Raw genomic sequence first — 72089 nt, 5'->3', positions numbered from 1 at the left:
CATGAGTAGCTGCATTCAATTTGTTAGCTCACTTCTGTCTTTTGCAATTGATTCTTCACCAATGTCCAGCTGTTAGCCCAAATGGAGCAGGGCTACTTCTCCTTGATTTTCCTCCAAACACCCCTGTGGTGATCTTTTCTCATTTACCTGTTACTTGAAATCTGAACTTCTTGTGAGTCTTGATAAGGAGAAAAATCCATTTCTTACTGTAAGAATTAAAGCAGTTCACTTCTGTAAGCTTACCTTGGTTCTCAGGCAGGGTGTACAATCAATCAGACACAGGTTAGTTTGTACATAATTTGGGATCTAGCACCATTTAAAATAAGGTAAGACTCAGTCTCTCTCCATAGTTGTGTTTCCCTATCAGAACCAGGTTTGAGGCATCATTTCAGTATTTTTTCCAAGTCTAAATCTCTAGCTCTCCTAGTGCTCCCTTGAGCTGCCTACTATCCTTTTAGTAAATCCCTTTTTGCTTAACTCAATCAGAGTCCGCTTTTGTTAATGGCAACTAGTAGCTTTGTCAGATAAAAGCAAGACATTAATGTTACTCAACTTAAGCTGCTAATTCAGGAAATGATGTCAGAGATTCATCAAATAACCATACAGCAAATAATTTAAAATTGAATATTTGACTTCCCTGGTGGTTCAAAGGGTAAAGAACCTGCCTGTAGTGTAGGAGACCTGGGTTCAATCCCTGGGTCGGGAAGCTCCCCTGGAGAAGGGAATGGCAACCCACTCCAGTATTCTTGCCTGGAAATTTTAATGGACAGTGGAGCTTGGTGGGCTACAGTCCATGGGGTCACAAAGAGTTGGACATAACTGAGCGATTAACACTTTCACTTTAAGAAAAGAACTTTGGCCATTTCTCCCCACACAAGCTTCAGTCTTCTGAAAGGAGCTTTACCCCATTCTCTATTTGTTCTTATCTCTACCCGATCCCAAATCCCTGTTCATTTCTTAAGTAGAATGACATGCCTAATTCTCTTTCCTTTGCCAATCCTGAATAAGTTACCAAGATCTTTTCACAAATAAGGCAGCTCTTTCCCTAAAGCAAACTAATCAAATATTTTAAAAATTTCACCATACTAGATATTCCATGTTGCTTTGTCATAACCAACTGACAGAAACAAGGATATCACACTTATAAAAGCTTACATTTGCTGAGTCACTTCATTTCTTTTTTAATTGAAGACTAACATTTCTTTCTTTTGGCATTTACCTATGATTTTGCTCACAGGGTTTTTTTTTTTTTTTTTTCTCTCGTTACTTTATAAATTCTTTCAAGTTCTTTATGTGTAGGGAATATTAGTATACAATCATATATATTGAAAATAGTTTCCCCAAGTGGTTGTCTACCATTTGTATGGTTTCTTTTTTTTCTGTGGCTACACTCAGCAGTGGCCACAGGACTGGAAAAGGTCAGTTTTCATTCCAATCCCAAAGGAAGGCAATGCCAAAGAATGTGCAAACTATCACACAATTGCACTCATCTCACATGCTAGTAAAGTAATGCTCAAAATTCTCCAAGCCAGGCTTCAGCAATATGTGAACCGTGAACTTGCAGATGTTCAAGCTGGGTTTAGAAAAGGCAGACGAACCAGAGATCAAATTGCCAACATCCGCTGGATCATGGAAAAAGCAAGAGAGTTCCAGAAAAACATCTATTTCTGCTTTATTGACTATGCCAAAGCCTTTGGATAACAAGCCTGTGTGGATCACAATAAACTGTGGAAAATTCTGAGAGAGATGAGAATACCAGACCACCTGACCTGCCTCTTGAGAAACCTGTATGCAGGTCAGGAAGCAAGAGTTAGAACTGGACATGGAACAACAGACTGGTTCCAAATAGGAAAAGGAGTACGTCAAGGCTGTATATTGTCACCCTGCTTATTTAACTTCTATGCAGAGTACATCATGAGAAAAGCTAGACTGGAAGAAACACAAGCTGGAATCAAGATTGCTGGGAGAAATATCAATAACCTCAGATATGCAGACGACACCACCCTTATGGCAGAAAGTGAAAAGGAACTAAAAAGCCTCTTGATGAAAGTGAAAGAGGAGAGTGAAAAAGTTGGCTTAAAGCTCAACATTCAGAAAACGAAGATCATGGCATCCAGTCCTATCACTTCATGGGAAATAGATGGGGAAACAGTGAAAACAGTGTCAGACTTTATTTTGGGGGGGGGTCCAAAATCAGTGCAGATGGTGACTGCAGCCATGAAATTAAGAGACGCTTACTCCTTGGAAGAAAAGTTATGAGCAATCTAGATGGCATATTCAAAAGCAGAGTCATTACTTTGCCGACTAAGGTCCATCTAGTCAAGGCTATGGTTTTTCCAGTAGTCATGTATGGATGTGACAGTTGGACTGTGAAGAAGGCAGAGCGCTGAAGAATTGATGCTTTTGAACTGTGATGCTGGAGAAGACTCTTGAGAGTCCCTTGGACTGCAAGGAGATCCAACCAGTCCATTCTGAAGGAGATCAGCCCTGGGATTTCTTTGGAAGGACTGATGCTAAAGCTAAAACTCCAGTACTTTGGCCACCTCATGTGAAGAGTTGACTCATTGGAAAAGACTCTGATGCTGGGAGGGATTGGGGGCAGGAGGAGAAGGGGACGACAGAGGATGAAATGGCTGGATGGCATCACTGACTCGATGGATGTGAATCTGAGTGAACTCCAGGAGTTGGTGATGGACAGGGAGGCCTGGTGTGCTGCGATTCATGGGGTCGCAAAGAGTCGGACATGACTGAGTGACTGAATTGAACTGAACACTGAATGTGAAATCTTAGTTCCATAACCAGGGATCTAACTCATTCCCCATGCAGTGGAAGCTCAGAGTCCTAACCGCTGGACCACCAATTCAGTTCAGTTCAATTCAGTCGCTCAGTTCTGTCTGACTCTTTGTGACACCATGAACTGCAGCACACCAGTCCTCCCTGTCCATCACCAACTCCTGAAGTCTACCCAAACCCATGTCCATAGAGTCGGTGATGCCATCCAACCATTGCATCCTCTGTCACCCCCTGCTCCTCCCACCCTCAATCTTTCCTAGCATCAGGGTCTTTTCAAATGAGTCAGCTCTTCATATCAGGTGGCCAAAGTATTGGAGTTTCAGCTTCAATATCAGTCCTTCCAATGAATATTCAGGACTGATTTCCTTTAAGATGGACTGGTTGGATCTTCTTGCAGTCCAAGGGACTCTCAAGAGTCTTCTCTAACACCACCAGAGAATTCCCCACTTGGCATTGTTTATAATGAAATTTTGTTTTGTTTTGTTTTACCAAGTAGAAATTTTGGTTTCGGTCTTTAGAAAATAAAACCTTTCAAACTTTCCTTTATAACGTCCAGATTTGTGCCATGCTTAGAAAAGCTTCTCCCACTGACTATGGCCCCAAGGTCTTATAAATGTTTACCTGTCTTTTATTCTTCTCCATCTATAATTCATTAAAATTTAATAAACTGATATCCAGACTGATAAAAATGACTTTCCATGTTTATACAATAATTAAAGGTAGAAATAGACCATGGACAAGATGGCAGTCCTATTCATAGCAGTTATAAATAGTGATACTTTGTTTAACTTAAAAATTTTATTTAATATTAAGTGAGATTTTTTATCCTTTAAAAATTTGGGTTATTTTCTAGTTGCCCTCCTAGGAAATATAAGAAAATACTTTCTCAAAAACACAATCCAAAGGACACAATGGGATTTATTAGACAAATATATACTCACCCTTGAGAATTCCTTTATTAAAATACATGGGAAATTTTGCATCAGTTTAATAAACTAGTCGTGTAAGTCCCATTACTCAAGAGCTACCCTATAATAGTTAGAGCATACAGAAGACAGAGTATTCACTACCATATTCTTTTTTGAAATCATATTTCGCACTTAAAAATTTATGCACTCATATTCAGCTAAGAGCACACTTTTGCCAGCTACACAAATTATTATTAATTTTCAACTATCAGAATATGAAAGAAATTCTTATATCTTATTATTTTTAACAAGTGTACTTGCACACCTCTCAAACAAGCAGAAGATTAACATTCACTGTATATATATTCATTTCTTCTGAATTCACAAATTACTTTTACTAATTTCTGCTTTCTATTATAGGTTCATTTTTAAATAAAAGAACATATGTCTGTGAGATGAAATTATTCTCAGAAAGATCTATTTTAGTATACAGACAAGCAATAATTGATTATTTTCCAAATTGACTCTTTTCTTAGGTGAATTTAGTTTTAAACTAATTTAGTCTTGATGCTTTATATAACAACAAAAGACTTTTAAGTACAGTCTTTACTTTGATTAGGCTTCCCCAGTGGCTCAGTGGGTAAAGAGCCTGCTTACAATACAGAAGACAAAGGAAATGTGGGTTCGATTCCTGGAGAAGGGAAAGGCTACCCATTTCAGTATTCATGCCTGGAGAATCCTATGGACAGAGAAGCATGGCAGGCTATAGTCCATAGGGTCGCAAAGAGTCAGACACAACTGAGTGAGTACACACACACACACACATTACTTTGATTAAGTTCCAACATCTAGGAAATATCCTCAGAACCCACCTGTTTATACCTGCTGTTTACAATAAATATAGGTAAATTTGTTCTTAATTTTTCTGTTCCAATAATTATGATGAACATTTTATAATAGTCAAGCAACTTTAAAATATAGAACAGGAAAAATTAGCAATCATCATCCCACTCATACAATAATTTTTTTCATTTATGCATGCTTTTTCTTTTAATATTTCTTCATACAGTACACAGAGCACATAGTTATAATTCAAGTTATTTTATGTTTTTATTTTTCTGTTATTATTTATTTTCTTGTATTTTTCCATTATTATTTTCTGTCATAAAACCTTTGCTATTGTCATTTGATTGAAATGAATTGAGTTACTACAATATTCCTATAAGATTGTTTTAGAGTTTAATTAATTATTGTTTTTCTTTCCAAGTACTAGAATGTTTTAATTATGTCTTTGTTGTTTATATTTCACATACTTGAAAAAGGATTTAACGCTGTATAAAAACAAAAACTGAACTAGAAATAAAGCTTTGTAAAGAGTTTAATAAATGAAGAAGCTAAGGAACAGTATTAACATGAGTTTGCGCAAACTCCAGGATATAGTGAAGGGCAGGGAAGCCTGGCATGCTGCAGTCTATGGGGTCAGAAAGAGTCTGACATGACCTAGAGACTGAAGAACAACGACAAGAAACAGCATTAAATAACTAGATATCTCCATGTGCTAAGTTGCTTCAGTTGTGTACAACTCTTTGTGACCCTTTGGACTGTAGCCTGCCAGGCTCCTCTGTCCATAGGATTTTCCAGGCAAGAATACTGGAGTGGGTTGTCATGCCCTTCTCCAGGGCATCTTCCCAACCCAGGGATCAAACCCTTGTCTCTTACATCTCTTACATTGGCAATCTGGTTCTTTACCACTAAAGCAACCTGGGAAGCCCTAAATAGCTCTAACTTTCCACAGTATTCCTTCATATAGCTGTAACAAGACAACCTAGGTTGAAAAGTGTGAGCCTGCGGGTATATAGATGTGACTTTACACACATTGGAGGGAGGGGGACAGGGAAAAGTATTTGCTTACAGAAATATTTACTTCCACTCCTTTAAAACAAAAGTTTCACCTATTCTACTTAATATTGTCTGTCAGATTTTGTGTTTGGGAATGCTAGTCTCTTAAAATGAGTTCAGAAGTGTTTCCATATTTGCTAATTTCTAAAAGGTTTGTGTAACATTAGCAGTACTTCTTCCTTAAATATTTTGCAGAATTCACTACTGAATCCACATGAACCTGACATTTTCTTTCTTTTGTTCATTGTCTTTGAAAATTGAGTACATATTCAACTATTATTTTTTCAAAAAAATTTTCTGCCTCATTTCCTTATTATTTTCCTTCTATCATTTCAATTTCATATATCCTGGGACTTTGGTATTATCACACAGGTCTGTTAATATCTGTTCATTTTCTTTTAATCATTCTTTCTCTGTTCTTCAGACTGGATAATTCCTATTGATTTATTTTCAAGTTTACTGATTCTTTTCTTTGTTATCACTATTCTGCTGTTAAAATTAGTGAATCTGTGTTTCAGATATTGTGTTTTTCAGTTCCAGTGTTTTCATTTGATCCTTTTTCATAATTTTTCTCTTATGAGTCTCTTTTCAATTCATTACAGTACATTTTTCTCTACTTCATTAACTATGGATGAATAGTTAGATTAAGTTCATGTCTGCTGACTTAAGTCTGCTAATATTAATGTCTGAGTCATCTTTAGATTGGCCTCCATTCATTGTCTTTTCTTTGGATAAGAAATCACATTTTCATGATGCTTCATGTACCATATAACTTTGGATTGTATCTTGAATATTGTGAATTTTATGTTGTGAAGATTTTGGATTATGTTACGAAGACTGCTGATCTCATTGGATGAGCATGCAGTTAAATCAGTTATTAAAGAGCAAACTCTTTTAGTGATGGGTCACATCTCAGTTTAGTTCTTTTACACCTAAGCTATTTTCAGTGTGCTCGTAGTTCAGGGGTTAGCTAGAAATTTGTTTGTATTTTAGATACAGAATTTAGGCATTCTTCTTTGGAATTTTTTCTAGAATTCCACTCACACCTTCTAGGGACAATGGTTACCCTGAACTCTGTATTTTCATTCTGTAGGCTAGATAGACTATAGATTGAGTCCTGAACATTGTCACAACTGTGTCCTGACCTCAGGCTAAACTGTCTTTTACCCTAGGAATAAATCTCCCTAAAGAAACAAAAGACCTGTATATAGAAAACTATAAAACATTGATGAAAGAAATCAAAGATGACACAAATAGATGGAGAAATATACCATGTTCATGGATCGGAAGAATCAATATAGTGAAAATGAGTATACTGCCCAAAGCAATCTATAGATTCAGTGCAATCCCTATGAAGCTACCAATGGTATTTTTCAGAGAACTAGAGCAAATAATTTCACAATTTGTATGGAAATACAAAAAACACCTCAAATAGCCAAAGCAATCTTGAGAAAGAAGAATGGAACTGGAGGAATCAACCTGGCTAACTTCAGACTATACTACAAAGCTACAGTCATCAAGACAGTATGGTACTGGCACAAAGACAGAAAAATAGATCAATGGAACCAAATAGAATGCCCAGAAATAAATCCATACACCTATGGACACCTTATCTTTGACAAAGAAGGCAAGAATAGACAGTGGAGAAAAGACAATCTCTTTAACAAGAGGTGCTGAGAAAACTGGTCAACCACTTGTAAAAGAATGATACAAACACTTTCTAACACCATACACAAAAATAAACTCAAAATGGGTTAAGGACCTAAATGTAAGACAAGAAACTATAAAACTCCTAGAGGAAAACATAGGCAAAACACTCTCTGACATAAAACACAGCAGGATCCTCTATGACCCACCTCCCAGCGTAATGGAAATAAAAGCAAAAATAAACAAATGGAACCTAATTAAACTTAAAAGCTCTTGCACAACAAAGGAAACTATAAGCAAAGTGAAAAGACAGCCTTCGGAATGGGAGAAAATAATAGCAAGCAAAGCAACTGACAAAGAATTAATCTAAAAAATATACAAGCAGCTCAATTCCAGAAAAATAAATGACCCAATCAAAAATGGACCAAAGAACTAAACAGACATGTCTCCAAAGAAGACATACAGATGGCTAACAAACACATGAAAAGATGCTCAACATCACTCATTATCAGAGAAATGTAAATCAAAACCAACATGAGGTACCATCTCATGCTGGTCAGAATGGCTGCTATTAAAAAGTCTACAAACAATAAATGCTGGAGAGGGTGTGAAGAAAAGGGAACCCTCTTACCCTGTTGGTGGGAATGCAAACTAGTACAGCCATTATGGAGAACAGTGTGGAGATTCCTTAAAAAACTGGAAATAGAACTGCCATACGACCCAGGAATCCCACTGCTGGGCATACACACCAAGGAAACCAGAATAGAAAGAGACATGTACCTCAACGTTCATCACAACACTGTTTACAATAGCCAGGGGATGGAAGCAACCCAGATGTCCATTGGCAGGCAAATGGATAAGAAAGCTGTGGTACATATACACAATGGAATATTACTCAGCTATTAAAAGAATGCATTTGAGTCAGTTCTAATGAGGTGGATGAAACTGGAGCCTATTATACAGAATGAAGTAAGTCAGAAAGAAAAACATCAATACAGTATATTAATACATATATATGGAATTTAGAAAGATGATAACGATGATCTTATATGCGAGATAGCAAAAGAGACACAGATGTAAAGAACAGACTTTTGGACTCTGTGGGAGAAAGCGAGGGTGGGATGATTTGAGTGAATAGCATTGAAATACGTATATTATCATATGTGAAATAGATCGCCAGTCCAGATTCGATGCATGAGACAGGGTGCTCAGGGCTGGTGCACTGGGATGACCCTGAGGGATGGGATGGGGAGGGAGGTTGGGGGGGGAGGGGTTTCAGGATGGGGAACACATATACACCCATGGCTGATTCACGTCAATGTATGGCAAAAACCACTACAATATTGTAAAGTAATTAGCCTCCAATTAAAATAAATAAATAAACAAAAAAAATTTTTAGTGTGAAATGTCACGTGCTACCCGCTCTCTCAATTTTTCATTTTTCCTCCAAAACCTGAGTGTTATTTTTTACTTGCTCTCCAGATTCTTCAAGTAATTGTTATTTTGTCCAGAGTTGATACTTGTTATCTGTAGACAGATTAGTGTTTTAGGAAATAATTCAGTCATCATCAGCTTCCCTGGTGGCTCAGACAGTAAAGAATCCACCTGTCAATGCAAGAGATGTGGGTTCAATCCCTGGGTCGGGAAGATCCCCTGAAGAAGGAAATGACACCCACTGTAGTATTCTTGCCTGGGAAATCCCAGAGGCAGAGGAACCTGATGGGCTACAGTCCATGTGGTCGCAAAGCAGTCAGACACAACTTAGTGACTAAACAACGACAACACAATGACAATTTAACATTTTCCATATGCTGGAAAACTGTTCTGGGCATTTTATCAAGATAACTAATTTAATCCTTTCAGCAAGACTATGCAGCATGTACTATTATTATCCCATTTTACAGATTAGGAAAGAGAGAGAGAGGTTAAGGTTACAACACTAGTGAAGAGTACAGCCAGGATTTCAATCCAAGTAGCTTGGCTCATGGGCTTTCTTGGTAGCTCAGATGGTAAAGAAGCCATTTACAATGCAGAAGACCCTGGTTCGATTCCTGGGTTGGGAAGATCCCGTGGAAAAGGGATAGGCTACTCACTTCAGTATTCTTGGGCTTCCCTGGTGGCTCAGATGGTAAAAGATTTTCCTGCAATGCAGGAAACCTGGGTTTGATCCCTGGGTTGGAAAGATCCCCTGGAGGAGGGCATGGCAACCCACTCCAGTATTCTTGCCTGGAGAATCCCACAGAGGAGTCTGGTGGACTACAGTCCATGGGATCACAAAGAGTCAGACATAACTGAGCAACATAGCACACATAGCACAGCACACAATCATCTAAATAATTTCCTGTTCAAATATTTTCTTTTGTAAAGCTGTTTTAGAAATTCTTGAGACTTTCCTGGTGGTCCCCTGGAGAATGTTAAGACTCCCATGTTTCCCATACAGGGGCCATGGGTTCAATTGCTGGTTGGGGAACTAAGATCCCACTTGCCTTGCAGTTCAGCCAAAAATGAATAAATAAAAAATTAAAATTAAAAAGATCTCACAAGTGCCCTCTGTAAACTGCAAAATAACATGAACATAGTCAAAGAAAACAATCAACTTGTTATTAACAATGAAGTCTATCTCCCTCCTCACCAGATCTCCAGATTCACACACTATGTTAAAATAAAAAAAGATTTTTCTTTTAAAAAAAACAGAATTAAGCTATACCCTTTCCTGGGCTTCCCAGGTGTCTCAGTGGCAAGGAATCTGCCTGTCAATGCAGGATACAGGTTCTTCCTGGGTCTGGAAGGTTGCCTGGAAAAGGAAATGGCAACCCACTCCAGTATTCTTGCTGGGAAATCCAATGGACAGAGGAGCCTGGCATGCTACAGTCCATGGGGTTGCAAAGAGTCGGACATGAATTAGTGACTAAAACAACAACAATACCCATTGCTATGTAGCTTTCTTTCTTCTTTGAATGTGTCTAGGTTAACATAGGCACAGGTAACAAATTTTTAGTAATTTTGCAAGTCTGGATTTTTTGTGTGTGCCACACAGCATGTGGGATCTTAGCTCCCCTACCAGATATCGAATCTGTACCTCTTGCAGTTGAATCCTGGTGTCTTAACCACTGGCTCACCAGGGAAGTCCCACAAGTCTACATTTTTCACTAGCTCTATAGAATATGAAAGTAATGTCTTGAAGATAGGAGTGACATTTCCTGTCAGTTCTTGCCACCTCAGACCCCAACCCTAGTCTGGACTAGTGAAGAAAAAGAAATGGCAGCATCAGTACTAGATTCAGGATCCTTCGAGATTAAAAGAACACTAGAATCTTTTCCTGCAGAAGTTTAAAGCCACTACTACTGGAAACTGTTTAGTGTCTTCCTAGTACAAAGACAAGTTTCCTAAGAGCATTGTAAATAATCAGAGAAGAACACAGAAGAGAATTTTCTATTATTAAACCAACTGATGAAGCATTTTTTATGACAGCACTCTAAAGCTTTGTGTAACTAATTTCTTTTCCTTGTATGGTGGCTCATTAGAGTCAACTGGGAGCAGTTCCATGATAAAATAGGAACAGAATAACAGAACTGGATTTTTTTTAAATGCTGATGATTTTATAACCATTTATGGACTATTTAGCTGGAAATTAAAAGTTTATCTTATCTGTTGCCTATTTAATCATGTCACATGAACAGCTGGAAGGATAAATTTTCTTAAATCTAACATCAGTTGAGATCTTTATAACTAACCCATCTTTTTCCTTTGCCATCATATAAAACTTTAACTCTTTCCCAGAGATATAAAACTTTTGCCTGAGAGATCTCTGTCAGGCTGTTTAAACACAATGCCAGAACATTCATTATGTATGTATAGCTACAGAGATATCCAGATTGAGTGACATTTTGATAGAATTGATTGAATTTACTGCGATGTTAATATAATTTAAAGTTTAGTAGTGTTTCATCAAGATCGCTTTATATTCTGGTATGTGCTCAGTCATGTCCAACTCTTTGCAACTCCATGGACCATAGTCCACCAGACTTCTCTGTCCATGGGATTTCCCAGGTTAAGAGTACTAGAGCAGGGTGCCATTTCCTCCTCCAGAGGATCTTCCTGACCCGGGGATTGAATCCACATCCCCTGCAAAGGCAGATGGATTCTTCATCACCTAGCCACTTGAGAAGCCCCATACTCTGGTATGGGCTAATGAAAAGGATCAAGAGTTTTGATTACAGATATTAGAATCTATTCTAGCAAGATTAAGCAAGAGGGATTTATTAGATGTTAACAGGTAGTTTATAAAAATTCTGAGAAGGCCAGAAAAGTAGATGTGGGTAGCTCCACAGCCACCACAGGACTGTCCTAGCAAAATACTGCCACTGCCTCACAATGAGTGTCCCCTATTGTACTGGCACCAGACCTAGCACTTCCTCAGAACTTCTCCAGAAAACCCAGCAACTTTGCCATGATGTTTGCAAGAAGAATCAGTTTCCTCATGTGTATCTTATCTCACATTGCTCACTTCTTTCGGTTAAGTCTTGTACAGCCCTGTCTGCCTAGAAGGACCCAGGCCACTTCTGGAGCCCAACGTGTAAGGGACATCAGGAAATGAATTTTTGGTTTCCCAGCCACTGCAGGTCAACTAGGCACACCCAAGGGGGTTGTGATGGGTGCTTATTACTACTCCGCTGTAGATGTGTTTGCTGGATATGGTTTGTTGTGAAAGTGTTGAGATACACTCTTTTTATGAAAAAGAAATATTTTCCAGTACATAGGAGGCTTAAATGCTTTAGTTTTATTTGAGTTAAATGTCACAGAAAGGAAGCAAAACAAGACAGGTGCTGGCTTGAGTTGACTCAAGCTGGGGAGTTAGTGCTTCTTCTCCCAAAATGCATTCTGGCTACAAAATATTATGCACAAAGAGGCATCCTTGTGCAAAGAAGCCTCCTTCCCACACTCACTGTAGCTGAGAGTGGGCTCCAACAGTAGGTAAGGTGTCCTTTGCATCAGTGAGATGTGATTACAGAGCCGAGGCATCCAAAAAGTGGGTATGAATATCTGTAATCAGAAACTTAGACCACAAAATATAACTTTATTTTTAAATAATTGAATATGCTTTCTGTCTCAAGGCCCCTTTATAACTAATTCAAAATTTTAATCTGGTCACTTCCAGATCGACTCAGTCAAAGTAGTACTTTGCTGCCATTTCTTGTTTGAATTTAATTTAAACCTGGATAATTCAGTTTATACTTTCCTCTTCTAGGGAAATTATCTGAATTCTGGGAGAACTTAGGAGCCAAGGCATGGTAGACAAAAGGGTATTTCATCCGTGATTTCTGATCTCCACAGATTTATGATAGGAAGATATATCTTTCTCTTAGTAGGTGCTTGGGCATGAATTGCATCTTCCCATGTCTGTGGCCTTTCTTCCTTGTCAGGGAAGGATCCACTCACACATGATGACATTAATTCATGATCTAGGACCTCTCTCCACTCTCTCCACCCAGCTCCTCTCTAAGTCTCTTTGTGACCTCCTCACCCCAACCCCTCCCTATGCATCAGTTCAGGTCAGTTGCTCAGTTGTGTCCGACTCTTTGCAACCTCATGGACTGCAACATGCCAGGCTTCCCTGTCCATCACCAACTTCCGGAGTTTACCCAAATTCATGTCCATTGAGTCAGTGATGCCATCAAAACATCTCATCCTCTGTCACCCCCTTCTCCTCTTGCCCTCAATCTTTCCCAGCATCGGGGTCTTTTCAAATGAGTCAGCTCTTCGCATCAAGTGGCCAAAGTATTGCAGTTTCAGCTTCAACATCAGTCCTTCCAATGAACACCCAGGACTGATCTCCTTTAGGATGGATTGGTTGGATCTCCTTGCAGTCCAAGGGACTCTCAAGAGTCTTCTCCAGCACCACAGTTCAAAAGCATCAACTCTTTGGTTCTCAGCTTTCTTTACGGTCCAATTCTCACATCCATACATGCTGCTGCTGCTGCTAAGTCGCTTCAGTCGTGTCCAACTCTGTGCGACCCCATAGATGGCAGCCCACCAGGCTCCTCCATCCCTGGGATTCTCCAGGCAAGAACACTGGAGTGGGTTGCCATGTCCTTCTCCAATGCGTGAGAGTGAAGAGTAAAAGTGAAGTTGCTTAGTCGTGTCCGACTCTTAGCGACCCCATGGACTGCAGCCTATCAGGCTCCTCCACCCATGGGATTTTCCAGGCAAGAGTGCTGGAGTGGGTCACCACATGGCTACTGGAAAACTTCATATGCATAGCCTCCTCTATTATCAACATCCCTTGGTAGATTTGTATATATGTTACAGTTAATGTATCTACAATGACACATCATTTTCACTTAAAGTCTATAGTCTAATGTGCATTTTTGATGTTATTCATTCTATGGGTTTTGACAAATATAAAATGACTTATATCTACCAGTATAGAGTCATACAGAATAGTTTAATTGCACTAAAAGTCCTCTGTGTTTTGGCTAGTCATCCTTCCTTTCCCCACAAATCCATGTGCCTAGTTGTGTCTTTCCCACAGTGTCTTATAGTTGGACTCATACAGTTTGTGGCCTTTTCAAATTGGCTCCTTTCACTTAGTAATATGACTTTAAAGTTCCTCCATATCTTTTCATGGCTTAGTAGTTCATTTCTTTTTAGCACTGAATAATATTCCCTTTATTTATCCACTCACCTATTAAAGGACATCTTGGTGACGTCCAAAGTTTTGGCTTTATGAATAAAGCTGCTGTATGCATCCATATGTAGTTTTTGTGTGGACATAAATTTTTAACTCCTTTGGGTAAATAACAAAGAGGTGGTTGCTGAATTATATGGTAAGTATACGTTTAGTTTTAAAAAATCACTATTCTATTTTGCATTTCAACAGCAATAATGAGAATTCCTACATTCTAGGCAGCATTTGGTATTGTTACTGTTCTGGACTTTGGCAATTCTAGTAGGTGTATAATGGCATTTTGTTGTTTTAATTAACATTTCTCTAATGACATTTGATGTCATTAGACATAATATGCATAGACTTCTTTGCCATTTGCATATCTTCTTTGTTGAAGTATCTGTTAAGATCTTTTGCCCATTTTTTAATTTGGTTTGTTTGTTTTCTTACTGTTGACTTTTAAGAGCTTTCTATTTTTTTTTTATAACAGTACTTCATCAGATGTGTCTTTTGAAGAGATTTTCCTTCAGTCTATGGCTTGTCTTTTTTTTCCCTTCCAATTTTATTGATATACAATTTACATACAGTACTGTATAAATTTAAGGTGTACAGCCTAATGATGTGACTTGCATACGTCCTGAAACAATTATCACAGTAAGTTTAGTGAACATCCATTACCCCATATAGATACAACATTAAAGAAATAAAAGTTGTTTTTTGTGTGTGATGAGAAATCTTATGATTTAGTCTCTTAGCAGCTCTCATATATAACCAGAGCAGTGTTAATTATACTTATGCTGTACATATAGTATTTATTTATCTTATAACTGCAAGTTTGTACCTTATAACTACAATAACTTTTGACTGTATGCATCCATATGTAGTTTTTGTGTGGACATAAATTTTTAACTCCTTTGGGTAAATAACAAAGAGGTGGTTGCTGAATTATATGGTAAGTGTATGTTTAGTTTTAAAAAATCACTATTCTATTTTACATTTCAACAACAATAATGAGAATTCCTATTACTCTACATCCTAGGCAGCATTTGGTATTGTTACTGTTCTGGACTTTGGCAATTCTAGTAGGTGTATATCTGAATCCCTTATCTGATTCCCCCTCTCCCAAATCTGGCAATTGGTGTGAAATTGTTAGATCATATGATAGTTCTATTTTTCATTTTTTGAGGAATCTCCATACTGTTTTCCATTAGGCTGCACCAATTTATAATATACTCCCACCAACAGTGCATGAGGGTCCCATTCTCTCCATATCTTCTCAACACTTAGTATTTGTTGTCTTTTGGATAATTGTCATTCTGACATGTGTGAGGTGATTATCTTATTGTGGTTTTAATATGCATTTCCCTGATAATTAGTGATATTGAACATCTTTTTATGTGCCTGTTAGCCATCTCCGTGTCATTTTTAGAAAAATATTAATTCAGACCTGCTGCTCATTTTTTAATTGGATGTCTTGCTTTTACCTATATAGATATATAATTTTATTTATTTTTGGCTGCCTGGGTCTTCATGCAAAGATGGGCTTGATAAAGGACAGAAATGGTATAGACCTAACAGAAGCAGAAGATATTAAGAAGAGGTGGCAAGAATACACAGGAGAACTGTACAAAAAAGAGCTTCACGACCCCGATCATCATGATGGTGTGATCACTCTTGTGTGTGGTCTTCTCGTTGTGGCGGCTTTTCTTGTTGTAGGGAATAGGCTCTGGGTGTGTGAGCTTGTTGTTGCAGCATGTGAGTTCAGTAATGGCAGCCTATGGGGTCTAGGGCTTCAGTAGTTGTGGCACATGGGCTCAGTAATTGTGGCCTGTGGGCCCTAGAAAGTGGACTCAGTGTGATGCATGGGCTTCGATGCTCTGGAGCATGTGGAATCTCCCCAGACCAGGGATTGACCTCGTGTCCCCGGCACTGGCAGGCAAATTCTTATCCACCGAGCCACCAGGGAAGTCTGGTGGCTTGTTCTTTTGATGTTGAGTTATATGAGCTGTTGATCGTGTGAATTGTTTGAACCTGTTATCAGATATATCATTTGCAAATATCTTCTTCAGTTTAGTAGGCAGCCTTTTTAATTGACAATTTCCTTCACTGTGCAGAAGCTTTTAGTTTGTTGTAGTCCCATTTGATTATTTTTACTTTTGTTCAATATCTTGCCTGTGGAGAAAAATCCAAGAAAATATTACTTAAGCTGATGTCAAAGAGATTACTGTCTGTTTTCTTCTAGAAGATATATAGTTTCAGGTTGAGAAAGTAAATTCTTAGGTAGGTTGATAAGAAGTCTGGGGTCCCTGAGGAGAAAGGGGGTCTGGGGCTCTCCAGTAGAAGAAAAGGACAAACTCTTATTCTACATTCCTTCTTCTTAATCACATAAAACATTTCTTTCTGTAAGCCCAGAGCTGATGATTACACCACAAAACAACTCATCTGCAGCAGCTGGTGCACTAAGCGCGGGCAGTGGCGTTAGCCGGCACACTGAGCATGGCCGAGAGCTGCCCCACGTCCGAGGTCAGGGGCAGCGGCCTGGGGTGCTGGGCTGCGACGGCGCAGGAATGGCTGAGAGGAGCTACCCCGCGTCCGAGGTCAGGAACGGCGGCCAGGAGGAGCTACCCCGCAGCCGAAATCAAGGGTGACGGCCAGAGGAGCTGCCCCACGTCTGAGGCCAGGGGCGGTGGCTGAGGGGAGCCACCCTGAGTCCGAGGCTAGGGGCGGCGGCCGGGAGGAGCGACCCCGCTCAGGAGGCCGGGGCGGTGACCAAGAGGAGCAGCCCCACACCCAAGGCCAGGGGCTGTGGCCGGGAGGAGCAACCCGACGTCCAAGGAGTGGTGGCTGTGCGGGCACAGGAGGGCCTAGAGGAACCATCCCACTCTGAAGGTCAGGAAGGGCATCGGGAGGAGATACTCCTCGTCCAAGGTAAGGAGCAGCAGCTGTGCTTTGCTGGAGCAGCCGTGAAGAGATATCCCACGCCCAAGGTAAGAAAAACCCAAGTAAGATGGTAGGTGTTGCAAGAGGGCATCAGAGGGCAGACACACTGAAACCATACTCACAGAAAACTAGTCAATCTAACCACACTAGGACCACAGCCTTGTCTAACTCAATGAAACTAAGCCATGCCTGTGGGGCAACCCAAGACGGGTGGGTCATGGCGGAGAGGTCTGACAGAATGTGGTCCACTGGAGAAGGGAATGGCAAACCACTTCAGTATTCTTGCCTTGAGAACCCCATGAACAGTATGAAGAGGCAAAATGATAGGATACTGAAAGAGGTACTCCCCAGATCAGTAGGTGCCCAATATACTACTGGAGATCAGTGGAGAAATAACTCCAGAAAGAATGAAGGAATGGAGCCAAAGCAAAAACAATACCCAGCTGTGGACGTGACTGGTGATAGAAGCAAGGTCCAATGCTGTAAAGAGCAATATTGCATAGGAACCTGGAAAGTCAGGTCCATGAATCAAGGCAAATTGGAAGTGGTCAAACAGGAGATGGTAAGAGTGAACGTCGACATTCTAGGAATCAGCGGACTAAAATGAACTGGAGTGGGTGAATTTAACTCAGATGACCATTATATCTACTTCTGCGGGCAGGAATCCCTAAGAAGAAATGGAGTAGCCATCATGGTCAACAAAAGAGTCTGAAATGCAGTACTTGGATGCAATCTCAAAAACGACAGAATGATCTCTGTTTGTTTCCAAGGCAAACCATACAATATCACAGTAATCCAAGTCTATGCCCCAACCAGTAGCACTGAAGAAGGTGAGGTTGAATGGTTCTATGAAGACCTACAAGACCTTTTAGAAGTAACACCCCAAGAAGATGTCATTTTCATTATAGGAGTCTGGAATGCAAAAGTAGGAAGTCAAGAAACACCTGGAGTAACAGGCAAATTTGGCCTTGGAATACAGAATGAAGCAGGGCAAAGACTAATAGAGTTTTGCCAAGAAAATGCACTGGTCATAGCAAACACCCTCTTCGAACAACACAAGAGAAGACTCTACACATGGACATCACCAGATGGTCAACACCAAAATCAGATTGATTATATTCTCTGCAGGAAAAGATGGAGAAGCTGTATACAGTCAACAAAAACAAGACCAGGAGCTGAATGTGGCTCAGATCATGAACTCCTTATTACCAAATTCAGACTGAAATTGAAGAAAGTAGGGAAAACCGCTAGACCATTCAGATATGAACTAAATCAAATCCCTTATGAGTATACAGTGGAAGTGAGAAATAGATTTAAGGGCCTAGATCTGATAGATAGAGTACCTGATGAACTATGGAATGAGGTTCATGACATTGTACAGGAGACAGGGATCAAGACCATCCCCATGGAAAAGAAATGCAAAAAAGCAAAATGGCTGTCTGGCGAAGCCTTACAAATAGTTGTGAAAAGAAGAGAAGCGAAAAGCCAAGGTGAAAAGGAAAGATATAAATATCTGAATGCAGTGTTCCAAAGAACAGCAAGGAGAGATAAGAAAGCCTTCTTCAGCAATCAATGCAAAGAAATAGAGGAAAAGAACAGAATGGGAAAGACTAGAGATCTCCAAGAAAATTAGAGATACCAAGGCAACATTTCATGCAAAGATGGGCTCGATAAAGGACAAAAATGGTATGGACCTAACAGACGCAGAAGATATTAAGAAGAGGTGGCAAGAATACACAGAAAAACTATACAAAAAAGATCTTCACGACCTGGATAATCACGATGGTGTGATCACTCATCTAGAGCCAGACATCCTGGAATGTGAAGTTAAGTGGGCCTTAGAAAGCATCACTACGAACAAAGCTAGTGGAGGTGATGGAATTCCAGTTGAGCTGTTTCATACCTGAAAGATGATGCTGTGAAAGTGCTGCACTCAATATGCCAGCAAATTTGGAAAACTTAGCAGTGGCCACAGGACTGGAAAAGGTCAGTTTTCATTCCAATCCCAAAGAAAGGCAATGCCAAAGAATGCTCAAACTACCACACAATTGCACTCATCTCACATGCTAGTAAAGTAATGCTCAAAATTTTCCAAGGCAGTCTTCAGCAATATGTGAATCGTAAACTTCCTGATGTTCAAGCTGGTTTTAGAAAAGGCAGAGGAACCAGAGATCAAATTATCAACATCTGCTGGATGATGGAAATAGCAGGAGAGTTCCAGGAAAACATCTATTTCTGCTTTATTGACAATGCCAAAGCCTTTGACTGTGTGGATCACAATAAACTGTGGAAAATTCTGAAAGACATGGCAATACCAGACCACCTGACCTGCCTCTTGAGAAATCTGCATGCAGGTCAGGAAGCAACAGTTAGAACTGGACATGGAACAACAGACTCGTTTCAAATAAGAAAAGGAGTATGTCAAGGGTGTATCTTGTCACCCTGCTTATTTAACTTATATGCAGAGTACATCATGAGAAACGCTGGACTGGAAGAAACACAAGCTGGAATGAAGATTGCCGGGAGAAATCTCAATAACCTCAGATATGCAGATGACACCACCCTTATGGCAGAAAGTGAAGAGGAACAAAAAAGCCTCTTGATGAAAGTGAAAGAGGAGAGTAAACATGTTGGCTTAAAGCTCAACATTCAGAAAACGAAGATCATGGCATCTGGTCCCATCACTTCATGGGAAATAGATGGAGAAACAGTGGAAACAGTGTCAGACTTTATTTTTTTGGGCTGCAAAATCACTGCAGATGGTGACTGCAGCCATGAAATTAAAAGACGCTTACTCCTTGGAAGGAAAGTTATGACCAACCTAGATAGCATATTCCAAAGCAGAGACATTACTTTGCTGACTAAGTTCCATCTAGTCAAGGCTATGGCTTTTCCAGTAGGCATGTGTGGATGTGAGAGTTGGACTGTGAAGAAGGCTGAGCACCGAAGAATTGATGCTTTTGAACTGTGGTGTTGGAGAAGACTCTTGAGAGTCCCTTGGACTGCAAGGAGATCCAACCAGTCCATTCTGAAGGAAATCAGCCCTGGGATTTCTTTGGAAGGAATGATGCTAAAGCTGAAACTCCAGTACTTTGGCCACCTCATGAGAAGAGTTGACTCATTGGAAGGGATTTAGATGCTGGGAGGGATTGGGGGCTGGAGAAGAAGGGGACGACAGAGGATGAGATGCCTGCATGGCATCACTGACTCGATGGACGCGAGTCTGAGTGAACTCCAGGAGTTGGTGATGGACAGGGAGGCCTGGCGTGCTGCAATTTATGGAGTTGCAAAGAGTTGGACACAACTGAGCGACTGAACTGAACTGAAAACTCTGTACTAAGGATTATATAACAACTATGTATCCTGCTCTAGGCCATGTTTCTCCTTCTTAAGAAACTTCTGACTAATCTTGTTATTTTAACATGTTTACTGTGGGAGTGGGTCTGCTAAGCTCTTTTATTGTTAGTTTTAACCCTGTTATCTTAAAATGTATATTGTGGGAGTGGGTCTGGTAAGACTCTTACAACCTTAGGACATTCTTTTGATTTACTATAATAACCCATTGAGAAAGTATATAGCTCCTTTGCTAAGACTAGTGAGTGGGGCACTCTGTCATCCTTTTGATGTCTATGTCAGAAGCTTTCTCTGTCCCTTTTTATACTTTAATAAAACTCCGCTACACAAAAGCTCTTGAGTGATCAAGCCTGGCCCCTGGTCTGGAAGCTAAATCTTCTTTGGAGATCTGCATCATTCACCATAAGCTATCAAGATCTTATATTTAAGTGTTAATCCACATTGAATTTATTTTTGTGCACTGTGTGAGACAGTAGTCTAGTTTGATTCTTTTGCATATAACTGTCCAGTTTTCTCAACAGCATTTACTGAACAAGCCGTAATTTCCCCATCATATATTCCTATCTGCTTTGTTGTAGATTAATTGAATTTAATTAATTAATTGAATTTTCATTATGTATACCCATCTTTATTCTTGATAACTTTCCTTGTTCTGAGGTCTTCTGTGTCTAAAATAAATAGCTATTCCTGCTTACTTTTGATTAGTTTTAGCATGGTATATCTTTCTTCATCTGTTTACTTTTACTGTATATATGTCTTCACATTTAAAGTAGGTTTTGGTGGAGGGGGATTAAGATGGAAGATTAGGACATGGAGCTCATCTCCCCTAAAAAATACATCAAAATATATCTACATCTTACTCAGCCTCTCTGTTCACCTCTCTGTATTTGTGCTTAATCAAATCCCAGAGACAAAGTTTTAGGTGATGTAAAAAAGGTTAGCTTTATTGCTTTGCCAGGCAAAAGGTGACACACCAGGCTTCTGCCTCAGAAAAACTATGTATCTCAACTCCAGAGAACTTAATGAGGGTTTTTGTAACAGTGGGTCAAAGGTGGGGTCTCTGACAAGATCCGAGTGTGAACTGGCTTGCACTCCCTTAATCTCATCTCCTTATCTCAATGAGTACCCTGGTGGCTCATACTGTAAAGAATCTGTCTACAATGCAGGAGACCCCTGAGGTTCCATCCCTGGGTCAGAAAGATCCCCTGGAGGACAGCATGGCAACCCACTCCAGTATTCTTGCCTGGAGAATCCCATGGACAAAGGGGTCAGGCAGGCTACAGTCTTGATGAGCTTCTTTGATCCCTTTAATCTTGCCTTGAGTGGTTTCTTGGCTGCTTCTCCCTTCATTAGCAACTGTTCCAGTTTGCCCTTTGGAACCCAAGGAAGGTCTTGGAGGCTGGAGTCTTGCCTGTAAGAATTGGGGGACAGAAAGGCCTCAGTGCCTGAGAGCCCCACAGGGTCCTGCTTGGTTTCAAGTGGAAATGATCTCCAGTGGCCTCAGCCTGCAATGGCTTGAAGTGGGGCTTGGGTACCCAGGCAAGGACTGAGGCCAGGTCAGCAGTGAGACCACCAGATCTTAGTCACTAGTCCAGTGATCTATGAAAAAAGCCCTGGCTCTTCACCTTTACAGAAAAGAATTTTCACAAAAATGGAAAGTAGTGAAGCAAGTAGGGGGCTTCCCAGGTGGCACTAGTGATAAAGAACTCACCTGCCAATGCAGGAAACATAAGAGACTCGGATTCGATCTCTGGGTTGGGAAGATCCCCTGGAGGAGAGCATGGCAACCCACCCAAGTATTCTTGCCTAGAGAATCCCATGGACAGAGAAGCCTGGTGGGCTACAGTCCTTGGGGTCACAAGTGGTTAGACACAACTGAAGCAACTTCACACTTATGCACAGAGCAAGTAGAGTATTTATTTATTTCAGTTCAGGCACTCAGTCGTGTCTGACTCCTTGAGAGATTACCCACACTCATGTCCATCGAGTCAGTGATGCCATCCAACCATACCATTCTCTGTCATCTCCTTCTCCTCCTGCCTTCAATCTTTCCTGGCATCAGAGTCTTTTCTAATGAGTCAGTTTTTCACATCAGTTGGCCAAAGTATTGGAGCTTCAGCTTCAGCATCAGTCCTTCAAATGAACATTCAGGACTGATCTCTTGTAGGATTGACTGGTTTGATCTCCTTGCAATCCAAGGGTCTCTCAAGAGTCTTCTGCAACCACAGTTCAAAAGCATCAGTTCTTCAGTGCTCAGCTTTCTTTATAGTCCAACTCTCATATTCATACATGACTACCATAAAAACCATAGCTTTGACTAGATGGACCTTTGTTAGCAAACTAATGTCTTTGCTTTTTAATAAGCTGTATAGGTTGGTCTTAGCTTTTCTTCCAAGGAGCAAGTGTCTTTTAATTTCATAGCTGCAGCCACCATCTGCACTGATTTTGGAGTCCAAGAATAAAGTCTGTCACTATTGCCATTGTTTCCCCATCTATTTGCTATGAAGTGATGGAACTGGATACTGTGATCTTAGATTTTTGAATGTTGAGTTTTAAGTCAGCTTTTCACTCTCCTCTTTCACTTTCATCAAGAGGCTCTTTAGTTCCTCTTTGCTTTCTGCCATAAGTGTGGTGTCATTTGCATATCTGAGGTTATTGATATTTCTCCCAGCAATCTTGATTCCAGCTTGTGCTTCATCCAGTCCAGCGTTTCTCATGATGTACTCTGCATATAAGTTAAATAAGCAGGGTGACAATATACAGCTTTGACATACTCCTTTTCCTATTTGGAACCAGTCTGTTGTTCCATGTCCAGTTCTAACTGTTGCTTCCTGACCTGCATACAGGTTTCTCAAGAGGTAGCTCATGTGGTTTGGTATTCCCATCTCTTGAAGTATTTTCTACAGTTTCTTGTGATCCACACAGTCAAAGGCTTCGGCATAGTCAATAAAGCAGAAATAGATGTTTTTCTGGAATTCTCTTGCTTTTTGTATGATCCAACAGATGTTGGCAATTTGATCTCTGGTTCCTCTGCCTTTTCTAATCCAGCTTGAACATCTGGAAGTTCTAGGTTCACATGCTGTTGAAGCCTAACTTGGAAAATTTTGAGCATTGCTTTACTAGCATATGAGATGAAGGCAATTGTGTGGTCATTTGAATATTCTTTGGCATTGCCTTTCTTTGCGATTGGAATGAACACTGACCTTTTCCAGTCCTGTGGCCACTGCTGAGTTTTCCAGATTTGCTGGCATACTGAGTGCAGCACTTTCACAGCATTATCTTTTAGGATTTGATATAGCTCAGCCGAAATTCCGTCACCTCCACTAGCTTTGTTTGTGTTCAAGTGGGCTTCCTAAGGCCCACTTGACTTCACATTCCAGGATGTCTGGTTCTAGGTGAGTGATCACACCATCATGGTTATCTGGGTCATGAAGATCTTGTTTGTATAGTTCTGTGTACTCTTGCCACCTCTTCTTAATATCTTCTGCTTCTGTTAGGTCACACTGTTTCTGTCCTTTATTGTGCCCATCTTTGCATGAAATGTTCCCTTGGTATCTCTAATTTTCTTCAAGAGATCTCTAGTCTTTCCCATTCTATTGTTTTCCTCTATTCCTTTTGTTGATTACTTGGGAAGGCTTTTTTTTTTTTCAATCTCTCCTTGCTATTCTTTGGAACTCTGCATTCAGATGGGTATATCTTTCTTTTTCTCCTTTCCCTTTTGCTTCTCTTCTTTTCTCAGCTATTTTCATTAGGGGGAATAATGAGTACAACATGTGAATATACATGGGTGGACTCAGTGAAAGTCGCTCCCTCATGACCATGTGAATCACTTATATGAGGCACTACTTTCTGGGTTTCCTTTGGCCAATTCCTTTTGATTTGCCTGGTTCACAGCTCGTATTTGATATATCTCAGGATCCTCCTATATGTGGGCATGCATCTCACCCAAGATGGATCCTACTGAAGAAGCATATGGATAGAGCATTTCTTGACCTCCATGGAGCCTTTCTGGAGTATGTGTGGTTGAGGAGGTCTCCTGATTTCAAGAATGAGAAATATGTGCTCTCTTATCTTCTCCCTGGGCATAGCCCAGCCTCCTCCTTAATCATCCTGCTCTTGCTAGTCTTGGAGTTTCAGACCCCCAGGAAATGAATCTCTAATTGGTTTACCCTGTGGGAGGGGACCCATTTACCTCCTGCTGTTTTTGTTCATTCACTGAAACCATTTACCACAGATTGGGACTTGAACCCATGTGCTGGGACTTGAACTCAGGCAAAACCTAGTTTGGGACTTGAACCCATGTGGCTGGGACTCAAACCTAGCCAAAACCCATGGCACCTGGTTTCAGGGTCTAATAAAGCTCAGGTTCTTGACGTCTCATTGCAGAAAGAATTCAGTGAGAGGCAAAGTGAAATATAAGAAATCGATTTATTCAGATTCAAAGAGAAGCACACTCCACAGACAGAGTGTGGGCCATCGCAGAGGGCAAGTAAGACACTGAAATTTGACGTAGTTAGTTTTTATAGGCTGGGTAATTTCATATGCTAATGAGTGGGAGGATTATTCCAACTATTTTGGGGAAGGGACAGACATTTCCAGGATTTGGGCCACCACCCACTCCTTGGTCTTTTAACAGTGCCTTGGAACTGTCATAGCACTTCTGGGTGTGTCATTTCACTTGCTTACTTAGGCTCAAGGGGCTCAGAGGGTAAAGTCTTTGCCTGCAATGTGGGAGACCCAGGTTCGATCCCTGGGTGGGGAAGATCCTCTGTAGAAGGAAATGGCAAGCCACTCCAGTACTCTTGACTGGAAAATTCCATGGAAGGAGGAGCCTAGTAAGCTCCAGTCCATGAGATTGCAAAGAGTCACACACATGACTGAGCAACTCACTTCTAATCTTGTCTACCATCTTGGTACCATTTGATTCTAATCAGCTTATGTTGTGTCCTTGGGCTTCAAAGTCATTCTTTCATAAGTTGTGCCCTACCCCTTTCCTTCCTGTTACACTTGCAAGGAGTGCATGTGTACTGACTTGCCAACTATCAGGGCAGAAAGAGTCTTACACTGCTCCATGTCTCACCATGCTCTCCAAGCCAAACAGTGTGAACACTACAGCACTGTTCACTCCACACTGTAGCCTGGCATGAAAATTGGGCCAATAAGGCCCTAGGAAAATCGTCTAGCTACACAGAGACACACCAGGGTTGGGGGAGGGGACCTGGGGTCTGAGTCTGGTGGGGCAGTAGCTGCCATTTTCAGCATAAACATTAGGAAGTGCCATAAGAATGTGACTTAGATTCATCAAGATTCAGAGTGGTGCTGGGAGAGGACTCAATCTAGCTCTGTAGAGAACCTTGAGGGTTTGGGGTGTGGTCTGGATGGGGCAGCAGTAACAACTGCCAATGCATACAAGGGGCACCACAGGAACAAGCAGTGGTTCTTCTCCCAGCAAGAGTGGCCTGAATTCCCCCACTCCATACCCCATCTTAGTGCTGGATATGGGGCAGGCAGGTCCTGGGAGATTGCCTCAAAGGCAGCCCAGATCTCTGGCAGCAGTGCAGCCACTTGAATTCCTGCAGCCACAGTGCCTCAATTCCCAAACACAGGATACTCCACACCAAAGCCTTGCACTAGATTTGGGATGAAAACAAAACAACAGTGAAAGGAATGAGGCCTTGGGCTACTTTTGTGCAGAACAGCAGATACCTACACAGTCAGTGCATAGTTCCTCTGTGACTAAACCTCACTTGCTTCAGCAATAACTTTTTTTGAAGCAGGATATGCACTGAAGGGCAATGGAGCCTGATCAAACTTGACCTTCAGGGCTTCTATTCTAATAACTTGGGAGGAGACCCTCACCCCTGATAGTCATTCAGCAGAGAGGATCTCCCACTACACACCCTACATAGGTTCTAGATTTTCTTATCACCAACCACACCCCTATCAAGGGGATAACAGCTAGCACACCCCCAGGAAAGAAATGAATGGCATTCATGCCTAAACTGGCTCTTAAGACATTGGACCAAAGACATTGGACACACACAGTCTACACAGGGATACTCCCACATAAAAACACCACTTCAAGACCACAGTAGATGACTGCTTCTCCTAAATTCATAGAGAAAGAAAAGTAAAATGAAATAGCAGACAAACTACTCCCAAATTAAGAGCAAGAGAAATCTCCTGAAAGAACAATAATAAAACAGAGCTCATCAGTTTACCAGATCCCAAGTTCAAAAAGATGGTGGTAAAAATGTTAACTGAATTAAGATCCTCAACAGAAATGTAGATCACTGCCATAGGGACTAGAAACTATAAAGGTGAAGCAATCAAAAATAGATAACTCATTCACTGAGATAAAAAGCAATCTAGAAGCAATGAATACCTAAACTAAATGACACTTAAGAATGAATATGCGATCTGAAAGATTGGATAATGGAAACCACTCAGTCAGAACAGCAGAGAGAAAGATTAAAAAAAAGAGAAAGAAAGCAACATATAAGATCTATGGGATAATACGAGTGAGTGAGTGAGTTCGTTCAGTCGTGTCCAATTCTTTGCGACGTCATGGACTGTAGCCTACCAGGCTCCTCCATCCATGGGATTTTCCAGGGAAGAATACTAGAGTGGGTTGCCATTTCCTTCTCCAGAAGATCTTCCCGACCCAGGGATTGAACCCAGGTCTCCCTCACTGTAGACAGACGCTTAACCGTCTGAGCCACCAGGGAAGTCCTGTGGGATGATATAAAACATGCTGCTGCTGCTACTGCTGCTAAGTTGCTTCAGTCGTGTCCGACTCTGCGACCCCATAGACGGCAGCCCACCAGACATGCTAACGTAGGCATAATAGGGATCCCAGAAGGAGAAAAGAGAGGGAAAGAGATGGAAAATACATTTGAAGAAATTATGACTGAAAACTTTCCAAACCTAAAGAGGGAAGCAGATATACAGGTATGGAAGGCACAGAGGGCCCCAAAGAAACTGAACCCAAACAGACACACACCAAGACATATTATAAAAGTGGCTAAAAATAGAGACAGCTTTCTACACAGAAAATAAGAGAGTAAGAGGAGAGGTTTCTAAAGGCAGCAAGAGAAAAGCAAAGAGTCAGTTATAAGGAATCCCATTAATCTATCAACTGATTTCTCTACAGAAACTTTGCAGGCCAGAAGGGAGTGACATGATATATTCAAAGTCCTGAAAGGGAAAAACTTGTAAGCTAGGACACTCTACCCAAGTAAGATTACCATTTAGAATAGAAGGGGAGATAAAGACTTTCTCAGACAAACAAAAACTAAAAGAATTCAGCAAAATTAAATCTGCCCTAAAATATTGAAAAGTCTTAACTAAATAGACAACTTAGAAGAAATGGGCAAGTTTCTTGAAACACACATCCTGCCAAGACTGAGTCAATTAAAAAAACTGAAAATTTTAACAGACTAGTTACTAGAAGTGAAATAAAATATGTCATTAAAAAAAATTTCCCTGCAAACAAAAGACCAGGACTAAATAGCTTCACTGGGGAATTCTACCAAACATACTAAGAACTTGTTACCTATCCTTCTTAAACTATTCTAAAAATTTGAATTTGAGGGCACACTCCCAAATTTTTTCTATGAGACTGCTATCACCCTGATAGTAAATGAAAACAAAGATCTTATAGAAAAATTAGAGATCACTATTTTTGGTAGGTATAGATGCAAAAATTCTCAACAAAATAGCAACCCAAATCCAACAATACATAAAAACAATCATATGCCATGACCAAACTGGATTCATTCCAGGGACACAGGGATGCTTCAACATACCCAAAGCAGTAAATGTGATATACCACATTAACAAAAGGAAAGACAAAAACCAAATGACCATCTCAAAGAGCATTTGACGAAATTCAAGATCCATTCATGATAAAAACCTTTCATCAAAGTGGAAATAGAAGAAACATATCTCAACTTAATAAAGGCCATTTATGACAAACCACAAGACAAGGATGCCTATTCTTGTCACTTCTATTCAACATAGTATTGAAAATCCTAGTCACAGCAATCAGACAAGCAAAAGGAATAAAATATACCTGAACTGTAAGAGAGGAGGGAAAATTATCACTATTTGCAGATCATAAGATACTCTGTAAAGAACCCTAACATCTCCACACTAAACTATTAAAACTAATAAATGAATTCAGCAAGGTAGCAGGATACAAAATTAATATAGAAAATCTGTTGTGTTTCTTTACATTCATAATGAAATATTAGAAAGAGGAAGTAAAAAAAAAACCTCATTCAGGATCATGTCCAAAAAAATTAACTAGGAATGAACTTAACCAAGGAGGTAAAAGACCTATATGCTGAAAACTATAAAATATTTATAAAGGAAACTGAAGACAATTCAAAGAAATGAAAAGAAATCTAGTGTTCTTGGATGGAAAAATCAATATTGTTAAAATGCCCATACTAACCAATGCAATCTACAGATTTGGTGCAATTCCTATCAAAATACCCAGGACAGTTTTCACAGAACTAGAACAAATAATCATTACATGCAACCACAAAAAGCCCAGAACTGCCAAAGCAATCTTGAGAATAAAGAACAAAGCTGGAGTCATAACCCTTCCAAGACTTCATACCATCCTACAAAGCTGCAGCAATCAAAACAGCATACTTTTTGGTACAAAAACAGACATATAGATTAATGGAACAGAATAAAAGGTCCAGAAATAAATCCATGCAACTATGGTCAATCAATCTATGACAAAGAAGGCAAGAATATATAATGGGAAAAAGAGAGTCTTTTCAACAATTGGTGTAGTGAAAGCTGGACACTTCATGTAAATCAATGAAATTAGAACATTCTCTCACATCAGAAACAAAAATAAACTCAAAATGAGTTAAAGACCTAGATGGCATCATAAAACTCCTAGAAGAGAACATGGGCAAAGCATTCTCTGACATAAATCAGAGCAATGTTTTCTTAGATTATTCTCTCAAGGCAAAAGAAATAAAAACCAAAATAAACAAATGAGACCTAATCAAACTTAAAAACTTTTGCACAGCAAAGGAAACTATCAACAAAATGAAAAGATAACCTATAGTGTGGAAAAAATACATGCAAACAATGAGACTAACAAGAAGTTGATATCCAAAATAAACAAACAACTCATACAACTCAATATTGGAAGAATAAACCCAATCAGAAAATGGGCAGAAGATTTAAACAGACATTTTTTTGAAGGAGTCATACAAGTGGGCAACAGGCACATCAAAAGATGCTCAATATCACTAATCATCAGAGAAAAGCAAATCCAAACCACAGTGAGATATCACCTCACACCAGTCAGAATGACTATCATCAAAATGTCTGCAAATGAAAAATGCTGGAGAGGGTGTGGAAAAAAAGAGACCCTTACTACATTGTTGGTGGGAATGTAAATTTGTGGAGTCACTGTGGAAAACAGAATGTAGGTTCCTTCCAGCATTCCCACTTCTGGGTATATATCTGGAAGAAATGAAAACTCTAATTAAAAAAGATACATGCATCCCAATGTTCATAGCCTCACTGTGATAGCCAAGACATGGAAAGAGCCCAAGTGTCCATCAACAGACAACTGGCTTAAGAGGATATGGCATGTACAGGCCGTAGAAAGGAATAAAACATTGCCATTTTCAGCAGCAGGAGATGGACCTTATGCTTGGTGAAATAAATCAGAAAAAGATAAATACTATATAATATCACTTATATGTGGAATCTAAAAAATAATACAAATGAAAAATGTTAGTCGCTCAGTCGTGTCTGACTCTTTGCAACCCCATGGACTGTATCCCACCAAACTTCTCTGTCCATGGGATTTCCCAGACAAGAATACTGGAATGAGTAGCTATTTCCTTCTGCAGGGGATCTTCCCTACCCAGGGATCAGACCTGTGTTGCCTGCATTGCAGGCAGATTCTTTACCATCTCAGCCACCAGAGAAGCCCACATAAGTGTCTTTGTTTGTTTTAAATATAGATTCATTTGTATTGAATCTATATACAGACTTGCAGGTGTAGAAAACAATCTTTATGGTTATCAAAGGGTAGAAGAAAGGGAGAAGGACAAATTAGGAGTATGGAATTAACAGACACAAATTACCATACATTAAATAGATAGTCAACAAGGATTTACTGTACAGCACAGAGAATTATACCCCTAATATCTTGTATAACTTTTAACAAAATAAAATCTACAACCCCCCCCAAAACCGAAGAATCACTATGCTACACCTAAAACTAATACAATATTGTATATCAACAGTATTTCAATGAAGAAAAAAAAGTCAGTTTCATGTAGACCACAGTTTTTTATCCATTCACCCAGTCTCTGTCTTTTAATTAATTATGTATATCATGATGTTTATTGATATAGTTGGATAATATCTACTATGCTTACTGTTTTCTATTTGTTGCTTTTAGTCTTTGTTCCTATTTTTATCTTCTACTCTTTTTCTATCTTTTATGGTTTTGATAGAGCATTTAACATGATTTCATTTTCTCTATTAGTTTCTCTTTTTTAACTTAGTGGTTGCCCTAGAATTTGTAATGTACTTTACAACTAATCCTAGTTCATACTCAATACTTCATAGGTAGTACCTGCTTCATAAGTAGTATGAGTACTTTATGCTGACAAAATAATTAATTCCTCCATAGCATCCCCTCCGTTGTATCACATATCATTGCTATCATTCATTTTACTTATATAGATAAATACATATTATTACATTGTTACTATTATTTTTGTGCATTAACTTTTAAAAAATACATTTTCCAGCTTTATTTAGACATGACTGACACATAACATTGTGTAAGGTTAAGGTGTGCAAAGTAGTGATTTTATGTATGTTTATGTTGCAATATAGGGCTTCCCCAGTGGTTCAGCAGTAAAGAATCTGCCAGTCCATGGGGTCGCTAAGAGTCAGGCACGACTGAGCATCTTCACTTTCACTTTTCACTTTCCTGCATTGGAGAAGGAAATGGCAACCCACTCCAGTGTTCTTGCCTGGAGAATCCCAGGGACTGTGGAGCCTGGTGGGCTGTCGTCTATGGGGTTGCACAGAGTCGGACACGACTGAATTGACTTAGCAGTAGCAGCAATGCAAGAGATGCAGGAGACATAGTTTCCATCCCTGGGTCGGGAAGATCCCCTGGAGAAGGAAATGACAACCCACTCCAGTCCACTTGCCTGGAAAATCCCATGGACAGAGGAGACTGGAGGGCTATAGTCCATAGGGTTGCAAAGAGTTAGACATGACTGAAGCAACTGAATATACACACACATGTTGCAATATGTGTTGCAGTTACCACAGTAAGTCTAGTTAACACATCTGTCATGGTTACAATTTGGAGTGTTAGTGAGAACTTAAGAAATCTCCCCTTGGGAGTTCCCTGGTGGTCCAGTGGTTAAGACTCAGCACTCCCAATGCAGGGGCCCTGGGTTCAGTTCTTATTCAGGGAATTATATCTCACATGCTGCAGCTAGGAGTTTGCATGCCACAACTAAGACCCAATGCAGCCAAATAAATAAATAAATGTTTTTAAAAAATTTCCTCTCTAGCAACTTTCAAACATAAATGCAGTATTGTTGGCTATATTCACCATGCTATACATCATATCCCCAGGATTTATTCATCTTCTTGCTGGAAGTTTGTACTCTTATAATAATCTTCACCCATTTGTCCCACCCCACCCCTCATGATCACCAATTTGTTTTTCTATTGGGTTTCTTTGCTTCCCCCCCTTCTTTTTATAGTCCACATATAAGTGATATCATATACTGTTTATGATGTCATAATGACAGAATTACTTTTTATGGAAAGGAATGATATTCCTGTGTATGTATCACATTTGCTTTTTTCATCTATCAGTGAACAATTAGGGTATTTTCATGTTTTAGCTATTGTAAATAATGCTGCAATGAATAGAGGTGCAGAAATCACTTTGAAATAATGATTTCATTTCCTTCAGATATATACTCTGGAGTGGAATTGATGAATCATATGGTAGTTCTAGAATCAAGATTGCTGGGAGAAACATCAATAACCTCAGATATGCAGACGACACCATCCTTATGACAGAAAGTGAAGAGGAACTAAAGAGCCTCTTGATGAAGGTGAAAGAGGAGAGTGAAAAAGCTGGCTTAAAGCTCAATGTTCACAAAATGAAGAACATGGCATCCAGTCCCATCACTTCATGGCAAACAGATGGGGAAACAATGGAAACAATGTCACTACAGACTTTATTTTCTTGGGCTCTAAAATCACTACAGATGGTGAGTGTAGCCATGAAATTAAAAGATGCTTGCTCCTTGGAAGGAAAGCTATGGCAAACCTAGGCAGCGTATTAAAAAAGCAGAGACATTACTTTGCCGACAAAGGTCCTAATAGTCAAAGCTATGGTTTTTCCAGTAATCATTACAGATGTGAGAATTGGATCATAAAGAAGGCTGAGTACCGAAGAATTGATGCTTTTGAACTGTGGTGTTCGAGAAGACTCTTGAGCATCCCTTGGACTGCAAGAGATCGAAAAAGTCAATCCTAAAGGAAATCAGTCCTGAATATTCATTGGAAGGACTGGTGCTGAAGCTGAAACTCCAATAATTTGGCCACCTTATGCGAAGAGCTGACTGATTAGAAAAGACCTTGATACTCGGAAAGATTGGAGGCAGGAGGAGAAGGGGATGAGAGGATGTGATAGAGGATGGGATGGTTGGATGGCATCACTGATTCAATGGACATGAGTTTGAATAAGCTCTGGGAGATGGTGAAGGACAGAGAAGCCTGGCATACTGTAGTCCATGGAGTCACAAAGAGTTGGATATGACTGAGCACTGAACAGCAGCAGCAACAATGGTAGTTCTATTTTTAATTTTTGAGAAATTTCCATACTGTTTACCGTGGTGGCTGAGGCAATTGACATTTCTAACAGCAGTGTACAAAGATTCACTTTTCTCCACATCCTTACCAGAAATTCTCTTTGATTTTTGACACTTTTATTATATTTTGGAGAATATCTCTTTGAGTTTGTTTGAAGAGCCTATGAGCTTCATGAACTTGGATGTCAAGTCTCTTCACAGCATTATTTCTTTAAAAAAGTGTTCCACCCTTTTTCCCCTTTCTCCATTTTCCAGGACTCTTAATAATTTGCAGATTTTACTTTTTGGTGGGAACCCAGCCTCCAGACCCTCTCCCTCTCCTAGAGGATAGGGCTGGGCAGAAACTTTTAACTTCTAATCAGGACTTGGTGTTTCTGGTGACCAGCTCCCACCCTCAAACTATCCAGGAGCCCACCAAGGGTCACTTAACTAGAACAGAAGACCCTCCTATCACTCATGAATTACAAGGGATTTAGAAGTTCAGTGTCAATGACAAGAGTCAAAGACCAAATATTAGAGGAAAAATGCTTTTAATAATCTTATCACTTGAGAAGTTATAAGAGTTTTGGGAGCTTGATGCTAGGAACTAGGGTCAGAGACCAATATATATTTTTTCAATAATTTCACATCACAGTTGACCCTTGAATAACATAGGTTTGAACCACGTTAAGTCTACTTATATGCCATTCCCCCCCATAAATATGTGCCACAGTACCTCACAATTCACAGTTGGTTGAACCCATGCATAAGGAGGGCCAAATGTAAAGTTCTATGCAGATTTTTGACTGCGCAAGGAGTCAGCACCCAAATCTTTGTGTTGTTCAAGAATCAACTGTAGTTGTCTTACAGCTCTTGGTATTCTATTCTGTTTTTTTTGTTTTGTTTTTTTTTCTGGTTTGTTTTTTTCTCTTTGCTTTTCAGTTTTGGAAGTTTCTATTGTAATATCTTCAAGGTCAACTTTTCTTTCCTTGGTTGTGTCTTCATCTCTATTACAGTGCTTTTGACCTCTGGTCCTTTTTTTTTTGATTCTTTCCTAGAATTTCTATTTTTCTGCTTAAATTGCCCATCTGTTCTTACACATTATTACTTTATGCTAGAGCCTTTATCATACTAATCAGAGTCGTTTTAAATTCCTGGACAGATAATTCTAATATCCTTGCTGCAAATGAGTCTGGTTCTGATGCTTGCTGGTTTTTCAAACTGTCTTTTGCCCTTTAGAATGATTTACAATTTTTTTTCTTGATTCAATCTATGCTATATGTTTGTGTCCCTCCAAATGCAAATTTTTCCTTCCAAATGTTGAAACCATTGTGTTGGTATTTGGAGGTAGAGCCTTTGATTAGATTGTGAGGGTGGAGCCCTTACAAATGGCACTAGTGCCCGTATGTGCATGCATGCTCAGTCACTTCAGCTGTTTCTCATTCTTTATGACCCTATGAACTGTAGCCCACCAGGTTCCTCTTTCCGTGGGATTTACCAGGCAAGAATGCTGGAGTTGGTTGCCATGCCCTCCTCCAGGGGATCAGCCTGATCCCGGGATCGAACCTACATCTCCTGCAGCTCCTGCACTGCAGGCAGATTCTTTACCACTGAGCCACTGGGGAAACCCCTAGTACCTGTATCAGAGACCCCAAAGAGCTCTCTTGACCCTTTTTCCACATGAGGACACAGCCAGAAGATGATTGGTTGTCTGTAAACCAGGAAGTGGGCTCTCACCAGGTACTGAATCTGTTAGTGCCTTGATCTTGGGCTTTTCAGCCCCCAGAACACTAAGAAATAAATTTCTGTTGTTTATAAGCCAGCCAGTCTATGGTATTTTTGTAATAGTAGTCCAAATGGACTAAGACAAACTAGGTTAAAGTAACTGCTTTAACAGATCTCAAATAATATGGTGGTGAGTTATGGGGAGAAGGGGAGTGTTCTGTAGTACTAATGATTAGTCTCAGTCTTCAGTGTGTGTATGCTTTTGAACGGTGAACGTCACAAGTTCTCAGCTCTCTAATTTCTTCCCAGATGGGGCATTATGGCTACAGTGGACTGGAGTTGGGTATTCCCTTCACCCAGGTGAGTTAGACTCCCAAACTCCAATAGTTTATGCTCTGCCAAAATAATTTCTCTTCAAGGTAGGTTCTGTTAAGAATAGAATGATCTGCCATAGTTCAAAATGACTTCTTTTCCTGCTCCTACTGGAAACATTAAGGTATTTTCCCCCTGTAGCCTCTCTGAAAACCTGGTTGGGCTCCTAGAGTTAAAGCTCATCAAAGTATTAAGACCTGCTCTGTGACCAGGTCCCCTTGGAGTTTTAAACAATCGGAATTATCCACACTGAGCTTTCAGAAATTCATCAGTGATGGTTTTGGTTTTCCTACCCTGGACATGGTTCCCATTGAGGCTTCTGTGAGAGAGTTTCTGCTCCAGTAAGTTGTCATCTTTGTATTTGTTTACATCTCTCTTTAATTTCGGGAACAGTGGTTTGTTCTGTGACCTCACTTTGACAGATCTACAAAGGATTTTTGATTTTTTTTTGGTTTTGTTCTTCTTTTTACTTATTGTCAAGATGGAACGGCGACTTCCAAACTCTTTATATGTTGGACTGGAAACCAGAAGTTTCATGATATCATTTTAATGATGAAAAAAAGTGACAAAGTAACAAAGAATTGTTGAATAAAAAGTGAAATAGTTTATGAGGAAACCAAAATTGAAAAAGTCACATGTACCCCAATGTTCACTGCAACACTATTTACAATAGCTAGAACATGGAAGCAATATAGATGTACATCGACAGATGAATGGATAAAGAAGCTGTGGTACATATACACAATGGAATATCACTCAGCCATAAAAGAACACATTTCTCAGTTCTGATGAGGTGGATGAACCTAGAGCCTGTTATACACAGTGAAGTCAGTCAGAAAGAGAAAGATAAATATTGTATACTTACAGATTTCCATGGAATCTAGAAAGATGGTACCGATAAAATTACTTGCAAGGTAGCAATGGAAAAACAGACATAGAGAAAAGACTTATAGAAACAGGGAGAGGAGAAGAGAGGGTGAGATATATGGAGAAAATAACATGGAAGCTTACACTGCCGTATGTAAAATAGGTAGCCAATGGGAATTTGCTGTATGTCTCAGAAAATTCAAACAGGGGGTCTCTATCAACATAGAGGGGTGGGATGGGGAGGGAGATGGAGGGCAGGTTCAAAAGGGAGGCTGATTCATGTTGATGGTTGACAGAAAACAACAAAATTCTGTAAAGCAGTTATCCTTAAATTTAAAAATAAATAAATATTTTAAGATAAAATAAAATAGTTTAAAATCCAAATATTATCCCTCCGAACACTTCAAATATTGTCAGCATTTGATTTAAATATTATTCCCCTGTAAGAAAAAATAGTTTGTCAATGCTTCCCTCTAATTGAGCATAGAGATACTCAGCTTGAGATATGGGCAAATTTCTTGCTGGTGGAATACAGGTTCTGAGTCTAGCTCAGTGATTATTACTCAATCTACCTTGGGTCTAGCCCTCTGGACATATTTCTGAGTCCTACAGAGAGAAAACTTAAATGACTTGGAGTAAAAACTGAAAGAGCTGTTTTACTAAAATCTTTAATCCACTGGGTCCCAAACATCTTTGACACTGCACTCAGAGTAAGTTAGGAATCTGAGGGGACCATCTGCCCATCTCTGTCATGGACAACAATGCAGCTTGGGCACCTTGAGAGCTAAGGGTATTTATCTATGGAAAACCGCTGTGCCTGGCAAAGCTGTAGGAGAGACTATGAAATGCAGAGGAACAGCATGTGACGGTATTAAGTTCACACCAGTGCTCAGTATGGTAGCAATAGTCATCAGCAAAGAATTGCTTTGTTAGTAAGAACAGTAGGAGGGGGTTTTTCTTTTTTTGTTTGTAGTTTATAGAATATACATGATAGGAGTTTAGAACAAATGAGACATCCTAGAAATACTTACTGGGTACTTTGCAAGGAACCAGAGACTCTACATCATCACTAGGCAGAAACTAGGAAGTAAAATTTGAACCTTAAAAAAAATGTGGCAATGTGACATAATTTGTGATGTCAAGTGAAATTTGGCTATACTATATTAATATCTATTCAGGTAGGCTGCAGTCCATGGGGTCATGAAGAGTCAGACACGACTGAGCGACTTCATTTTCACTTTTCACTTTCATGCACTGGAGAAGGAAATGGCAACCCACTCCAGTGTTCTTGCCTGGAGAATCCCAGGGACGGGGGAGCCTGGTGGGCTGCCATCTATGGGGTCGCACAGAGTCGGGCACGACTGAAGTGAGTTAGCAGCAGCAGCAGCAGTATCTTGACATGTAAACTCTTTCTACCCTTGTTACTATTAGCAAGAAGTAGCAGATTTTTTTCCCATAGACTAAGTTGTTATACATGTGTGAATGATGCAAATATGTAAAAGAACCTCTGCTAAAATGCCATATAATCAGCTGATAAGGGCATAAAGTAAAACTCATGTTGACTTATGATAGTGTCAAAGGGGTAAAGCATGCCAATATTTATTACCCATAAGTTACAACATGCTACTTTCAAAATGAGTTTTGTATCAGTTGTATTTAAAAAAAGGGACTCATCCTAGTTTCTTTTAAGGAAATTGAAGAATGACTCAATTCACTCCCAAACAGATTTGAAAATAAATGCAATTCTAAATTAAAGCCTACCAACATTAACACCATTCCTTCCAAATTAAAACACACAAAGGAAATTTTAATAGCATCCAACAGAAAAAGTTCTCATTATAGAACCTATAAGAAAGAGTTTCTGTGTTATAGAGGAATAAGGAAATGAGATGTTAATTGACTACAAAATGCTACTTTGCCATATTGTCTCCTGAGGAAGATATTGAATAGATGCTTTTCCTTAAGTAGAGATCAAGTTATTTCAAGTGGAATCCCACTGATTATTTTAATATCTTATTGTCTTAGTCCTAACCCTTAACATTTCCTGAAGATTCTGAAATATCTAGTACTAAAGAGAAGACACTAAAATTTATATTGCTCCCAGAAAGAAATGAGCATTCAGTTCATTTCAATTCAGTCGCTCAGTCATGTCTGACTCTTTGCGACTCCATGAATCACAGCACGCCAGGCCTCCCTGTCCATCACCAACTTCTGGAATTTACTCAAACTCATGTCCATCGACTTGGTGATGCCATCCAGCCATCTCATCCTCTGTTTTCCCCTTCTCCTCCTGTCCCCAATCCCTCCCAGCATCAGGGTCTTTTCCAATGAGTCAACTCTTTGCATGAGGTGGCCAAAGTATTGGAGTTTCAGCCTCAGCATCAGTCCTTCCAATGAACACCCAGGAGCAACCCCAAGTCCAAGGAGAGGCGACTGTGTGGGCACAAGAGGGCCGAGAGGAGCTATTCCATGTTCAAGGTCAGAAGGGGTGACCTTGTCCAAGGTAAGGAGCAGCGGCTGCACTTTGCTGGAGCAGCCGTGAAGAGATACCGCATGTCCAAGGTAAGAGAAACCCAAGTAAGAAGGTAGGTGTTGAGAGGGAGCATCGAGAAACCCAAGTAAGACGGTAGGTGTTGAGAGAGGGCATCAGAGGGCAGACACACTGAAACCATAATCACAGAAAACTAGCCAATCTGATCACATGGACCACAGCCTTGTCTAACTCAATGAAACTCAGCCATGCCATGTGGGGCCACCCAAGACAGACGGGTCATGGTGGAGAGGTCTGACAGAATGTGGTCCACTGGAGAAGAGAATGGCAAACCACTTCAATATTCTTGCCTTGAGAACCCCATAAACAGTACGAAAAGGCAAAATGATAGGATACTGAAAGAGGAACTCCCCAGGTCAGTAAGTGCCCAGTATGCTACTGGAGGTCAGTGGAGAAATAACTCCAGAAAGAATGAAGGGATGGAACCAAAGCAAAAACAATACCTTGTTGTGGATGTGACTGGTGATAGAAGCAAGGTCCGATGCTGTAAAGAGCAATATTGCATAGGAACCTGGAATGTTAGGTCCATGAATCAAAGCAAATTGGAAGTGGTCAAACAGGAGATGGCAAGAGTGAATGTCAACATTCTAGCAATCAGCAAACTAAAATGGACTGGAATGGGTGAATTTAAATGAGCATTGTTTCCTTTTAAATTGTGATAAAAGTAAGTCTTGAGCTTTCTTGCTCGCTTGAGAAATCTGTCATTCTGAGAAGTTTGACTAATTTGAAAGCAGGAACATTAATTATGTGACAACCCTGAATTGTCCTTTAAGCTGAAGAAATTCTTACAGTCCTTTAGAACAATCCTTTGTTACGATGTTTTTTCCCCTCAGATTTACTCAATTTTCCCAGAGACATCAGAATAAGTATGTGTTGTGCTGTGCTAAGCCACTTCAGTTGTCTCTGACTCTGCAATCCTGTGGACTGTAGCCTACCAGTCTCCTCTATCCTTGGGATTTCCCAGGCAAGAATGCTGGAGAGGATTGCCATGCCCTTCTTCAAGGGATCTTCTGAACATAGATACAATCAACTGATTTTAGACAAAGATATAAAGGCAGCTCAATGGAGAAAGAAAAATCTTTTCAACAAATATTGCTGGAACAATTGAACATCCGTATGCAAAAAAAAAAAAAAAAAGAACATAGACATAGATCTTACACCCTGCACAAAAATTAGCTTTAAGTGGATTCCAGACCTAGATACTAAAATGCAAAACTGTAAAATTTCTAGAAGAAAACATATGAGACAATATACATGATTTTGAGTTTGGTGATGGGGTTTTTGATATAGCACAGAAAGCATGATCCATGAAAGAAAAAAGATGAACTTGGGCTTCATTAAAATTCATTTTTTGCCCTGAAAAAGGACTGTTAAAGAATGAAAGGACAAATCATTTTCTTGGAAAATATATTTGCAAATCACATATCCAATAGAGGACTTGTAGTCAAAATATAAAAAGAACAATAAAATTCAACAATAAGAAAAGCAATTTAAAAATAAGGCTTAAGAGAGTATCAGTGAAATGACAGACAACCCCAAAAGTCCATCCTTAACAAAAGCAATGAATAAGCTGGCAAAAACTATCAGAGTAAACTTCTGGGGGAATATGGAAGCTAAACAAAAGCTCACAGCAAATAGAACAACGCTATATATATATATAGTATATATATAAGTTTAGTGAAAAGATAAAGTCATGATGGTGAGGCCCTGATCTGACAGAGATGCCACAGATTTCTCTTTAGGCATGTATGCATTAAAAAAAAAAGGCCATGCAAGGACATAGCAAGAAGGTGCCATCTGCAAGTTGAGAAGGGAAGCCTCACCAGAAACCAACCCTGCCTGACACTTCTATCTTGTACTTCCAGCCTCCACAACTGTAAGAAAAATTAGTTTCTGTTGTTTAAGCCACCCCGTCTGTGGTATTTTGTTATGGTAGCCCTAGCAATCTAAAATGACCAAGAATTTTATACCCAGAAAAACTATCCTTCAGGGATAAAGAAATTAAGACATTCCCAGATAAACACAGAGAGTTAATAAACCTCTGTAAAAATGCTGGGCTTCTGTAAAAAGCTGAAGAGGATACATTCAATTAGAACGCTGACTTTTTTTCAGTTTGATTTTGAGGTTATGCTATTCAGTATCAACATTAAATAATGACATTTGCATCACAGATTCAGTTCTAAAATTTAAGAAACAATACTACCTCATAAAAAACCATTAACTCAGCTTTATGAGGGACTTTTTTCATTTGATACTTGACCAGAGCATATTTTTAAAGTTCAGATTGGCTTTCTAGTGCCCTAAGCCCTAAATGATTCATAACTTTCTTTACTTTAGGCCTTATAGAATTTGCTGCCTCCTTGGCAGACTTTCTGAAAACTAAACTATTTAAACACTTACTATTTAAACAGTTTTTAGTTGTTAAGCTGATACTTTTTAAATTCTTTTTTTTTCTTCTTTTTTTCTCTCATTCTTTTCAAAAAATATACTTGCTAGTATTGAATGTATATCAGGTGACTTAAAGAAGCAGGGTTAGTTTTTAAAATTTTTTTAAAATATTAATTTATTTTTTTCTAATTGAATGTATCCTCTTCAGCTTTTTATAAAAGCTATGGCTGCATACTCAGCAACCTATTTGTGAAAGGATTTATTATGATCAGAATTTGTGGCTAAAAAATAATCATCCAGTGGATGGAGAAAATGTGACAATTCATAGAATGGAATACAATCTGCCATTAAAAATAGACAGAGCTACTGACATGCATATTCTGAATGAATTTCAAAATCATTATGAGAAATGAAAGAAGCCAGACACAAAAGAATACCATAGGACTCCAATTATAGAAAACGCTAGGAAGAACAAATCATACTGAAGTGACAAAAACCCGTCAGTAGTTGCCTTGGCTGGAAAAAGTAGAGGAGAAACTATACAAGTTACAAGCTTTTGTAGCTATATCTTTTAAAAAATATTTTACTTATTTATTTGGCTGTTTCAGGTCTTAGTTGCAGTGTGTGGGATCTGGTTCCCTGACCAGGAATTGAACCAGGGACTGTTGCACTGGGAGTATGGAGCCTTGGCTACTGGACCATCAGTAAAGTCTCTTGTAACTACATCTTGATATTTATTTACATTGCTGTATTTATATATTAAGGCTTTTCAAACTTCACACAGAAATATACCTCAATAACATTTATTTTATTTTTAAATTTTTATTTTTACTTTATTTTACTTTACAATACTGTACTGGTTTTGCCATACATTGACACGAATCCACCACGGGTGTACATGAGTTCCCAAACATGAACCCCCCTCCCACCTCCCACCCCATATCATCTCTCTGGATCATCCCCGTGCACCAGCCCCAAACACCCTGTATCCTGCATCGAACATAGACTGGCGATTCGTCTCTTACATGATAGTATACATGTTTCAATGCTATTCTCCCAAGTCATCCCACCCTCTCCCTCTCCCTCAGAGTCCAAAAGTCCACTCTACACATCTGTGTCTCTTCTGCTGTCTCGCATACAGGGTCATCATTACCATCTTTCTAAATTCCATATATATGTGTTAGTATACTGTATTGGTATTTTTTGTTCTGTCTTACTTCACTCTGTATAATCGGCTCCACTTTCATCCATCTAATTAGAACTGATTCAAATGTATTCTTTTTAATGGCTGAGTAATACTCCATTGTGTATATGTACCACAGCTTTCTTATCCATTCATCTGCTGATGGACATCTAGGTTGTTTCCATGTCCTGGCTATTATAAACAGTGCTGCGATGAACATTGGGGTACATGTGTCTCTTTCTATTCTGGTTTCCTCAGTGTGTATGCCCAGCATGGGATTGCTGGGTCATAAAGCAGTTCTATTTGCAGTTTTTTAAGGAATCTTCACACTGTTCTCCATAGTGGCTGTACTAGTTTGCATTCCCACCAACAGGGTAAGAGGGTTCCCTTTTCTCCACACCCTCTCCAGCATTTATTGCTTGCAGATTTTTGGATCGCAGCCATTCTGACTGGTGTGAAGTGGTACCTCATTATGGTCTTGATTTGCATTTCTCTAATAATGAGTGATGTTGAGCATCTTTTCATGTGTTTGTTAGCCATCTGTATGTCTTCTTTGGAGAAATGTCTATTTAGTTCTTTGGCCCATTTTTTGATTGGGTCATTTATTTTTCTGGGCTTGAGCTGCATAAGTTGCTTGTATATTTTTGAGATTAGTTGTTTGTCAGTTGCTTCATTTGCTATTATTTTCTCCCATTCAGAAGGCTGTCTTTTCACCTGGCTTATATTTTCCTTTGTCGTGCAGAAGCTTTTAATTTTAATTAGATCCCATTTGTTTATTTTTGCTTTTTTATTTTTTTATTTTTTTTAGTTTATTTTTTTTTATTTTTTATTTTTTATTTTTTTTAAATTTTAAAATCTTTAATTCTTACATGTGTTCCCAAACATGAACCCCCCTCCCACCTCCCTCCCCATAACATCTCTGTGGGTCATCCCCATGCACCAGCCCCAAGCATGCTGTATCCTGCGTCAGACATAGACTAGCGATTCAATTCTTACATGATAGTATACATGATAGAATGCCATTCTCCCATATCATCCCACCCTCTCCCTCTCCCTCTGAGTCCAAAAGTCCGTTATAGACAGCTGCGTCTTTTTTCCTGTCTTGCATACAGGGTCGTCATTGCCATCTTTCTAAATTCCATATATATGTGTTAGTATACTGTATTGGTGTTTTTCTTTCTGGCTTACTTCACTCTGTATAATCGGCTCCAGTTTCGTCCATCTCATCAGAACTGATTCAAATGAATTCTTTTTAACGGCTGAGTAATACTCCATTGTGTATATGTACCACAGCTTTCTTATCCATTCATCTGCTGATGGACATCTAGGTTGTTTCCATGTCCTGGCTATTATAAACAGTGCTGCGGTGAACATTGGGGTACATGTATCTCTTTCAATTCTGGTTTCCTCGGTGTGTATGCCCAGCAGTGGGATTGCTGGGTCATAAGGGAGTTCTATTTGCAATTTTTTAAGGAATCTCCACACTGTTCTCCATAGTGGCTGTACTAGTTTGCATTCCCACCAACAGTGTAGGAGGGTTCCCTTTTCTCCACACCCTCTCCAGCATTTATTGCTTGCAGATTTTTGGATCGCAGCCATTCTGACTGGTGTGAAGTGGTACCTCATTGTGGTTTTGATTTGCATTTCTCTGATAATGAGTGATGTTGAGCATCTTTTCATGTGTTTGTTAGCCATCCGTATGTCTTCTTTGGAGAAATGTCTATTTAGTTCTTTGGCCCATTTTTTGATTGGGTCGTTTATTTTTCTGGAATTGAGCTGCATAAGTTGCTTGTATATTTTTGAGATTAGTTGTTTGTCAGTTGCTTCATTTGCTATTATTTTCTCCCATTCAGAAGGCTGTCTTTTCACCTGGCTTATATTTTCCTTTGTTGTGCAGAAGCTTTTAATTTTAATTAGATCCCATTTGTTTATTTTTGCTTTTATTTCCAGAATTCTGGGAGGTGGATCATAGAGGATCCTGCTGTGATTTATGTCTGAGAGTGTTTTGCCTATGTTCTCCTCTAGGAGTTTTATAGTTTCTGGTCTTACATTTAGATCTTTAATCCATTTTGAGTTTATTTTTGTGTGCGGTGTTAGAAAGTGATCTAGTTTCATTCTTTTACAAGTAGTTGACCAGTTTTCCCAGCACCACTTGTTAAAGAGATTGTCTTTACTCCATTGTATATTCTTGCCTCCTTTGTCAAAGATAAGGTGTCCATATGTGTGTGGATTTATCTCTGGGCTTTCTATTTTGTTCCATTGATCTATATGTCTGTCTTTGTGCCAGTACCATACTGTTTTGATGACTGTGGCTTTGTAGTAGAGCCTGAAGTCAGGCAAGTTGATTCCTCCAGTTCCATTCTTCTTTCTCAAGATTGCTTTGGCAATTCGAGGTTTTTTGTATTTCCATACAAATCTTGAAATTATTTGTTCTAGTTCTGTGAAAAATATGGCTGGTAGCTTGATAGGGATCGCATTGAATTTGTATATTGCTTTGGGTAGTATACTCATTTTCACTATATTAATTCTTCCGATCCATGAACATGGTATATTTCTCCATCTATTAGTGTCTTCTTTGATTTCTTTCATCAGTGTTTTATAGTTTTCTATATATAGGTCTTTAGTTTCTTTGGGTAGATATATTCCTAAGTACTTTATTCTTTTCGTTGCAATGGTGAATGGAATTGTTTCCTTAATTTCTTTTTCTACTTTCTCATTATTAGTGTATAGGAATGCAAGGGATTTCTGTGTGTTGATTTTATATCCTGCAACTTTACTATATTCATTGATGAGCTCTAGTAATTTTCTGGTGGAGTCTTTAGGGTTTTCCATGTAGAGGATCATGTCATCTGCAAACAGTGAGAGTTTTACTTCTTCTTTTCCAATTTGGATTCCTTTTATTTCTTTTTCTGCTCTGATTGCTGTGGCCAAAACTTCCAGAACTATGTTGAATAGTAGTGGTGAAAGTGGACACCCTTGTCTTGTTCCTGACTTTAGGGGAAATGCTTTCAATTTTTCACCATTGAGGATAATGTTTGCTGTGGGTTTGTCATATATAGCTTTTATTATGTTGAGGCATGTTCCTTCTATTCCTGCTTTCTGGAGAGTTTTTATCATAAATGGATGTTGAATTTTGTCAAAGGCCTTCTCTGCATCTATTGAGATAATCATATGGTTTTTATTTTTCAATTTGTTAATGTGGTGAATTACATTGATTGATTTGCGGATATTGAAGAATCCTTGCATCCCTGGGATATATTTTTGCTTTTATTTCCAGAATTCTGGGAGGTGGATCATAGAGGATCCTGCCGTGATTTATGTCGGAGAGCGTTTTGCCTATGTTCTCCTCTAGGAGTTTTATAGTTTCTGGTCTTATGTTTAGATCTTTAATCCATTTTGAGTTTATTTTTGTGTGTGGTGTTAGAAAGTGATCTAGTTTCATTCTTTCACAAGTGGTTGACCAGTTTTCCCAGCACCACTTGTTAAAGAGATTGTCTTTACTCCATTGTATATTCTTGCCTCCTTTGTCAAAGATAAGGTGTCCATAAATTTCAGTTTAATCATAAGAAAAACATCAGATAAACCCCAAATTAAGGTGTATTCTACAAAACACCTGACCAATACTTCTCAAAGCTGTAAAGGTCATTAAAAGCAAGGAAAGTTGAGCCTGAGAAGCCATGATGCCTAAATGCAGTATGATATTCCACATGGGTCCTAGAACAAAAAAGGGCCATTAGGTAAAAAATAAGGAAATCAGGATAGAATATGGATTTTAGTTGACAATAGTGTATCAGTATTGGTTTACTAGTTGTGACAAATGTACCATACTAATGTAAGATGTTAACAAAAGGGAAAGATGTGTGGGAAGTATGTGGAAATTCTTATTTTACTTTTGCAACTGTTCTATAAGCTTAAAGTCTCCTAAAATGAAAAGTTTATTTTCCAAAAAAGATATAGAACTTACTTATCACATAAGGATATATTAGTGGGTGATATAGGTAGATGAGTTCTCCCAGCTGTCTCTTTGTAAACCTCTGCATCAGTAGCACAAATGAGACTGTGCCCACCAAGTTAGAGGAGCATACAGAGGTGGTATGCTCTGGATTTAGAGCCCTGCCCTAATCAGTCACAATAGACTTTGTTATTAATAACTCTTACTGAAGATAAACATGAAACAGCTGTGATCAGAAACACTCAGACAAAGACATTCACATGACATGTAGATATAGCTGGTCAACTCTGCTTTATTTTCTCTGCAGCCATATCTCATAAAACTCTTCCCTTAATTGCTACATTTAGCCATATTGGATTTTTGTGGTTCCTCATAGATATAGTACCCTCTCTTGGAGAAGGCAATGGCACCCCACTCCAGTACTCTTGCCTGGAAAATCCCATGGACAGAGGAGCCTGGTGGGCTGCAGTCCGTGGGGTCGCTGAGAGTTGGACACGACTTCACTTTCGCTTTCACTTTTCACTTTCATGCATTGGAGAAGGGAATGGCAACCCACTCCAGTGTTCTTGCCTGGAGAATCCCAGAGACGGGGGAGCCTGATGGGCTGCCGTCTATGGGGTCGCACAGAGTCGGACACGACTGAAGCAACTTAGCAGCAGCAGCAGCTCAGCTCTAGGTCTTTTCCTTCCACTTGCAATTCTTTTTAAGTTCCAGCCTCCATCTTTGCCCTTTTGGCCAGTTAATTCTACTTCATCCTTCCGTGGCAATTCTGACTTTCTAGGGAGGCCTTCTCTGGCATCCTAGACAGCACACTTCTGCTTTTGTGGCATGCACCCTACTTGCAATTACTTGTTAAATCTGACTTCCCCCACTAGATTGTAAGTTGCCTAAGGACAGGGTTGCACATGAAGTCAAGTTCATGTGTCCAAGCAGTTTGAGGCCAAACAAAAACATCAGAGCTTGGAGCAGAGAAAGGTTTATGGTAAAGGCTATGAAAGGAGAACAGGTGGCTTGTACTTAAGAGCAGAACTCCCTGATGGACTTACCAGGACTGTTGTGAAGATTAAATGAAGTAACCCCTAGAATGCTTAGAACAGTACTTGTTCACAGCAAGTGCTGAAATAAATAGTAGCCATTATTATAATTATTATTGTTACCAGATTAAAAATTTTTCCTTTGTTTTGCTTTCTTATTCAGAAACACAAATAATAGCTATTTTGTATCTTCTGTGTCTATCATGTATAGTATTAGTTGCTCAGTCATGTCCAACTGTTTGCAACTCCATGGACTATAGCCCACCAGGCTCCTTTGTCCATGAAATTCTCCAGGCAAGAGTGCTGAAGTGGGTTGCCATTCCCTTCTCCAGGGGATCTTCCCAACCCAGGATCAAACCTGGGTCTCCCACATTGCAGGCAGATTCTTTACCATCTGAGCCACCAGGGAAGCCCTATCATGGATAACATGTTCACAAAAACTATCTTTGTAGTTCATCCCATTTTATTTCTTCATACATACTATCCCCCAGAACTGTGCTTAAATTTTGTTTATTCTATTTTTATTGCTTCTAATATAGCTTTTTATCTCTATGACATTCTTATTTTTCTGTTTCCTTTCCTAATCTTTCTTGACCCACATTTTTTAGTCTCCTCTACTGGCTTAAAAGCTCTTTGAATTGTTGTATTTCTTTTCTCAGTTCTTTTAATGTTAGGTCATGGTTTTAATTTCTTTGAAATTATTTCCTTAACCTTTAAAATAATTTGTATCCCTGGAAGTTTCTGGCTTTATTTTTTAGATGCATGCTTCTGTCTCTCTTTGTCCTACTCTTTCTGTCTCTCTCTTATTTCTCCTTTTAGCTTTCCTTCCTTTCTTCCCTCTTTCTTTTCCCTCCTTTTCTCTCTCTCTCTCTCCCTCTCCTTCACTTCTTCCTGCCTGCCTCTCTATCACTCATGTTTGCTGAATAATATAGGAGAGATAGTGAGAGGGAGCAGGGTAAAATGCAAAGGGATGAGGCAGGGCAGCCCAGCAGCCTCTCCTAGATAGGATTGTTAGATGCACCAAATAAACACACAGGATGCCCCATTAGATTTGTATTTTAGATATACAAGAAATAGTTTCTTTTCAAAATCTTTTTAAAAAAATTATTTATTTATTTGGTTGTCCTGGGTCTTAGTCGCAAACGTTTAGTTGTGGCATGTGGGATCTAGTTCCCTGACCAGGGATTGAACCTGGGAACCTGAGCCCCTTGCATTAGGAGTGTGAATTCTTAACCACTGGACCACCAGGGAAGTTCCCAGATATACAATAAATAGTTTCTTGACATAAGAATTCATGAATATTGCATACTATATTTTATCTGACAATCATCATCCTTGACTTGCTTTTGCTGATGTCATCTCTCTAAATCTGATATTTCCTTTCCCCTGGGAAACCATTTCTGGTTTTTCAGAGACTGGTGGGCCTTGCAGCAAAAGTCTCCTAGGATATTCCCTCTTCATCCCACCACATTTCCCTGGGGAATATAAGTCAGGTGGCTTTGACTTAGGTTTTAGAAATAGCATGGTCTCTTTCTGCATCACTGTCGTTCTTTGTTGTAGAATTGGTTTTCTGCAGGGTAGCATCTGTTCACATGAATGACTGACACCACTAGATTTTAGCATCTTCCTCATAACCAGTCCTCTCTTTCAGTAGACCTGTCCCTGACCCCATAAATGGCATCTCTGTGGCTCTGCTCTGCAACTTAAGGTGGTGGTAAATATGTATATGGGCCCTCTAGCTCACTTACCTAAGTTCTTTTCCTCCACAAGCCCAGCAGTCACCCAATGGCCACTTCTTAGGCCTTCTTGCAGAAGAGGGTGGGAGAATTCAGCTCTTCTAGATGACTCAGAAGCACACAACACAGCACAGAAGAGGAAAGACAATTAGCTTCAGAGGCATAGAAAAGCAATTTTGCCCTGACATTTAGGGAGTTTGTCCTGGCTCATCTTAGTTAATATATCCTTTGTCAAGATGGTCCACTTTGTCTACATTTCATGACTGTTTTTCTTTATATTTGATAATATTATCAGTTTTGTATCCAATAAAACAGATCTTGTGTATGTAGAGGTTCTGTTCTACAGTGTTTCCCTGAGTGTAGTTTGTTTCATTTAGCTTGTACTTATGTATTTCAAAACTTTTAAGCCTGGAAAGCTAAGAACCATTTAATGCTGAGTGTAGGTTTGTCTAGCTTGAGAACAAACTGGCCAGACAGCTATACAATAAGAATTGTAGAATACAAAAAATATAATATAATGGCTAATTCATGTTGATATATAGCAGAAATTAAACCAATATTATAAAGCAATCATCCTTCAATTAAAAAGAAAAAAAATACAACATATACTTGTAGCTTATTTTATAAAACTCATTTTATAAAATTCCTTTCTGTTCAACCTGGGTAATTTCCACTGCTCTCTTTTAATTCACTGATATGTTTTTCTGTATCATCTTATCTATTATTAATTTCTTCTAGCATATTTTTTATTTCAGTTATTGTCTTCTTCAACTCTGTTTGGTTCTCCTTTGTATTTTCCAGCTCTTGGCTAAAATTCTCACTATTTTATCCATTCTTCTCCTGAGTTTATCCAGAGTCTTTTTGATCAAGTTACCTTGAACTCTTTAATGAGTAAATTGCTTAGCTTCACTTCATTTAGTTCTCAAGTTTTGTGTTATTTCTTCATTTGGAATATATTCTTCTGTCTCCTCATTTTACCTATTTCTCTGTGTTGATTTCTATGCTTTAGGTAAGTTGGTTACATTTCCTGACTTTGGAGAAGTGACTTATGTAGAAGACCCCCCATGGGGTTCAGCAACACACGCCCCTCTGGTCACCAGCACTAAATGCGCTAGGGGTTTCCCTTATTCCTTATGTGGGCTGCTTGGGCCCTTCTGTTGTGGTAGGGTCGACTGCTTTATCTTCCTTATAGATGAATCTGATCCCCCACATGGGTGGCTGTTTGGCCTGAGAAGTCCTGGGACTGGTGCCAACCCACTGGTGGGTGGGTAACCCTCGGAACATAGAGACTAGAGGGAGGGCTCCAAATAACTGTTTGCCAGGATCAGTGTCCTTGTGGTAGAATGAGCTCTCCCAAATGGCTGCTACCAGCATCTGTGTCCCCAGGAGAGATCTCAGTTGCCTTTTATCTCCCTGGGAGGCTCTCTAACTTCAGCAAGTGGGTCTGACTCAGGCTCCTTTCAAATTAATGCCTTTGCTCTGGCATTTGGAATGTGTGAGATTTAGCGTTCCCCTTTAAGACAAGTCTGTGTTTCCTATAGCCCTCTGGCTATCCCATGCACAAGCCCCGGTGGCAATCAGAGGGGCAATCAGAGCCATATGTTCCAGGGGCTCGTCCTCCTCCCAACTACTGGGCTGGGAAGCTCAATGTGAGTCTTGGACCCATCATTCTTTGGGGAGACCCTCTGCAGTTGTGGCTGAAACTGTTTACTTCAGATCGGGACTTGAACACAGCCAAAATCCAGTTTTGGACTCAAACCTCTGTGCCTGGGACTCAAACCCAGCCAAAACCCAGTTTTGGACTTGAATCCACATGGCTGGGACTCAAACCCAGTGAAAACCCCCAGTACCTGGTTTCAGGGTCTAATGAAGCTCAGGTTCTTGATGTCTCATTGCAGAAAGAATTCAGTAAAAAAAAAAAAAAAAGAGAAAGAATTCAGTGAGAGACGAAGTGATTATTCAGATTCACAATATTGTGAAAATGACTATACTACCAAATACAATCTACAGATTTAATGCAATCCCTATCAAATTATCAATGGCATTTTTCACAGAACTAGAACAAAAAATTTCAAATTCATATGGAAACACAAAAGACCCCGAATAGCCAAAGCAGTCTTGAGAAAGAAGAATGGAGCTGGAGGAATCAACCTTCCTGATTTCAGGTTATACTACAAAGCTACAGTCATCAAGACAGTATGGTAATGGCACAAGAACAGGAATAGAGACCAATGGAACAAGATAGAAAGCCTAGAAATAAACTCATGCACCTATGGGTACCTTATTTTTGACAAAGGAGGCAAGAATATACAATGGGGCAAAGACAGCCGTTTCAATAAATGGTGCTGGGAAAACTGGACAGCTCCATAAAAGAATGAAATTAGAACACTTCTTAACACTATACACAAAGATAAACTCAAAATGGATTAAGGACCTAAATGTAAGACCAGAAACTATAAAACACTTAGAGGAAAACATAGGCATAACACTTGATGACACAAATTAAAGAAAGATCCCCTATGACCCACCTCCTAGAGTAACAGAAATAAAAACAAAAGTAAACAAGTGGAACCTGATTAAACTTAAAAGCCTTTGCACAGCAAAGGAAACTATAATCCAGGTGAAAAGACCACCCTCAGAATGGGAGAAAATAGGCAGCAAATGAAACAACTGACAAAGGATTAATATCCAAAATAAACAAGCAGCTCATACAACTCAATACTGGAAAAACAGACAACCCAATCAAAAGAGTGGAAAAAAGACCTAAACAGACATTTCTCCAAAGAAGACATACAAAGAAGGCTAACAAACACACGAAAAATGCTCAACATCGTTCATTGTTAGAGAAATGCAAATCAAAACTACAATGAGATCTCACCTCACACTGGTCAGAATGGCCATCATCAAAAAATGTACAAACAAAAAAAATCTACAAACAAAAAATCTACAAAATGCTGGAAAGAGTGTGGAGAAAAGAGAACACTCTTGCACTGTTAATGGGAATGTAAATTGATACAGTTGCTATGGAAGATGGTATGGAGATTTCTTAAAAAACTAGGAAAAAATCCACCATATGACCCAGCAATCCCATTCCTAGGCATATACCCTGAGGAAACCAAAATTGAAAGAGACACATATATCCCATTGTTCATTGCAACACTATTTACAGTAACTAGAACATGGAAGCAACCTAGAGGTCCATCAACAGGTGAATGGATAAAGAAGTTGTGGTACACATACACAATGGAATATTCAGTTCAGTTCAGTCACTCAGTTGTGTCCAATTCTTTGCGACCCCATGAATTGCAGCACACCACGCCTCCCTGTCCATCACCAGCTCCCAGAGTTCACCCAGACTCGCATCCATCGAGTCAGTGATGCCATCCAGCCATCTCATTCTCTGTCGTCCCCTTCTCCTCCTGCCCCCAATCCCTCCCAGCATCAGAGTCTTTTCCAATGAGTCAACTCTTCGCATGAGGTGGCCAAAGTACTGGAGTTTCAGCTTTAGCATCAGTCCTTCCAATGAACACCCAGGACTGATCTCCTTTAGGATGGATTGGTTGGATCTCCTTGCAGTCCAAGGGACTCTCAAGAGTCTTCTCCAACACCACAGTTCAAAAGCATCAATTCTTCAGTGCTCAGCTTTCTTCACAGTCCAACTCTCACATCCATACTGCTCAGCCATAAAAAGGAACACGTTTGAGTCAGTTCTGATGAGGTGAATGAACCTAGAACCTATTATACAGAGAGAAGTGAATCAGAAACAGAAAGATAAATACAATATTCTAACACATATATACGGGATTTAGAAGAATGGTATTGAAGAATTTATTTACAGGGCAACAATGGAGAAAGAGGCATAGAGAACAGACATACGGAGATGGGGAGAGGGGAGGAGAGGGTGAGATGTATGGAAAGGGTAACATGAAAACTTGTATTACCATATGTAAAATAGATAGCCAATGGGAATTTGCTGTATGGCTCAGGAAACTCAAACAGGGGCTCTGTATCAACCTAGAGGGGTGGGATGGGGAGGGAGATAGGAGGGAGTTTCAAAAGGGAGGGGATATATGTATACCTATGTGACTAAAGTCCATCTAGTCAAGGCTATGGTTTTTCCAGTGGTCATGTATGGATGTGAGAGTTGGACTGTGAAGAAAGCTGAGCACTGAAGAATTGATGCTTTTGAACTGTGGTGTTGGAGAAGACTCTTGAGAGTCCCTTGGACTGCAAGGAGATCCAACCAGTCCATTCTGAAGGAGATCAGCCCTGGGATTTCTTTGGAAGGAATGATGCTAAAGCTGAAACTCCAGTACTTTGGCCACCTCATGCGAAGAGTTGACTCATTGGAAAAGACTTTGATGCTGGGAGGGATTGGGGGCAGGAGGAGAAGGAGCGACAGGGGATGAGATGGCTGGATGGCATCACTGACTTGATGGACGTGAATCTGAGTGAACTCTGGGAGTTGGTGATGGACAGGGAGGCCTGCCATACTGCAATTCATGGGGTTGCAAGGAGTCAGACACGACTGAGTGACTGAACTGAACTGAACTGAATGGCTGATTTGGACTGCAAGGAGATCCAAACAGTCCATCCTAAAGGAAATCAGTCCCGAATGTTCACTGGAAGGACTGATGCTGAAGCTGACACTCCAATACTTTGGCCACCTGATGTGAAGAACTGACTCATTTGAAAAGACCCTGATGCTGGGAAAGATTGAAGGAAGGAGGAGAAGGGGACAACAAAGGATGAGATAATTGGATGGCATCACAGACTCAATGAACATGAGTTTGAGTAAAATCCAGGAGTTGGTGATGGAGGCCTGGTGTGCTGCAGTCAATGGGGTCACAAAGAGTCAGACCCGACTGAGTGACTGAACTGAACTGATGACTGATTCATGTTGAGGTATGACAGAAAACAACAAAATTCTGTAAAGCAATTATCCTTCAATAAAAAATAAATAAATAAGAAATGGATTGATTCAGATTCAGAGAGAAGCACACTCCACAGACAGAGTGTGGGCCATCACAGAGGGCAAGTGAAGCAGTGAAATTTGGCATGGTTAGATTTTATCGGCTGGGCAATTTCATATGCTAATGAGTGAGAGGATTAGTCCAACTATTTTGGGGGAAGGAGTATAGATTTCCAGGATTTGGGCCACCACCCACTCCTTGGGATTTTGACCTCACTTCAGTTCAGTTCAGTTTCTCAGAGGTGTTCGACTCTTTGTGACCCCATGCACTGCAGCACACCAGGCTTCCCTGTCCATCACCAACTCCTGGAATTTACCCAAACTCATGTCCATTGAATTGGTGATGCCATCCAATCATCTCATTCTCTGTTGTCCCAATCTCCTTCTGTCTTTAATCTTTCCCAGTATCAGGGTCTTTTCAAATGAGTCAGTTCTTCACATCAGGTGGCCAAAATATTGAGGTTTCAGCTTCAGCATCAGGCCTTCCAATGAATATTCAGGACTGATTTCATTTAGAATGTACTGGTTGGATCTCCTGTGTGTCCAAAAGACTCACAGTTCAAAAGTGTCAATTTGTCAGCGCTCGCTTTCTTTATAGTCCAACTATCACATCCATACCTGACTACTGGAAAATCCATAGCTTTGACTAGATGGACCTTTGTTGAAAAGTTATGCCTCTGCTTTTTAATAAGCTGTCTAGGTTGGTCATAACTTTTCTTCCAAGGAGTAAGTGTCTTTTAATTTCATGGCTGCAGTCATCATCTGCAGTGATTTTGGACCCCCCCTTCCCACCACCCAAAATAAAGTCTGTCACTGTTTCCATTGTTTCCCCATCTATTTGCCATGAAGTGATGGGACCAGATGCCATGATCTTCGTTTTCTGAATGTTGAGCTTTAAGCCAACTTTTCCACTCTCTTCTCTCACTTTCATCAAGAGATTCTTTAGTTCTTCTTAGCTTTCTGCCATAACGGTGGTGTCATTTGCATATCTGAGGTTGTTGATATTTCTCCCAGCAATCTTGATTCCGGCTTGTGCATCTTCCAGCCCGGCATTTCTCATGATGTACTCTGCATAGAAGTTACATAAGCAGGGTGACAATATACAGCCTTGACTTAATCCTTTCCCTATTTGGAACCAATCTGTTGTTCCATGTCCAATTCTAACTGTTGCTTCTTGACCTGCATACAGATTTCTCAGGAGGCAGGTAAGGTGGTCTGATATTTCCATCTCTTGAAGAATTTTCCAGTTTATTGTGATCCACACAAAGGCTTTGGCCTAGTCAATAAAGCAGAAGCAGATATTTTACTGGAACTCTCTTGCTTTTTCAATGGTCTAATGGATGTTGGCAATTTGATTTCTGATTCCTCTGCCTTTTCTAAATCCATCTTGAACATCTGGAAATTCATGTACTGTTGAAGCCTGCTTTGAAGAATTTTGAGCATTATGTTGATAGCGTGGGAGATGAGTGCAATTGTGTGGTAGTTTGAGCATTCTTTGGTATTGGTTTTCTTTGGGACTGGAATGAAAACTGATCTTTTCCAGTCCTGTGGCCACTGCTGAGTTTTCTAAATTTGCTGGTATACTGAGTGCAGCACTTTCACAGCATCATCTTTCAGGATTTGAAATAGCTCAACTGGAATGCCATCACCTCCACTAGCTTTGTTCATAGTGATGCTTCCTAAGGCCCACTTGACTTCACATTCCAAGATGTCTGGCTCTAGGTGAATGATCACATCATCGTGATTATCTGGGTCATGAAAATCTTTTTTGTATAGTTCTTCTGTGTACTCTTGCCACCTCTTCTTAATATCTTCTTCTTCTGTTAGGTCCATACAATTTCTGTCCTTTATTGTACCCATCTTTGCATGAAATGTTCCCTTGGTATCTCTAATTTTCTTGAAGAGGTCTCTAGTCTTTCTCATTCTATGGTTCTCCTCTATTTTTTTGCATTGATCACTTAAGAAGGCTTTCTTATCTCTCTTTGCTATTCTTTGGAACTCTACATTCAAATGAATATATCTTTCCTTTTCTTCTTTGCCTTTTGCTTCTCTTCTTTTAACAGCTATTTTTAAGGCCTCCTCAGACAACCATTTTGCCTTTTTGCATTTCTTTTTCTTGGGGGTGGTCTTGATCATTGCCTCCTATACAATGTCACAAACCTCTCTCCATAGTTCTTCAGACACCCTATGAGATCTAATCCCTTGAATTTATTTGTCACTTCCACTGTATAATTGCAAGGGATTTGATTTATGTCATACCTGAATAGTCTAATGGTCTTTGCTACTTTCTTCAATTTAAATCTGAATTTGGTAATAAGGAGTTCATGACCTGAGCCACAGTCAGCTCCCATCTTGTTTTTGCTGACTGTACAGAGCTTCTCCATCTTTGGCTGCAAAGAATACAATCTATCTGATTTCTGTATTGACCATCTGGTGATGTCCGTGTGTAGAGTCTTCTCTTGTGTTGTTGGAAGAGGGTGTTTTGTATGATCAATGTGTTCTCTTGGCAAAACTCTATTAGCTGTTGTCCTGCTTCGTTCTGTACTCCAAGGCCAAATTTGCCTGTTACTCTGGACTCCTAGTTTTGCATTCCAGTCCCCTATCAGGAAAAGGCCATCTTTTTCATTTGTTAGTTCTAGAAAGTATGTAGGTCTTCATAGAACTGTTCAAATTCAGCTTCTTCAGGGTTACTGCTTAGGGCATAGACTTGGATTACTGTGATATTCAATGGTTTGCCTTGGAAATGAACAGAGATCATTCTGACGTTTTTGCGATCGCATACAAGTACTGCATTTTGGACTCTTTTGTTGACTATGATGGCTACTTCAGTTTTTCTAAGGTATTCTTGCCCACAGTAGTAGATATAATGGTCATCTGAGTTAAATTCACCCATTTCAGTCCATTTTAGTTCACTAACTCCTGAAGTGTCAATGTTCACTCTTGCCATCCTCTGTTTGACCACTCCCAATTTGCCTTGAATCATGGACCTAAGATTCCAGGTTCCTATGCAATATTGTTCTTTACAGCATCGGACTTTATTTCCATCACCAGTCACATCCACAACTGGGTGTTGTTTTTGCTTTGGCTCTATCCCTTCATTCTTTCTGGAGTTATTTCTCCACTGATCTCCAGTAGCATGTTGGGCACCTACCGACCTGGGAGTTCATCTTTCAGTGTCCTATTTTTTTGCCTTTTCACACTGTTCATGGGGTTCTCAAGGCAAGAATACTGAAGTGGTTTACCATTCCCTTCTCCAGGGTACCACATTTTGTCAGAACTCTCCACCGTGACCAATTCTTCTTGGGTGGCCCTACATGACATGACTGTTAGTTTCACTGAGTTAGACAAGGTTGTATTCCATTGAGTTAGACAAGGCTTTTGACCTTTGAATGTGTCGTCTCACTAGCTGAGTGAGGATCAAGGTCTAGTTTTGTCTGCCATCTTGGTCCCATTTGATTCTAATCAGTTTATGCTGTGTCCTTGGGCTATGTCATTCTTTAAGAAGTTGTGCCCTGCCCCTTTGCCTCCTGTTACATGACTGTCCCACTGTCTTGACAACACTGTGTCTTCACCCTTCCTATTCATTTGGTTGTGATTTCTTCCTTCTTCTTTTTAATATTAGCTTTTGGCTATCCCACGTGGCACGTTCCCAGTTCCCTGACCTGAGATTGAACCCATACCCACCACATTGGAAGCACAGAATCTTAACCACTGGAAATCCCTGTGGTTTCTCCTCTGTATCTTAAGATGAGGATTTCTTTTCCTTGCTGGTCCTCAGGTTGTTCTCCTACATGATTACTCTGTAAATGGTGCAATTGTAGAGTGCATGTGCAAAGGGAGAGCTCAGGGTCTTCTTGCTCCATCTCAGTCACACCCACTAAAGACATTACATTTTAAGCAATGGCCAACTGGAGCCAGAAAGCAGAAGCTTCACTGACAGTTTTTTTGTGTGTGTGAGGAATGAAAGTTGATGTGAGTCATTCAGTTTCAGAAGAAGACAGAACAGAAAGGACATAAAAATTGAGCCAATGTTCTCTCTGTTCTTGTCTTTTATTTAAATATCTCCCCTATTTCTAAATTTCTCTCCTTCTTTATCTCTTTCAATGTGGTATTTCGGTATATAGACCTAAAGTGTTTACATTTTTATGTTAAGAACTTCTTTTGAAATAATGATTTTTAAAAGTCATTTGGAATATTTCACATTTGTATAGTTTAGGCATTCTGAAAGTCTTAATTTGATTCTGGTCACTGCTTCTTGTATAGCTTTGGATATGCTATGGGCATCGTCAACTTTTTGTGGCTATCTTATTGACTCAGATGTAACATCATTTCAAAAAGTATTTTGAGCAAGTAGGTTCTGTAATAGTAAATTGATAAACTAAGAGTATTGAAAGAAATTTGAGATTGATAAGTGAAAGTGAAGTCTCTCAGTCGTGTCCGACTCTTTGCGATCCCGTGGACTGTAGCCTGCCAGGCTCCTCTGTCCATGGGATTCTCCAGGCAAGAATACTGGAGTGGGTTGCCATTTCCTTCTCCAGAGGATCTTCCCAACCCAGGGATCAAACCTAGGTCTCCTGCATTGCAGGCAGATGCTTTATCCTCTGAGCCACCAGGGAAGCCCCTGAGATTGATAAGAGAAAATTAAACACACACAAAATTTTTAGGGACTTACCCTCAAATTTGTGCTCTGCAAATATTTTACAACAATGAATTTTTATTTTAAAAATCCCATCAATGTCTATTGCAACTATCTATGCTGCTATTAAGTAATTCTCATAGAAAAAATTTCTGCACTCCAAAATGGAAATGTAAAAGATAAAAACAACTGTTCTTTCCATTATAGTTAAAGTCAGTGGGGTCTTAAACTCAAAATTTAATTTGGACCTTGTATTTTCTAGTACATGTAAAGACTGAGGATGAGTTCTAAAAGTGTATATAGTACCATGTGTAAAGTAAAGTAATATGGTAAAGTTGTTTTTATATTGCAATGTGCTTCCTTTTAAAAAATATTGAAGCCATTGTTCTCTCCTTCCTGGAGTAAACAGATTTGCTCATAGAAAATTTCAGGGCTGAAATAATAGTTTATTTCTGATATAATTTAATAGGAAGTATTATATAGCCTATTTTTCTTTAGAAATTATGATGATTTCTTCTTAATAACTCTGATCATATCAGTTAATTTGAATCTAATGAAAATGTGTGGCAAGGAGTGCAGAGGTGTCTGGGCAGAAGTTGATACTTTAGGAGGATTTGAAAACGACTTAATTAGCTTTGAAGGTCCTCCAACCATTTCTACCTATGATGTCCATCAATCTCAAATTTCTCACCTCCTGTGTCCATCCCTTTGTTCCATGTCTATGATCTGTCAGGTGCTAGGTTGTATTTTAAAGATGCTAACAGAAAGCAAAAGTAAATCTACCTGCAGGATTATCTGGTTAAGAATGATACCAGATGGCAAACCCGGGTTACCCTGGGGATGTCCCTCGGCCCTATAGACACAGCCTCTTGATGTCTGACTACTATGTTCTACTGATGGCTTCAGCCTCTTTGTCTTTGCTTCTTTGATCACAGTCCGTCTGCTGCTCTTTGCCGCTGTCCCCAGCATGCCACCAGTAACCACTTCTTCCTCTTCTTGGACTCTTCTTATTTCAAGACCTCAGTTTTTATTCCTCACCACTGGGCTCCCTACATCATAATTCTCTTATTCACTGCTTCCTACCTACTTATGCCATGTTATGTCTCCAGAATGTACTTCTTTGATCCTGGCCCTGCCATGAAAAGGAGGATCAATTCAGTTCAGTCACTCAGTCATGTCCAACTCTTTGCAACCCCATGAATCACAGCATGCCAGGCCTCCTTGTCCATCACCAACTCCTGGAGTTTACCCAAACTCATGTTCATCAAGTCAGTGATGCCATCCAGCCATCTCATCTTCTGTCGTCCCCTTCTCCTCCTGCCCCCAATTCCTCCCAGCATCAGGGTTTCTTCCAATGAGTCAAGTCTTTGCATCAGGTGGCCAAAGTATTGGAGTTTCAACTTCAGCATCAGTCCTTCCAATGAACACCCAGGATTGATCTCCTTTAGGATGAACTGGTTGGATCTCCTTTCAGTCCAGGGGACTCTCAAGAGTCTTCTCCAACACCACAGTTCAAAAGCATCAACTCTTTGGTGCTCAGCTTTCTTCACAGTCCAATTCTCACATCCATACATGACCACAGGAAAAACCATAGCCTTGACTAGATGGACCTTTGTTGGCAAAGTAATGTCTCTGCTTTTGAATATGCTATCTAGGTTGGTCATAACTTTCCTTCCAAGGAGTATGCGTCTTTTAATTTCCTGGCTGCAGTCACCATCTGCAGTGATTTTGGAGCCCCCAAAAATAAAGTCTGACACTGTTTCCACTGTTTCCCCATCTATTTCCCATGAAGTGATGGGACCAGATGCCATGATCTTCGTTTTCTGAATGTTGAGCTTTAAGCCAACTTTTTCACTCTCTTCTTTCACTTTCATCAAGAGGCTTTTTAGTTCCTCTTTACTTTCTGCCATAAGGGTGGTGTCATCTGCATATCTGAGGTTACTGATATTTCTCCCCGCAATCTTGATTCCAGCTTGTGCTTCTTCCAGCTCAGTGTTTCTCATGATGTACTCTGCATATAAGTTAAATAAGCAGGGTGAAAATATACAGCCTTGACGTACTCCTTTTCCTATTTGGAGTCAGTCTGTTGTTCCACACTGCATTTGGGTGAAGCCCTGGGAGAGGGTCAGAGGTGAGTCCTTGGGAGGAAGGGCAAGTCCATGCTACCGGCCATATGTATTACATCCTTTCATCCAGTCACTCTGGAGCCCTTCAAAGAATTAGAGCCTCACGATTGAATTGTTTCCTTTCATATTATAAGTGAGGCACCTCTCCTGTGGGTGCAACTTGCTGACAGATTCCTGGCAAATGTTCTGGCTGGACAGATTCCTTGAAGATGGTGTCAGTGTTCATGTCACTAGTAGGGACATTGAACCTGCAGCTTAATGCTGCTAAGAATCTGGAGAGGTTTTCTGGCTGTCCATTACCAGAAGCACTGCTGACCTCAGACACTCCCTCAAATTTAAGAACCAGAAGACTGCCTTCTTGCCTTGTGTGAAAACCATACATAAGCACTTCTAAAAAAGGGAATTTAGAGTGTCTCCAAGATGTCTGTGAAAGTCTTCAGATGGAGAGTTAGCAGGAGAGGGGCAGTGTTGGTGGTGATGGTAAGAGAGTGTGCCGAGCGTTCTTTTCAATTCCTATCCTTGGTCTTGCATTTGGATAGCTACTACAGGAAGGTGATGTCTTAGGAGAGAACAGCTGAGAGGTGTGCATTTGTGCTAAGTCACTTCAGTCGCATCCAACTTGTTGTAACACTGTGGACCATAGCCTGCCAGGCTCCTCTTGTTCATGGGATTCTTCAGGTAAGAATACTCCAGTGGGTTGCCATGCCCTCCTCCAGGGGGATCTTCCCAACTCAGGGATGGAACCCATGTCTCTTATGTCTCCTGCATTGGCAGGAGGGTTCTTCATCACTACAGCCACCTGGAAAGCCCAGCTGAGAGGCGAGAGTCTAGAACTCAGGGCTGACATTGTACGTCTGTCAACAGCCACTAGAGGGTGCCAGAGCCTGAGGTTGGGAAGCCTGAAGAGTCGTTTCTTCCTTATGGTGGGGAGAATTTTTAGCTAGTTCAGAAGAAAAGACAATAGATTGTAAGAATGCTGCTCAGTCTGATTATGTGGACAGAAGCAGAATCTGAGAGGCACGATGGCACCCAATTCAATGAAGATCCATTGGAGCCCAGGGCTGAGGGAGGAATAGAAAGCAGTCAGCTTATATCAAGTGATCAGCAGTGTGATAGTTCCGTTAGAGGAATCTCTGGAAACCCACAAAATTGCTCTTCAAAAGAGTAGGCTTGGAACATCCAGATTATAGTGGTATTAGTAGATACTACTCTTCCCTGGCCTGGAAGAAGGAGATGAGCAAAGGAGAGAGAATTGGACCACAGCCTTCTGCCCTGTTGCAGACTTCCATGGTTGGAGCAGACTCAAGTCGGCACAAGGGAGAAAATGGGCAAAAAGGAGTTTGCAGTTCTTATCACATTGGATTTGTCCTCTATATGTAAAAACAAAAGGATAGTTTGTATATTACCTTAGAGTGACCCAAAGAAACATGGAACCTGTTCAAGATTTCATCTAAGGTCAGGGAATGAATTGTTTGATGGAGCAAGTTTAGTAAGGAGTGGTAGGGAAGAACGTATTCGTTTTATAATTGTATACTATTAATCTCAGCTCATTCAGTACAATTGTTGCATTAAAATAAGATTCATTGGAATTCAAGATGGAAAGTATTAACTAAAACCAAGGAGGATATTTTATATTAATGGAGTGAAGACTTCTATAACTGTGGTACTCTTTCCTATTTCCTTCTTTGCTCTCTTCCTATCAGTCCACTTTGGACTTTCTTTACTCTGTCTTCCCTGAGCCTCCTCCAATCTGCCTCATACTCTACATTCTATTAATGTGACATAGGTTCCAACTCCCTCTGTCCCTGAAGGTGAAGGTGAATGTGAAGTTGCTCAGTTGTGTCCGACTCTTTGCGACCCCGTGGACTGTAACCTACTAGGATTCTCCAGGCAAGAATACTGGAGTGGCTTGCCATTTCCTTCTCCAGGGGATCTTCCCGACCCAGGGATCGAACCCGGGTCTCCCGCATTGGAGGCAGCCGCTTTAACCTCTGAGCCACCAGGGGTGGCTCCATCCCTCCATCCCTACATATACATATCCTTCCCTCACAAATTAAAAGGTGGCTCCACTGAAGCATCTTTTCTTAAACAAAATATTTATTAATTTATTTGGCTTCACTAGCTCTTAGTGGCATGCAGGATCTTCTGGCTGTGGCATGCAGGACCTTCTGGCTGTGGCATGCAGGATCTTCTTAGTTGTGGCATGTGAACTCTGAGTTGTGGCATACAGGCTCTTAGTAGCAGCACATGGGATCTAGTTCTATGACCAGGGGTTGAACCTGGGCCCCCTGCCTTGGGAGTATAGAGTCTTAGCCACTGGATCACCAGGAAAGGCCCCCACCAATGCATATCTCTGTCAGCAAATTGCCTACCTTCACTGAATTTCCATTTATCATCCATTAAATGCAGATAAAATTTCCTACCTTGAGGATTAAATAAAATAATCCTCATAAATTGCATAACATGGCATCTGGCACATAATAAGTGGCACTAATTGCTAAAGCAAGATTAGGGATAAGAGACATTTATATAACCATTTCATCTTCTTTCACAAACAGAAAATGAACCTTCTCTCTGATATGTGCCAACCTAGCATATCTAAAGTTCAGGATATGTAGCCTGATGATAGTGATTATAATGACAATGAAATAGTAACAACAGGAGTAATGACTGACAACAAGATACCCCAGAAATCTGAAAGCAAGTGGCCCAGGAAAAATACTAGTGTGGGTAACTGAGCCTAGTAGGTTATTGCTAGGAACTGATGGTAGCAGGTTGAGATACTGTAATTGGAGACTTGGGTGGCTCAAGTCAAGCATACATTCCATGCAACTTTCAGAGCAAAACCACACAAAGAGAATATTTGATAAATATGTGTAGCATTCAGACAGACCCTGCAGGTCACCTTCAGTCTCTCAGCTGTTCTAATATATAGAGCAGTATACCATCATATTTAAATAGGAAGGGCAGCAATAAATTTGTTTAATCTAACCTCAGCACCATTACATAATGTCAGAAACATTAAAAGAAAATGCAAATATCTAAAGGCTAAGGGAATCGTAATTTGGAGTAAGCAGTGGATTCTATAAAACAAATTGCTTCTGACAAAACCAATTGCAGCTTTGATAGAATTATAAAATCATTCCTTTATGGGATGATGGTTATATTTGAACATTATCAAATCATTTGCCAATTGCTCATGCAATTTTAAATAATTCAGATTAGATTTAAACATGAGCAATTACAAAATGGAATGATTCAGTGAAAACTGGCTGAGGATCTATAGATAAAGAGGTCATGGTAATAACAATATGTGAAACTCCAAATGGAATCTGAGTGGGATTGCTCTCTTCATGTTTAATATCTTGATTAATAGAGTGGGTGATGGAGTAGCAATATAAAATGTTTCATTAGGCCCATTTCAGGAGAGTGTTTGAATACAGAGAAAAAAGAACAATGGGAATAGAGACGCAGAGAAGTTTAAAATTGTAACAGAAAATAAAAAGCTGCCATTTGGGTGGTAAAATTCCATGTTAATTATGTTGTTTAAAGTATTCTGATATATAGGGCTTATGAAGAATATCTGGTGATACCTAAGAGCAATTAGACAAATGTGGGCAAGACATTTGAAATCAATTCATGATGACAGTTTCTTTTTGCATTCTAACCCTCCTTCTCTAAAGATTTCAAGCTGATGCCTATATATCAACTTCATAAAATAGGGAAAACTAGGAACTAGAAGTTAAAATATTAAATGAATGACAACAGTATTGTAACTTGTAAATAATGGCTGTATATAAGTTAACTGTTACAACTAGATTTAATTTTCCAAAAGGCAATGCTTTCTTCTGATTTATTTGGATAACAGTTAAAAAAAATAAGTATTAAAGATACTGGATTGAAATTGCATATAGGAAGAATGCAGGATCTAGACTGTAGAAGAGCCGGCTGAGGTATCTGACTCTATAAACTTTAGACATCCTTCATTGTAGACAAAGTTGGGAAAATATGCTTGAATTTTAGAAACTGACTGCTAAGTCACTTGAGTCGTGTCTGACTCTTTGTGACCCTATGGCTTCTCTACCCATGGGATTCTCTAGGGAAGAATACTGAAGTGGTTGCCATGCCCTTCTCAAGGGAATCTTCCCAACCCAGGGATAGAAACTGAATCTCCTGTGGCCCATACATTGCAGGCAGATTCTTTACCACTTAGCCACCAAGGAAGCCCTAGAAACTGACTAAATGTGTGCTAATAATATCACTCATCAAAAGTGTTACTGATTAGCTTAGAAATTTTGAGCTGCAAAAGACCTTAGAGATCTGCATCCACTCCTTCATTTATTTTTATTGAAGTATAGTTGATTTGGAATACTGTATTGGTGTTAAGTGTATGACAAAGTGATTCAGTTATACATATATGTGTATATATTTGTATTTTCCTCCAATTCTATTCCATTAGTTCATTAGTTCAGTTCAGTTCAGTTCAGTCGCTCAATCGTGTCCGACTCTTCGCGACCCCATGAATCGCAGCACGCCAGGCCTCCCTGTCCATAACCAACTCCCGGAGTTCACTCAGACTCGTGTCCATCGAGTCAGTGATGCCATCCAGCCATCTCATCCTTGGTCGTCCCCTTCTTCTCCTGCTCCTGCTCCCAATCCCTCCCAGCATCAGAGTCTTTCCCAATGAGTCAACTTTTCTCATGAGGTGGCCAAAGTACTGGAGTTTCAGCTTTAGCATCATTCCTTCCAAAGAAATCCCAGGGTTGATCTCCTTCACAATGAACTGGTTGGATCTCCTTGCAGTCCAATGCACTCTCAAGAGTCTTCTCCAACACCACAGTTCCGAAGCATCAATTCTTTGGCACTCAGCCTCCTTCACAAGATATTTAATACAGCTCTCTGCACTGCACAGTAAATCCTTGTTGTTTATACTTGGTGTGCATCTGTTAATCCCATACTCCCAATTTATGTTTACCCCACCCCTGCCTTCCCCATTGGTAACCGTAAGTTTGTTTTCTATGTTTGTTTCTGTTTTGTAAATAAGTTCATCTGCACTGTTTATCTATACTGAATAGATGAGACATTGGAACTCAAAAGTGATTTAGTAACTTGCTGAGAATGCATAACAATTTTGAAATAGAAGCCATCCACTGCCTTGTTTTTTTCCACTCTGGATAAATGAGACTAATCTCTCTTCCTGCTAAGAACTAGGTCCAGAACTTAACTCTGGGAGCCAAGCTGTGCTGTGTGCTAATCACTCAGTCATGTCTGACTCTTTGCAACCCCATGGAGTGTAGCTGTCCAGATTCCTCTGCCCATGGGGATCCTCCAGGCAAGAATACTGGAGTGGGTAGCCTATCCCTTCTCCAGGGGATCTTCCCGACCCAGGAATCAAACAAGGGTCTTCTGCATTGTAGGTGGATTCTTTACCATCTGAGTTACCAAGGAAGCCCATGAGCCAAGCTCAGTTCAGTTCAGCTTTACCCTTCACTAGTGTTGTAACCTTAACCTCTCTCTCTTTCCTAATCTGTAAAATGGGATAATAATAGTACTTGCTGCATAGTGTTGTTGAAAGGATTAAATTAGTTATCTTCATAAAATGCCCAGAACAGTCTTCCAGCATATGGAAAATGTTAAATTGTCATTGTTTTGTTATTGTTTAGTCACTAAGTTGTGTCTGTTTTGCAACGCCATGGACTGTAGCCCACCAGGCTCCTCTGTCCCTGAGATTTCCCAGGCAAGAATACTGGAGTTGAGTGCCATTTCCTTCCCCACCCAGAGATTGAACCCGCATCTCCTGCATTGGAAGGAGGGTTCTTTATCTTTTGAGCCACCGGGGAAGCCTAGTCATCCTTATTATACTTGCAATTAAAAGTCTAGATTTCATGCTGCAAAATTTAATGTAGAATATCATAAATGTTTTTGAGAAATGTTCTTGAAATTTACGAAAAAAGGATCAGTTTACTTCCTGATAAAGCTGTGTCATTTAGTATGACCTAAACATAATAAGGGAGCTTCCCTGGTGGCTCAGACAGTAAAGCATCTGCCTGCAATGTGGGAGATCCAGGTTCCATCCCTGGGTCAGGAAGATACCCTGGAGAAGGAAATGGCCACCCACTCCAGTACTCTTGCCTGGAAAATTCCATGGATGGAGGAGCCTGGTAGGTTACAGTTCATGGGGCTGCAAAGAGTCGGACACGACTGAACGACTTCACTTCACTTCACTGGTGGCTCAGATGGTAAAGAATCCGCCCACAATGTGGGAGACTTGGGTTTGATGCCTGGGTTGGGAAGATCCCCTGGAGGAGGGCATGGAAACCCACTCCAGTATTCTTGCCTGGAGAATCCCCATGGACAGAGGAGCCTGGCAGGCTACATACAGTACATGGGGTTGCAAAGAGTCACACACAACTGTGCGACTAAGCACAGCCCACATAGTTAGAGTCTCTACTTTTATATGTTTTGCTTTATTTTAGTTGGGAGAATTTCATAAAGAGATAGTTCCAATGTTATTTTTGTTTGGGAAACTTTGTTTCTACTCTCTTTGTAGTTTGTAGTGAAATACCTGTGAAAGTAGTCAGTAGTCATCATTGCCTAAATCGGGTACATTCTAAGCTCAGGTCTTCCCAGTCACATGGAGAATTGGAGATATATATGTATACACACATAGATACACACACACACATATATTTACATGTATATACCCATATTTTAAAAATATTATTTCACTCTCATCCCTGTGATTTAGGAAAAAGCAAGACCAAGCAAGAATTCTTAACTGAGATGATGACTGATCACAAATTTAAGTGCAAAACAGCACACAGAAAAAACTCCTTATTGTCTTAGGCATCTAATATGATCTAACTATATGGAATATTTTATGAGGGAAGGAAAGCTAGTAATTTCATTTCAAATGTTTTATGATGGAGAACTTCAAACATATAAGGTAAGGTTATGAAGGTGCTTGAATCCATCACTGAAGTAAAGAACTTATCAACTCTTGGCCAACCTTGTAACCTGTACACATTCCCTGGTGGTGTGCTGGGACCAGCCCAGACCTGATGGAGAGTGAATGGTGAGCTTTTTTTCACAGCTCCAAGTTCAGTACATAACTTGAGAGCTTGAAATCAATCATAGTGTGAATAGTTGCACCATGGCAATCTGCAAATGATACATATGTTACAAATCAGCTATTCCAGCCCCAAGCAGATTGTTTAAGGTTTAATAGCACGAGACTGCCCTTCTTGGAGAAGACAATGGCACCCAACTCCAGTACTCTTGCCTGGAAAATCCCATGGATGGAGGAGGCTGGTGGGCTACAGTCCATGGGGTCGCTAAGAGTCGGACACGACTAAGCGACTTCACTTTCACTTTTCACTTTCATGGATTGGAGAAGGAAATGGCAACCCACTCCAGTGTTCTTGCCTGGAGAGTCCCAGGGACGGGGGAGCCTGGTGGGCTGCCGTCTATGGGGTCGCACAGAGTCAGACACGACTGATGTGACTTAGCAGCAGCAGCAGCAGTCCTCCTTCCCGAGTTAATTTGAGACAAATTTCAGTTAGTACTATTTCATTTCCAAATATTTTAGCCCCAAAAAGAAAAGGATGATTTTAATTTAAACGTAACTATTCAGTTCAGTTCAGTCACTCAGTTGTGTCCGACTCTTTGCGACCCCATGGACTGCAGCACACTAGGCCTCCCCGTCCATCACCATCTCCCAGAGTTTACCCAAACTAATGTCCAATGAGTCAGTGATGCCATCCAACCATCTCATCCTCTGATGTCCCCTTCTCCTCCTGCCCTCAATCTTTCCCAACATCAGGGTCTTTTCAAATGATTCAGCTCTTTGCATCTGGTAGCCAAAATATTGGAGTTTCAGCTTCAACATCAGTCCTTTCAATGAACACCCAGGACTGATTTCCTTTAGCATGGACTGGTTGGATCTCCTTGCAGTCCAAGGGACTCTCAAGAGTCTTCTCCAACACTACAGCTCGAAAGCATCAGTCTTCTGCGCTCAGCTTTCTTTATAGTCCAGCTCTCACATCCATACATGACCAATGGAAAAACCATAGCCTTGACTAGATGGATCTTTGTTGTCAAAGTAATGTCTCTGCTTTTCAATATGCTGTCTATGTTGGTCATAACTTCCCTTCCAAGGAGGAAGCGTCTTTTAATTTCATGGCTGCAATCACCATCTACAGTGATTTTGGAACCCAAAAAATAAAGTCAGCCGTTGTTTCCCCATCTATTTGCCATGAAGTGATGGGACCAGATGCCATGATCTTAGTTTTCTGAATGTTGAGCTTTAGGTCAACTTTTTCACTCTCTACTTTCACTTTCTTCAAGAGGCTCTTTAGTTCTTTCTTCACTTTGTTCCATAAGGGTGGTGTCACCTGCATATCTGAGGTTATTGATATTTCTCCCGGCAATCTCAATTCCAGCTTGTGCTTCTTCCAGCCCACCCAGCATTTCTCATGATGTACTCTGCATATAAGTTAAATAAGCAGGGTGACAATATACAGCCTTGACGTACTCCTTTTCCTATTTGGAACCAGTCTGTTGTTCCATGTCCAGTTCTAACTGTTGCTTCCTGAGCTGCATACAGGTTTCTCAAGAGGCAGGTCAGGTGTTCTGGTATTCTCATCTCTTTCAAAATTTTCCACAGTTTCTTGTGATCCACACAGTCAAAGGCTTTGGCATAGTCAATAAAGCAGAAATAGATATTTTTCTGGAACTCTTTTGCTTTTTTGATGATACAGTGAATGTTGGCAGTTTGATTTCTGGTTCCATTGCCTTTTCTAAAACCAGCTTGAACATCTGGAAGTTCATGGTTCATGTATTGCTGAAGCCTGGTTTGGAGAATTTTATATAGTACTACATAATAAATAATGGAGAAGGAAGATCCTTTTCCTGAGGATCTTCCCGGCCCAGGGATTGAACCCAGGTCTCCTGCATTGCAGGCAGACACTTTATTGTCTGAGCCACCAGGGAAGACCTACACATAAAAAATAATAATTCTTTAATATCAAATTGCCAATCAGTGATCAAATTTCCAGTTACCTCTCTCTCTTCTTTTAAAGTTTTTTTGAATTAGGATTTAAATCAGGTTCCTTCACTGTAATTAGGAAACATGTCTTGAGAGATGTATCTCTTTTAAAATATAGAGGCCACCTCTGCATTCTTTCCTTCTAACCTTGCAATGTGTTGTAGAACCCAGTTTGCTTCTCAGGTAGTTCCCTACAGTGTAGATCTATATAGTATTGTTATATATTTGTGAATTTTATTTTCTTAACTTTGTTATACGTTTAGACATTTAGAGAACTATACTCAGTGAGCTTTTTATTTGCATTTTCTTATGGTTAAGAGTAGTTTTTTTTTTTTTTTCTAGGTTCCACTCCATTTTTCTGTAAAGTTAATGGAGATTTTGTTCTCCATTTTTTAGAAGTTCTTTATATAATAGGACCATTACTTTTCTTTCTGTGATATGATTCCCACCCCCCCGCCCCCAGTTTGTGATTTTATTTAACTTTATTTATAGTGTCTCTTTCCAAGAAGGAACTTTTTAAAAAATTATGGAATTTAATTTTCCTTAACTCAAAGCTCAACTTATTGAGCCTGGTTACTTTTCAGTTTTAGCCCATTCTACATGTCTCTGAGAGTCTTGTAGGGAGATATATGGGCTTTTCAAGGATAACCCTTTGGTGAGAACGTTTAGCCATGGGAGCTTCAAGAGAAAAATTAATTAACACTGCTGAGGAGTATGGAATTTAGCGCAATGTGCTTTGATGTTCAATATTCTCTGTAACTTCTTCATGATTGCTAACAGGTGTTCAATGGCATTGGCTGGGAAAAAATTCAAGTTTGGCCCATTACATTCTCTCGTATTCTCTTCTTGGCTTCTAAACAAGTTGGTGCATTAACATGGTTTCTTTTTATAAGAAATTGATGCTTCACACTGTGCTTATGGTAAACTAATCTGTGTAATAAAAATAGACACCCGACACATTGGAAGCCTCTGGAAAGGGGGAGAGTGGGTTACATTCACTCCCCTGGCGTGACCTAATTAAGAGAACTCAATGAAAATTCTGTCACCAACTTAAATATTCTGTTTCATCTCCTGACATGCATCTACAGGTGTACAGCCATCACAGCATGATGCGTGGGTACCCAGATGTTCTTCTGTGACAATTCTCTAATCCAGCTTTCATGAAGAGGTTTGCAATGTAGATGTTACAAGTTCCTTTTTATAGAGATTGTGTGCATGAACTGAAAAGAAGGAGAACCTTTATTCTGGAAGTCAATTTCTATCTAATTTCCTGGTTGGGAATACTTTTAGAAACATGGATGGCTACAAACTCTTGACATTAACATTAGTATTATCAGCTTATATTTGCTTTATGCTTTTCATGTTTGTAGAGCATTTTCACTTAATGGGTCTTGTTTGAGCCTCACAATAACTGTAAGATAGATGGGCACAGTAGCTGCACAGATAGATGGGTTTGACAATTCTGTGCCTGATTGCATCATAGTGGGTTTTTTCCTCACACTCACCAAGCAGTTCTCAGATACCATGTGGGGTGGCCTACAACCAAGTCAATTCTGATAATATCTCTCTGGACATGGCATCATATTCCACAGGTTAAGCTCTCAGTCCCACCAGATTGCCCTCTGTTTAAAATGCCGATTGCGAGTCCAGATTATTGCCTGTGCTTCTGACTGACTGGCTATATATCAAAGGTTCCCATGACCCCCTTCTAGGATTCAGCTAATTCGCTAGAGTGGCTCACAGAATGCAAGAAACCAGTTTATCCATTAGATTTCTGGTTTATTATGAAAGATATTAACAATGTGAATCAATAGCCAGAGGAAGAGAGAGACAGGGCAAGATCCTGGACAAAAGAGCACCCCCTCTCCCCCACCGCCCCCACCACTTGGAGTTGAGCTTGGCACAGTAACATGAGGAAATATTCTGGCTCACCCACCTGGAAGCTCTCTGAGCCCCTTCCTTTGGGGTTTTTATGGAGGGTTCATTAGATAGGCACGATTCATTAAATCTCTGGCCATGGTAATTAATTCAACCTCTAGCCCCTCACCACACCCCAGAAATCAGAGGATGGGAACGAAAATTTCATCACTTTATTTTGTTCTCCTGACAACCAGTAATCCCATCTTCAGAGGATTTCCAAATGTCAGCTCATTGATATAAACTTCCTTGTGGTTTTAAGTATCTTTTTGTGAATGATAAGACAACCCCTTTCCCTTTAGAGCTCTGAAGTATTTTCAGCAACCGAGGACAAGAGAGCAAGTATTATAACAAAAAATGTACCCATTGCTCTTATTACTCAGGAAATTCCTGAAACTGTGAACCAGGAACCACTAAAAAAGACTAAAGTATATATTAATTATAAATCACAACGTCACAGGCTTAGTATCTTTATCTCACACAAAAGGTAACTCA

Source organism: Budorcas taxicolor, chromosome 5, assembly GCF_023091745.1.
Source record: "Budorcas taxicolor isolate Tak-1 chromosome 5, Takin1.1, whole genome shotgun sequence".
In the NCBI taxonomy this organism is placed as follows: Eukaryota; Metazoa; Chordata; class Mammalia; order Artiodactyla; family Bovidae; genus Budorcas; species Budorcas taxicolor.
Note: the sequence above shows the minus strand (reverse complement) of the source record.